We start from the raw sequence: 71,160 nt of genomic DNA on the forward strand, positions 1-71,160 counted from the left end.
CCTGTCGTCGTTCAAATACATTAATGAGAACATGAAATAAACAACTTTTTGTCCTTCCAATCCCCAAACTATATATTTTTTGCTTTTCCATAACGCAGGCGCAACTGCAACACCTACGCTAAAACAGCTTGTGGTTCAATTCCAAAGTTTTCTCGTACCTTTCACCAATCAAATCACTGAAGAATCAAATCACATGCCTTCTTACAGTCAATCAAACCCTTTAACATCAAATCACATGCCGACCTGCAACCAATCAAATCCTTTAGCATAAATGACACGCCTTGTATTATTTGTTCTGCCCTAATATCCCACCGCTAATGAAAAACGATCCGGCATTGTGAAATACCGTTTCACACATAAAGGATCCTGCTTGTTTGGTTGGGCATGTGGTCTATTGTAAGATTTCATGTCAAATCTCTAGTTAATGTCCAGATTCTACGACCTTTAAACAATCAATCATAATCAGGAAAAATTGTAAACCCTAATCTAAACAATGCTTCCAGAGTGTTCTTCTTAGTTTCGGTAATTTAACATTTTCGGTTGGTCGTAATACATTTTTCTACAAAATATGCAATCAAATTCCAGACCGATGGGAGAAATGGTCTTTCCATACGATTGAATTTCATAATTTTCATTTCACATTTTTATTGAATTTATTTCTCAAACCCCTCAAGACCTAGCCCCTCCAACATAAAAGCTGTTAGCTAACTTTGAGCACTACTTTCTTTTCTGGTGGCCTTTGTAGCCCCCCGCCCCCCTCTCCCGCCCCCTCCCTCCCCCACCCCAGTGGGGGGGGGGGGGGGGGGGGCAGTGGCGGCGGCGGTATCAGCGGTAGCGGGCCGAGCTGTGTTTTCTCCACAACTGCAGCCAAATCCTGAGGGCTGTGTCAGACACACTCTGCATCAGCGGCCGCATGGCGGTTCCGCTCCTCTACCTCAGCGGGCCAGAGGAGCGAGACGGGGTGGGGGGGTCCGTCTGCGCCCCTGTGATAGCATTACCCGCACCACAGATGGGCTCCGGGATAGAGGTGGGTGGGCAGTTTGCCTTAGCGTTAAGTTAACATGGCGGGTCAATAGCGCAGTTTACCGGAGGGCACGGGTGCCGCTGCCACTCGCACACACGTGTGTGTAAGTGTGTGTGCCTGTGTGTCTGTGTGTCTGTGCGTCGGTGTGTTGTGTTGCAGGGAACAGTGTAATAGAGGTGTGGAGTGTTTAGGGTTGGAGCGTATCTATTTACTGGGATGAAGTGAATGTGATTCCCCCTGTTCACTCCTAGGTCCTCCACGCAGTCCGGGAGGGAGAGCATCAGAGGAGAGGGGGTGGAGCCTATCTCAAGGTTGTCGGAAAACAGGACCCTGTTTCATGTCCCCATGCCAACTGTAACAACCTCCACGGAAATAATACAAGCACCAATCCAATTTGGCAGCTATTCTCTCTCTCTCTCTCTCTCTCTCTCTCTCTCTCTCTCTCTCTCTCTCTCTCTCTCTCTCTCTCTCTCTCTCTCTCTCTCTCTCTCTCTCTCTCTCTCTCTCTCTCTCTCTCTCTCTCTCTCTCTCTCTCTCTCTCTCTCTCTCTCTCTCTCTCTCTCTCTCTCTCTCTCTCTCTCTCTCTCTCTCCTCCAGCTGAAAGCAGCACATGTATTGATGACCTCATGAATCTCAAAGGAGCCCGGCAAACCATAGCGGTAAATCTCACCCTGGCGCATTAAGCAGGCTTTTTTTTTCTTCTTCTTCTTTGTCCCTCTCCTACTTTCTCTCTCTCTCTCTCTCTCTCTCTCTCTCTCTCTCTCTCTCTCTCTCTCTCTCTCTCTCTCTCTCTCTCTCTCTCTCTCTCTCTCTCTCTCTCTCTCTCTCTCTCTCTCCATCACCCCTCCCAATCCAACTCTTTCTCATAAGTGCTTGGGGGGGGTCCTCGAGAATGGGGGGCTCGATTTTTCATATGCCGCTAATTAATTGCCGCTAATTAGCGGTTGTTTACGCTTGGCTAATGAAGCGGATCAAAGCGCCCCACTCGTGATGGAGACTCTCGTCTTAGGCCTTGAGAGAGATAACGAGAGGTGGGGGAGGTTGGAAGTCGACTTATTTACCTAGCGTTTCGGTTGGTCCATTTGTCTGGCTTCATGCCAGGAGCGTGTTGGGCGTTTGAACTGCCGGCGGTTGTCGTTATCAGTGCAACGTTAAGATTCACTAGATCTGGCTGCTTCTTCAAAGAGTTATGCGGGCAAGCGTACAAACAAAGCCTAGGATCTTTATTAACGGCTGTTGATAGCGATAAAGTGCTTCCTGAATGGATCCCCTTTCATCCAACTTATCCATAGTTATACATTCTCTCTCTCTCTCTCTCTCTCTCTCTCTCTCTCTCTCTCTCTCTCTCTCTCTCTCTCTCTCTCTCTCTCTCTCTCTCTCTCTCTCTCTCTCTCTCTCTCTCTCTCTCTCTCTCTCTCTCCCTCCCTCCCTCCCTCCCTCCCTCCCTCCCTCCCTCCCTCCCTCCCTCCCTCCCTCTCTCTCTCTCTCTCTCTCTCTCTCTCTCTCTCTCTCTCTCTCTCTCTCTCTCTCTCTCTCTCTCTCTCTCTCTCTCTCTCTCTCTCTCTCTCTCTCTCTCTCTCTCTCTCTCTCTCTCTCTCTCTCTCTCCCCCCCCAAACATCAAACACTGACTTCAAACTTCTCATCATCGTGTCGGAAAATGACCATGGAGGCCCGTACAGTCCATAATCAAAATCAATACTTCATTCCTGTTTTGGGATTCCTCAGGTCTGCGTAGAGGTGCGGGGAGTGTGTTGGGCCGGGCCCATGCCTAGGTTGACACCGGTGGGCCACTTAAGCCAGACATTTGAAGGATTCCTTTTAAAGACATGGTGCACACAGGGGAGCTCCTTGCGAGTGTTGTCGTGTCGCAGCCGCAACGTCTGCCTTTGATTTCCCAGAAGGCTATGCAGTGGTTTCGGCTGTCCAATCCTAACCAGCTGATCCCATCTCAGCCCACCTATTAATAACAATGATGTGAAGGGGCTTGTCGAATGTTGGACAAACAATAGTATGTCTTTGTGTGTGTGCATGTATATAAATGCGGGTGCGTGTGCATTTAATTTATAATGCCAAGAACTGATATGGGGACTAGTGGTAAAGGCCTGCTGGGTACAAAATGCTATTACCTTCACAAGCGGTGTGTGTGTGTGTGTGTGTGTGTGTGTGTGTGTGTGTGTGTGTGTGTGTGTGTGTGTGTGTGTGTGTGTGTGTGTGTGTGTGTGTGTGTGTGTGTGTGTGTGTGTGTGTGTGTGTGTGTGTACATGCAATTCATCAATCATGACACCTTTGTCAGTCTGCTGTGGTCGCCTACACTGTGCTTGCCCCCTCTTGGTCTTTATCTTTCTGTATCCCCATCAATCTCTCTCTCTCTCCCACACAATCTCCCTCGATGTCACATACACACACACACACACACACACACACACACACACACACACACACACACACACACACACACACACCCATCTTCCCACTCCATCACGTCTCTGCTTTGGTCACACCTTGCTAATCTCTCCTTCCTGCCTCTTTTATAGTCTTAAATCCTTCCTTCAGCAGGGTAGGGTCTCTCTCCCTTTCTCCCTCTTTGCCTCTCTCTTAGTTTCATACCCATCACATTTTTGGGCTGAAATCCTGCAATCATTCTCTTGTTCATGGGGCCCGCGCTCCTTCGCGTTCCGCAATGTCCTCCTCCTTCATCCTCCTTCTCTTCCTTCCTGCTCCACTGGTCTGTGACGTACACCCCAGGCACCCGGCAGTCCCCTCCACACTCCCTTCCCTGCCCAGCGAGCGCTCCCTCTCTCTCTCTCTCTCTCTCTCTCTCTCTCTCTCTCTCTCTCTCTCTCTCTCTCTCTCTCTCTCTCTCTCTCTCTCTCTCTCTCTCTCTCTCTCTCTCTCTCTCTCTCTCTCTCTCTCTCTCTCTCTCTCTCTCTCTCTCTCTCCCTCCTCTTTCTCTAACCCCATCAGTCAGTCAGTGGCCTCGCTAAACCTGGTCACTCTTCATCAACCAACCAAACAATTCCCACTCACACCAGCCCCAGGGAGGAGTGGTGAGAGGAGGGGTTGTTGGGGGGGGGGTGTTGGGGTTCTCACCTCCGTGCCCCTCCAGGGCAGCCTGACCCGGGCTTAATTCCTTCTCTGATCCCCCTTTAATGCCCAGGAGAATCCATTCATTACCAGGCGGCCACTGTCTCCCTCTCGCTCTTCGTTAGCCCTTGCAGACGGACCGTGAATGTACCACCTGTACTGGCAAACTGCACTCTTACTCTTCCCAGCATCCCTTGTTCACTTCACCTTATTTTCCTTCTATTTTCCCCTCTCTCTGGTCCGATCGAGGCCTACAACGGCTGCTTTGCACCGGGCACACCTGAGTGAGTGTAATCACCTCGGTTACCCAGTTACCGGGAGGGGGGCTAGAGGGGTGGCTGGCTGTTGAGCCATGCGTCACCGCGGTGACCGAAGTTCTTAAAACACACTTCCTGGGGGTCGTCCAGGGGTGTGTTAATATTTACTCCTGGTCATGGACACCGTGTACTGAATGGGCAGGAATGTCCCCCTCTGCGACTGATCTCTTTCCCCCCCCCCCCCCCCCCATCTATATTTCATCCATTACGACCTTCTCACACAATGCTCTCCCCTCCAGCTGCCCCTCTCTGCAATCAACGTGGAGGTTCTTGAGGCAAAAGGGCACCCTACAAAGAGAACACATAGCAGGGGCTTGTACTGCCGCATCGCCAGGGCAACGGAGGCAAAAGGCAAAGGCAGGCGAATCGATGTCTACCGATTTCACACTCTCAACTGCAGAGATTAATATATAAAGGCAGAAGGGTCGGGAACTAGAGGATGAAGAAGAAAAGCTGGATACTTAGGACCCGCCGAGTCGGCGGGTGGAGGCAGAGGTAGGGGGGTGCTAGTGGTGGGGAGCCAATAAGAACGCAGGGTGAGATGACTGAGCGGGAAGATTGATTGACAGGCTGGCAGTGCCAACAGAACCGACAGAAGAGGACGCGCTCTATGCCCTCGTCAGCATTTAGAAACTTTGGCGGGAAAGTTGGTGGAACGCCAGTTTGGGGGGTGGGCTGGACGGGATGACATACAAGGACGACATAGATCACCATTATGATAATCACAAGCCGCGCTCTTCAGGGAATAGTAATGGGAAGGAGATGAGCTGGCAGCTATAAAGAGTCTTTTTACATTAGCCGTGGCCTGATTGGATTGACAGGAGGTTTAACTAATGGACAATTAAACAAATGGTCAGATGAGATATCAAACTAAAACTGCCATTGCTGTCTCGATGTGCCCTAACTCAATCACAGTGGGCAGAGTGGTTATAGAACCAGGGAACTCTGAAGCTCTCGACAAGGACACTAAAGAGTGAGATCAACGTTGGAAACACTGTTCAGAGTGTAAACAAGCTGTGAACTCTGACCCTATGGTGCCAAAGTTCAATAGAATAATAGTCTTGTGTCTCCCCCAATAAATCTCAAGCAAGATACCCATCCCCTACCAGCTCAATGATATGTAAGGGTCGGCCAAATTAATCAATAATAATAGTATAAAAATAGGAGTCATGTTACCTCAAGCCTATTTTGACTACATAATAACCGAGCTAGTCACTTGTAAAATGAGCAACTTCCATTATGTTTGCGCTCCGCCAAATGAGCCAGACCAATGGAGATAATCCCCTGGTGCATCCCAACAGCATCTCAAAAACACCACAACAACAACATAACAACGAATTATGGATCGCATTTGGAGACTGGAGGCAGATTCGAGGATAATTACTGTAGAATACATCACCTGCACTACACAGAGTGTCCGGCAACTCCCCCCTACTGTTGAGTAATGAACACATTAAAGCCCTACAGGGAGACGGAGCGCGGCCAGCGCTGCACTTCCTCACTCTTTCGACCCCCCCCCCCCCCCCCCCCCCCCCCCCTCCGCTCCCCCCGTCTCCCTGGCCAGGAGATGCCTCGTTTGTTTACGGGGGTTCTCACCTTTGCGTTTTCTGCACAAAAGAGCAGGATGATCAAAAAGAGCAAAAGAGCAGGGCGCCCCGACCAGAATCTTTAAGACGGAGGAGCAACGAGGCAGCAGGAAGAGCTGGTCTCCCCGACCAGAATCTCTAAGCCGGAGCAGCAACGAGGCACTCGCAGTTGCCTCCTCTGAATATATGACAAGAGGAATAACAAGAACAATAATTGTAAAATACACAAACCGCCAGCTCCACCATGTACTCATCTCTGATGAGCACGCCGCCACCGTCTGCCAAGTTCTTCTTTGTTTATCGTTTCAAATCAGGGAAAAAGACAAATCCTCGAAATCCAGTGGAAGACACTTTGCAAATGTGTCACGCCTTGAATTACAGTTGGCTCCAGAAGACAGTGGGGAACAGAGACGGGAAACAGGGTCTCGATCTTTTAATTAAATTGTCGACAAGTTTATTTTATTTAGAGAGGGAGTGGGATTACGCTCGAAGGTTTGGATCAAAGGATAAATCTTAGCTTACTTAGCTTACTTTTCCAGCGTATTAGAGAACAAAGAGGCAAGTCGAAATAGCAAGGCCAGCATAATGTGGGAGAAGAGCAAAAAGGCAATCTTACAGCGCTGTGATGCTAACTGTGGCCGACAAGCATAAAAAAACACACAACTCTCCAGAGTAAGCAATCCTATTCTGGCATTCAAAAAGAAGAAACTTTTCTGAATCAACGTCACAACACTTCCTAACGCTCTTATAACTACCACGAAGGGAAACTGGACCACTGGATTAGACCGGTTTAGTCTCACCTGTCACGGCTGTCGGCTAATCCGGGTGACTGTTTGACAACTCCCCCGCATAAGTGCTCAATGGTCGCCATCCGAAGAATTTGTACTTCCTGTCCAAGCATGTGGGGTTATGATACAGGCGGTCGTAACACAGCTATGCACACATCATCTTTGACTTAACCAAACATAATTACAAGAAAACAAAAGTGTTTTCATGTGGGAAAAGTCAACCAATATGTGCTTGGTGTGTTAATGGTGAATCAAACCATAATGCAAACTAAAATACCAGGAAGTACCCCAGTGTGTGTGTGTGTGTGTGTGTGTGTGTGTGTGTGTGTGTGTGTGTGTGTGTGTGTGTGTGTGTGTGTGTGTGTGTGTGTGTGTGTGTGTCCTCATTTGGAATCTTCACATGCACAGCGCCTCCCCTGTTGTTTGTGTTTGCATGGTAGGTCTCCCTCCTGTGACACACAGCGACATTGATTTATAAACAGCGCGTGCCTGTGTGTGTGTGTGTGTGTGTGTGTCAAGAGAGAGAGGGTGAGCCTAAAGAAAGATGAGAACAAAGGGAAGGAGCGAGAGAGAGAGAGAGAGAGAGAGAGAGAGAGAGAGAGAGAGAGAGAGAGAGAGAGAGAGAGAGAGAGAGAGAGAGAGAGCCTGCACATACACTCCATCCGTATTTGGTATTCATATTTCCTCCCACCGGTCAGGCCAGCAGTTACCGCTGTTTCCCAGCCACAGCCGAGGACCTCATGGCGCACCTTCAAATAAACTCACGGCCGAGATTCCAGTCAAACACACATTAAGTTCACTAGTACTATAGGCCGAAGGGATGAGGGTGGGAGAGGTGAATGATGGGGGGGGAGCTAGCCGTTAGCGGTGGCTAGCCATGGAGGACGCAGCCTCAGGAACTACAGGAGGGATGCCAGTTGAGCCACGAGCTGCACAGACCAGCCCCCCCCCCACCTCCCAAAAAGACCCCCGGTGAACGTTGGTTCACCCTCAATATTCCTCCCTTCTATCCTCTCTTTCTTCCTCCCTCCATCTCTACTCTGCTGCCTCCATCCCTCCCTCAGCCCTCCCCCCTTTCTCCTCCTCCCGCCCGACGTACCGGTGCCTTCCCCTCTATCTCTTTCGATAAAGTGCCGGCAAGTCCATAGTAGTCTTTCAATCTTTACTGCTCTCTTTCAATCTAGCTGTCCAGTCATCCATCCATCCACCCAATCAAGCAGTCTGTCTCTCTCTACCCTGGCATGCTAACAAAGGCCTCCCTCTTTACGACCTCTCTGTCCGTCCTTCTCTGCTTCTCCTACCCTTATTTTCTTCTCCTATTTTCTTGCTTTTTTCCGGTTGCAATAAAAAAATAATCAATTTAATCGAAGGACAGGATCCAGGCATGTTGTTTTGGTTTGAAATAAATTGTACCTTGGCGGCTCGATATGTGTGCGTGCGTGCGTGTGTACGTGTGCGCATGTGTGTGTGTGTGTGTGTGTGTGTGTGTGTGTGTGTGTGTGTGTTCTGCAGGACATTTGGATACTGTCCATCTCTATGCTGCTTCCTCCCTTCCTTTCTTTCTCCCTCCCTCCCTCCCACCTGCCTGGTGCTACCCCCCCCCCCCCCCCCTCCACACACCCCCACCCCCGCCCCCAGCACCAGCACCAGTCCCCTCCCCCCATCTCTCCCAGCCCCTGTCAGTGGATAGATTAATGGCAGTGATCAGCCAGCAGCCCCCAACAGAGGCTGCCTGCAGCTCAGGCAAAACTCTATAGCGCCATAAGCAGCCGGGCACACGCGCATCTCACACACACAAGCACGCACACACACCCACACGAACACACACACACTGGACTGTATACTTGGAAACATAAACGCCCACACACTCATGCATATGAATGTTCTTCCACTTGACCCAAGAACACATTCACACAACAAAAAAAACACACACACAAACATAAACACGTGCACGCGCACGCGCACGCACAAAATAACACAAGCGCACATATACAAAAACACAAGCTCGCGCATGCACACGCACAAAAACACAGGCGCACAACCAAAAACGCACACACGCGCGCACAAAAACACTAAAACCCAAACACACACAGATCAATAGGCTATAGTGAAGTGGGCCGCATCAGTGGAGGGCTAGGGGCCACTGGGGGAGTACAGCGTACACCGCATCGCCATTTCTGTACGGTCAACGTCACCATTCCAGGTCTACCAGGGACGCTACCCGGCCACCATTTAACCCCTTCACCGCCCCAGGCAATTAAACAACGGCCCAGAGGCACGCACTGAGCTGAGCTGCCACGGCCGTATCGCAGGAAAACCACGCATTTGTCAGAAGCACTGAAGGTTTGAAAGATGCAAATGTGCCTTTTTTATTATTATTATTTGGCGCCGCCATCCTCCGGGACGGATCAACAGAGGAGGAGCAGCAGGGGGGCAACAGCAGTAGTCGTAGAGTTAGGGGGGAAAGGAAGAAAGAGCAAGTTATCCGCAAGCGTGGCATGTTTTAATCCAAATCCCTCTTTCTGCAGCAGATGCACTTATTATGAGGGTGGTGGGCGTGAAATATAATGTCCCTATGGGAGCAGTGGAACACTGTGGGACTGTCCCAGTTGACACGCCACACACACACACACACACACACACACACACACACACACACACACACACACACACACACACACACACACACACACACACACACACACACACACGCACGCACACACACACAAACGCGCACACCGACACAGACGCTGGCGTGCAGACCTACAAACAGCGCGCGCAAACATGGATACGCGCGCTCGCGCTCACACAGACACACATGCGGGAGCACGCGCCTATAGCCTGTGTTACATTGTTTATATGGTATTGTTTTTGTAATGCATTGTTTCAACATACTTATGTGCTATTACAGTTGATGCGAAGATGTTACCAAACTGTGGGACCATATGAAGACGACTGACCGTGGTTAACAACCAACAATACATCCTTGGAGTCCACTGCGGGCATACGTTATGAGCTGTGGTGACGGTAGGACCCCACCGCAGCCCGCTAGAGGACTCTGGGCTACGGCAGCGTTTGTCCCGCAACACACACACACAACAACCCAGACATTATTCCGCCAACAACAGAACGAATCACCAAGAAGCTCTCGGATTAAGAAACAGCGTGGATATCAAGTCAGTGACATTTAAAAGTGAGAGAGTAGACTGCTTTCGGTTTCTTTTCGTCGTATAATGAAGGGTATTACCCCGGTGCACTTATTCCATACATTCCACATTGACTCACGGGGGTTTCCGATGGTGTTATAGGTAAAGCCGATTGTTTGTTGTAGTCTACATTATGAGGTTGGCAATTATTTCAAACATTGACAGTGACAATTTTACAACCAGTACCGAATCACAGCACGTGCACTGCGTGCTCGCTGCTTGCGACGGCTTCCCGGTAAAACCCAGAGTAGTGACAGGGAGACATGTCAAATCAAGGAACAGCCCGCGGTGCGCATTTATTTTTATTTTTTTACGTCGGACCAGTTGCCTTTAGGACTTCCAACTTGTATGGCGCGCGGACACAACCAACACACATAGGTGACACTCCTTTCATCCACACCACACACATCATACATCGGTCCATCTGGTCTTACCGGTGCGCACGAGATACGCGATGGTCAGGATCGCGAGAGGGACGCAGTAGTTCCAAACGGTCGCGAAAGCCATCGTTGATATTCCCCCTCTTGTTATCTTCCTGTTTTGTATTCCTCTTCCTTGGAGAAATGAAATCAAAGTGACATGAACCCGGAGGTCCACTCGCCAGCAGCGCCTACAGCGTGTGCTTGTTTACCAGTCGTCTGTTGGGGAAGAGCTGCAGCGCTTCTTCGCATAGTAATGCACCTTCACACACACACACGCACACATACACACTTCCACCACCACCGCTAACACTTTTTTTCCTGTCTTCAAAGTGTCTGGATTTGGTAACGACTCGTCCGGTTATTCTTGGTTACTTTACAATGTAAATATATTCAAAACCAAGGGCGGGACACCGTTCCTACTGGCCAATGGTAGGAAGCCGGAGCAGGTGGAGGGGTGTACAGATTGCGGATAGGGGCGGAGTTTAGGGTTCGTTTACAGGAGATGAGCAAAGAAGAGGGGGTAGCATCTTGCATTTAACTGAAATCAATTCGCACTAAATGTGATTGATCACCAACGTCTTTTTCAGGGCAAATTACTAATTTGGTTGCTATTAATTAGATTAGCTGAAAATTGGGATTTTGTTAAATCCAACATTTGTTTATAAAAAGAAAGTGACTGGTTAATTGTATTTTCAAAGACAGTTCAATCCCCTCCTGGTGATTATTTATCCTACTCAATGTATGACAACAGTCTCTTTCCTTCACATTGAAGAGCAGTTGTGTTGTACTTTAGTGCAGCAGCACCAGGACTTTTGTCAATATTCGGTTAACATGAACGGCGTGGAACTACCAGGTGATGCTCATCCGACGTGTGCTGCGTATTTCTACATGAGGTTGTCTTAAAGTTGATATCTGGCTGAGGACACAAATCTGTCAGAGAGCTAGTTCAATACAAAAAAACTGCTTCATTTCAATGCTTATTTATTTCCTTCGTTCCATGGACTTCAGTGAAACCGGGCACTTTTCTTTGTGAATCTGTATCTGCAGCGACCCCTATGGATAACACGGAATATAACAAGGCACGGGAAGTTAGGCCTATATACCCGCTTCAATCAGTGACGCTGAAGTATCCTAATTGCAAGCCATTTTTCTGTTCTGCCTTAAAACGAATGTAGGTATAGGCCAACTTGTTTAACATGTCTTATATCAACATCACAACGGTATGAACACCTCATTGCAGAGGGATAACCTGAACCATGTCTGTCGTGTGTACCTCCAGATCCCCCCTCCGTTCCCCGGTCCCCTAGCGAGCCGCCGTACAAGTTTTTCCCTGTTGACGCCAAGGCAGCGGTAGCCGTGCGTCTCGCGACCAGATGGGGTGTCGTCGGAGCGTAATGAGGGGACCAACACCTGCTTTTCCCGCGGTTCCTCACTCGCTCATGTTTAGCCCTTTGACACAACATATGCGATATGAGTATACACACACCCAAGTGACCGTGACGTGAACAACGTGGAGAGAATTCTTGTCCACCCCTGGTCTCTCCCAGTCCCTGGCAACTCAGCGTTTTGGGGAAACCACTCCAGCTTTGTTAGCTTTATATAGCCTACTTTATATTAGCAATCTGAATCAGATCGCAGAATAGTAGCTCAAATCCTTGTTGTACACTGGCCACTGAAGAAATGTAGGCCTAGGCTACTACTTAAGGATGGGGAAGCCTAGGCCATTGGAGAAACCCGCCATCGTGGACTAGATTTGGAAAGTGGGCCTATCTAAATGAAAAAAGTCCTCGCGAGATGCGTGCACAGTTCTTGGATTTTTATAGGTCTATATTACTGTTTTATATTATATTATATTATATTATATTATATTATATTATATTATATTATATTATAACACAATCTGAGTGACAACGTATTGCCCCAGCAGCAAGCAGGGGCTGACGTCACCTCAGCCCGCTGGGAGGCGGGGCTGCTCCGCCCTGACCCGACTCCGGAGATTGTCCATCGGGGACTCGACCCAGCGCAGCTTGGTGCGGTTAAACTAGTAATGGGAATGCAAATGAGCGGGGCATGAGCTCACTCGGCAATAGAAAAGGCCAGAAGATTACGCAGACTCTGGTCATGCGTTATTAGTGCACGGGCCGATTGCGCGCAGGTAGATAGGTAGGAAGACAGACAGACAGACAGACAGACAGACAGACAGACAGACAGACAGACAGGCAGACAGACAGGTAGGAAGACAGACAGGCAGGTACACAGACAGACAGGTAGGAAGGTAGACAAACAGTTAGGCAATTCTTAATTTTATTTGGGCGGAATGAAATGATTGGACGGTTATTTCACCCATTTGGCATGGTTGGCTTAATATCCCCTTACCCGCCATTGGATCCATGGAAACCGAATGCTCACCAATATTTAATGACCAAGTTTTGAGGATGAATTTTAAGTACGATCAATTACAATTTAAGCCTACGACCAAAATATAAATCTCGTTTCAGGACCGAATTTCTAAATATTTTATGACACTAATCAAACTGCTAATGAATTGGTCTGTTGTATTTTAATACAAAAGTAAAGTTTTGGGGAAAATAGAAGTCTTGATATGAGAACACGGTCTATCGAAAGCAAGTAGGATGATTGATGGTGGAAACATGGGCAGGTCCCCTGCTGATGGCACCACGCCCCACGTAATACCGGACAACCCTTGAAAGCAACGTAACGATTAGCTAGATGCTTGTTTCCCTGTAATCATCTTCAGACCAGCTTGCTGACAGGAGGCTATGGTATCCAAAAAGCAAAGCAGAATCATTTTCATGCTATCCAACAATTTCAACAAGTACATATTGGGGCCAATTGCATAGAATGCAAGTGAGCAGGAGGTAAAAAATGCAGTTTCATACTTAAAACGAGGGTCACTGAATATCTGGTACTTTTTGTATGTTTTCAATGGTAGGTAAGTGGATACCAATGTCATGAAATGTTAACATTTTACCAACGTTAACAAAGGTCAAATGTTAATCATTTTCCCTTTCCCTTTTTCTCCAGTCTAAGTCGATTCTTGGCGATGATGCTACACTATACTGGAGCTGTTTATTCAGTACAGCATGCATCAGGTCAAAGGGTCACTTTCGAAAATATACACGTCCTCCGTCCTTCATTCCACTGTGGATGAATAACTCTAGTGGCATATCTTCTTTTAGCTCCTTGTCATGGCCAACAACATGCTGAACCCCCTTTCTTTTTTGCTCAATGTCCATGGAGGAGCGCACAGCCTTTCACCCATGACTGACTCAAAGGCCACAGTCAAATGGTGCTCAGTGGCATTTCGCATGCAGAGGCCATTTTAAAATCACCAAATTGCATTTCTTTCGTCGATGCGTGACCTTTATTTAAAAACTCTTTTTAGGCTCCCGTTGCGCACTGTTGTGTATTTCCTTTGGTGTTGATGGGGGGCCGTAAAATAATCCCCCAAAAAGGTTTGTGGAGTAGCCGGCGAGACGCAAGCAGTCTGTTAAAAAAAGTAAAAAAATAAGCCTTGACAAAGGACGGCGGGCGACGCAGGGAGCCGGGGAGAGGACTTGAATAATCAGTTTAATAACATTATCCTGGCTGTGCTCCGCGGCCCATGCACACGTTAATGGAGGATGTCACCGTAAACCGCCGCCTCGCTCGTTATTAACGGCGGCCCATGGTCAACCACACACTGATAATAACGGCGTATAAAACCTGACATAACTTCAACACAAGAGCCTAATGAAATTCACACCGTTACGGGCACGTTTATGGTAATGAGTGATGGCGCTCCGGCATGGAGTGGAGGGTTATAAGGCAACAGAGGGGAAAATTAAAAAAAAATGAAGTTGTAATTCTAGGTGAGGATTTGAAGTCGAGGAAGCAGGGACCAGTGGAGAGTGCAGTCCCAAGCAGAGCCGCCTTGTTCAACCTTGTCTGCACTTAAAAGGAATTGATGGTCAAGGTTAACTGACTTTTTCCATTCCTCCTCGTGTCTGTGTTTTGTATTTCGTATATACTGCGACTTTCTGTTGGGTAGTCTGAACAAGGGTCCCGGTACGGCTGATAGCAAATATCTCTCTAGGTTGGAGGGAGAGTATGTTTATTAGGAGAGGAGAGTGGTAAACAAAATAGAGAATGTGGAATGAAACTAAAGTGCAACCAAGTGTGCATGGGCATTTACATGTTTCGCAGCCGCAGCCTCTTCACCATTTATTAGCTAGCTTAATGAGTGGCATAGAGATGAGTACAGAGACCAGTATCTTCTCAAACTCTTTAATGTTCACATCCATTCGTAAATGAAAGGTTGATTTTGTTCTATGTCATTTCACACAAGTACAGATAGAAAAATATATATAGTGTAAATTTACGCAAATCTGGATAGAAATATCAATGTAGCCGTTATTTAAGGTGTGTCGGCATTAACTTCAAGAAATCAGAAAAATCAGCATTGCTTACATCATACACCAAGCCTTAATTTCCGTTGAAGAGTGTATCATCATTAAAAAAGCTCAAAGCTGTAAAAAAAGTGCTATAGAGTGCTTTCCCCTTTCAAGGTTACAGGAAAATAGCTTATGGACTTCTCTCAGCCCATTCAGTGCCCAAGCTCCATCCCCTTTTACCCAAAAGCGCGGCTCTCCATTTAGTGGGTTGCAGAATCAATGAAGAGAAAATTGCCCACTTTTTGCTCCAAACACATTTCGCAGCCTCCCCCTAAGGCTGGGCCAGAGAGAGGAAGTGAGGGAAGGCATGTGTGTGGGGGGGGGGGGGGGGGGGGGTATGGGGGTCCCTATCACAATCATTCCTTCTATTCTCCTGTCTTCAACACCCATCTCGTTACTGGGGTTCGATTTTTGGCTCCCTCCACGGTGTCTCTGGTCTACATTCTCCCCCACCGCGCTCCCAGCCCAACCATCCATAACCATCCATAACCATTTAAACCTTCTTCTTAATCCCTACTACCCCCATCTAGAGAGCCCAAAGCCGTATACTGTGCCGTCTTCCATCTTCCCCCTCCTCCGCCTCCCCCTCCTCCTCTTCCTCCACCTCCTCCCTAGCCTCTACCTCCTTCTCCTTCTCCTCCTCCGCCTCCCCCTCCACCTCCTCCACCTCCTTCACCTGCTCCTCCTGCCTGGTGGTGCTCAAACCAGTGGTTGAGTGTCACCGCTGAGGGAGGCAGGCAGGGACTCTGCACTTCCCTTGTAGATGGGTTTCTTCTGGGAATGGTCATCGCTGAAGAGAGAGAGAGAAAGAGATAAAATCAGAAGATGAGTGTTTTTGCACAATTAACCTCCCAGCAGCCCACAGCGGGTGCTGGGAAAAGTATATGTGGACTGTGGAGAAATTATAGACTGCAAACTAGTCATCTTCTGTCCGTGATATGAAAGTCGGCATCTCGAAAACGTTTTTTGTTGCTGGCGTGCAGGAATTTCTTAAGCAGTGTGTGAAGTCTGAGACATCTCTGTGTGTTTTTACAACATGCAGCTTGCTTTAACAGACCTCGCTCTACTCTGGCACACATTTTTAGACAACAGAAACATCCACGCGTAGACAAAAACATCAGGAAAACCAAAACACGACCCTGGTGTGTGCAAAAAAGCAGACAAAAAGGTGAACTGGGCAAACTCTCATGGCCAAAGGGCCCTGTGTTAGTTTTCAATTTTTGAGAGTTGACGGCACGCCTTTTCCCCATGCACTGACGAGGTTAATGAGCAAGGGGTCACACTGCTCATTAACATTCCCTGGCATTGGTCTTTGGCTGACATGTGCATAATATTCCGATCCGCACAGAAATGACCCCGGTGCCATTAGTCAAGGCAGCGGTCTAAGTGTGGAAACTGTACAAAACCAGAGTGGATTATAAAGAGGTAGGGGGGCGGGGGCGGGGTCGGGGAGGTAAACAACATGGTGGAGGGGGCGAGCACCACGAAGAGAGACGGCACTGTGTGGCTGGTGATTATTCTGCCCTATTATGCTTTAAAACTTCAAAAGAGCATGGGTCCACAGATGTGCACAATAGGCCATTGCAAATAAAGCCAGATTCACACATGCACACAGTAAAGCACGTATGCGTATACATAAACACAATGCCTAATGTTATGTATGCAAACATTAAGGATTATTTTTCAAAGCAAAAAAATATACAGGCACAAAAGCGGAACACACACATACACACACATAGAAATATATATATAAGAGGCATATGAACATACACACAAACACATTCCCACACTTTAAAGAAAGGGCCTTGGTACCATAACTGCAGTCAAAGAGAAAAATTAAAGCAATAGCCATATAATATGCGCATATAGACCAAGCTACAGAATGAGAGCTGGACTAAAGGAGGGCAAAACAAGGACGTAAGTGCAGATAAAGCGCAAATAAAAAAACAAACAATCAAAGATGCATAACACGCACACACAACACCCACATGCATAACACACACGCACAACACACCCAGTCACACGGGCACGTAACACACGCTCGCCGAGCATCGGGACGCACAAAAAAACCTTGAATTGTATGTAAAAAGCACTAAATTATTCAAAGATTCATTGTAAAATTCAAGATTCAAGTAAAGTTATAAATCCTCATTCACATCATCATAAATCATACATCATCTGTCATATCCCGTAACAAATGGCCAGTGTAACTGTTGACGGTGACGCTATCGCGACGTATCACTTTAAGCTAGTAGACGTGAATGGTCGTGAACACAACATTATGAAGATGCGGTTGCAGGGTGTTCTCACATGGGTCCCTTGGCCTGCTTGGCGCGCTGGGCCGTGCGGAACAGGAACACGCTCACGGTCAGCATCAGCACCAGGAGAGAGGCCACCGCCGCCGTCATCAGCAGGACGCACCCGTTGGTGGTCCTGTACCAGGAGGAGCCCTCTGTGGACACAAAGGACCAGGTTCATACTGTGAAAAGCACGCATTTATCAGGAGAAAGGTGGTATTGTTGAGGTTCCACTCAGAGGGAGTGAAATGATCTGGCTGTGCGTCTGATCCGACTGGATATGTTGTGAAGGTTGCCCTTGGCTCTTGTTTCTGCTGACCAAACAACAGTAAAATTCAGTACGAAGCCTGCGTAAGGGATTTGGATCCGGCTGTTAAAAGGCATAGTTCAGAGGCAGGAACGGCTCTCCGAGGGAGGGGGAATCACACGCACACAATCGGCAACACAACAGGACAACAAAACGATAAAAAACTGAAAAACAACACACAAGGAAAATATGTTTATGAGCTGAGACTCCGGAGTGAAGAACTTTTACCCAGAGCACAGAATAAACAAAACACAAATTCTGTTATGCTGCTTCCCGCTACTTTCTGTATTGCAACAACATTTCAAAAAGGTTTTAATAAATCATTCATGAATCACAAAACTTGCCTACGCATTTAAAGCAACAAGATCCACATCAAATACAGGTTATGCTGTCGTATACCACACCAGCAGGTCTGTTTTGGTCCACAAACAGCCAGGCCTCCGTCCCGGTTCAACCGCCCGGTAGAGCTCGCCTGACTACTTATCAGGGGGGCCACCGCACAGAAGGAGCACGGAGCACAGTTCAACATTTGCTCATGCAATAACTCCCAAGCAAGTAAGTGGCTGTTCATTCAAGACCCTCGATGTTCCTGATTTCCTAATCGGTGCGTGTGCCCCCAGGCGTGCATCCTAGTGGTCCAGTGGAGCGCGCCGATGACTTAATCACTGCACGTACCAGACGAAGAAATGTTCACCATAATAAATAACGCATCCGGTTGTCTTAATAGCCTTTTTAGAGGCTGTGTAATTAGAGGCAGCGCCATCGGCAGGCGGGTGCATCACGCTAGGTGACAGCGCGGCGTCTTTGTAAATCCGCAGGTCACCGACGGCTGATGAGGATGGATGGAGTGACAAGGAGCGGATTAGCAGTTATGTTGTAATGGAATTCATTCCCCATTCGAGTACAAGCTTGACATCTGGCAAGCTGCCCAAATGGATAACTGTATAGAATTTCTATAGAGTTTGGTTACCATTTACTATTTAGTCTTTTGCCAGTCTTTTATCCAATGCAATACAGGTCATTAAGAACATTAATTGCACTTGTTTTGTATCTTGCGCGGAGACCAACCACTCAAGGTACACACAGAGTGTACTGCTAATGTTCTGGAAGGTTTGTTTTGCTGCTCTGCGTTTTCCATTTGCCTCCAGAGTGATTGATTATTTTCAACGATTCTGATTCAACATAAAAAATGTAATTCATCCTGTAGGATAATAGATATCTTCTGCTGTTAAAAGTAATAGGCTGAATGAGTAAGTAAATCAACAGCTTCCTATCGCTTTCTACGTTTAGAAAAATATAAAAACAAACAATTCTTTGTCGGTTGACGCCTTGTGTCTGCAGTAAGACGCCCATTTCCTCGGCTGAGGACAGAGTTTTGTGATATTTAGTCGGTGTAGTGCGAACATGGCCTTGGTCAAGCTGTCATATCTGCCGTTACTTTAGCCGCTCTTATAGCCTACTTGGCATTTTCAAAGGGATTCTTTGCCCGTCTGGGATTATGTGTAAAGTGCAGTAAAATGTGGGCATTTGGTCTATTCAGACCGTGAATAAAAGCTTTATAATGTCCGGTCCATGTCCTCTTTTGAACTGAAACGTACACATTTTCGACATAGATATTGAACCACTTCTCTCTGGATTGCTTTTGTATGTTTATTTGTTGTTGTTATGTAAAATATATATACGTATCCGCTCTCATCTGGCATGGGTTTTGATCCAAACAGACAAACGTCTGTCATGTAATCAGCTGCCACTGAGGATTTGAAACCACATGCCTGCACTCTACCTGTGGGAATCCATGAGAAGGTAGACCAACCCCTGTCTCTTTAACGACATGTACTTGACTGCAAGTCGCTCGCAATGAAAGTGTTTGCAAAGAAAACACAATCCCTTTTGAAATGTGCGTGCGTCCCTTATAGTGCAGCGGACACTTGTACTACATGCACGACTTTCCCTGCCTCCTATGGCCCGTTCCCATGCAGTGGTACGTACCGGGCAGGACGTCGATGCTGATGACCTGGCTGCTTCTGAGAGCCCTCTCGGCGGGGTCCGTGGCTGTGCACCGGTACAGCCCTCCATCACCCGCCTGCACGCTCCTCAAGGTCAGCTGAGGGGAATCCAGCATCCAGTCCTCACCCTGGGCAGCCACACAGAGACACACACACCGAGACGGACACCACAGTTAGAGACTGCCACAAAAAAAGAGCAGGAGAAGCTCTGGAGATTTTTCAGCTAATCTGCGCACGGCCTGGAAGTGTTACAATTTGTGCCAAATGAAGCCTATTGTACTCACCTGGGGGAACAGCAGCTAAGGAAGCATCGTAAAAGCATGGCACGAAGGAGGGGATGAGAGTAACAGAATGAGCGGCAGAGAAATAGGGAAAAGTGTGTCACACGTGAAAGCGCACAGGTACACACACACACACGCACACACACACACACACACACACAAAAGTGGTTGCATGGGCGAAGAACCCTAGAGTCCGAGCAGAAATGTATTTACCTGGGCATAATCCCATAGACCGAACGTTACATCAGCATGAGTCAATAACCCAGATAACACCGTCATTAGCAGGGAGTCGTGCGGCAGCGGCGCACTGTTAACACAACACGTAATGAGACGGCTGGGGAGCGCGAGGTATTGTTGACTCAGAAATAGCAGCACAATTATGGGATGGAGCTCGACATGGGAGACAACAAATAATAGGACGGACGCAAGGATCGGGGGAGAGGGGAAAAAAAAGATTAACTACAAAAAAAGGAGGAAGCAAGGAGGAGGACCTACTTGTTCATTTGTTTTTGTTTTTTGTTTTCTGTGTTTGGAGGAGAGGGTGAAAAAAAGACATTACACCGTGAAAATGATTTGGCGCCTGGGAGCTGCAGCTCCTGCCAAGAAAGTCCATTTCAATTTGAATGGTTCAGAATTAAGAGGATTTCCCATAAAGGCCAGGTCTGGCCAGAGCGGCATTTTGTATGCAAATCCACTGGCTCCCGATGCAAAGTGCCTCTCTGGCTGCAGGGTGTTGTCATTATCGGGAGGGACTGGAGGGGGGGGGGGGGAATCGGTGTGTGTCTCTAGTGTGGGTCCTGATAGGAAGTACTGTCCATCTTTAAAGTGCAAGGGGGAAATAACGGAGATTCGGAAATCTATTATAGACTGTAAAATAGTAGGAGGGCACACACAGGCAGGTGCAGGCTATCACACACACACACACACACACACACACACACACACACACACACACACACTCACACAGATTGTGTGAGTGTGTGTGTTGGACTGGCAGATTTATTGAGTGGCTAGTAAGTGAAGAAACTTCATGTTCAAGAAAGACCATTACTTTGCCCCTTATGAAGGCACTACATCACAAAGACATTGCCTAAGAGGGCAATGGACAGTTGGGCAGTCATAAAGTTTGATACATTCCTTCAATGAACTGACGTATCAGTAGTTAACTTGAGTCATCAGGGTGAATAACAAAAGGTGCATGGCACACTGTCAATTTTGTCTTTATTCTTTCCACATGCTATGGCTATAGGCTATGGTTTTGTGCCAAATAATTCACACTAGTGGCCATTACAATTGATAGCGCTGCTGAGGCCATGGATACGATGTAATGTTCTCTTTTTACCACAGGGTGGCGGTATAACTAATCACTCATCAAATTATTATTCCAAATGCCCGTTGTGACTTTTTAAGCCGCAGTCTTAATTTCCCCAGAGCAAGTGTTTGCTTACGTTTAGGGAACAGCCGCAGTTGAATGATTCAATGACGATTAACCAAAACGTCAGATAAATCATTGAGAACATATCCACACAATTGTTTTCAGGTTGACTGGCTCTCGTCTAAACCTCATTCCACTATTAATACTGTGTAAGTGGTCTCCTTCAGCTAACTACCGAGCTCAAGCCAACCATCTGCTTGAATACAGAGGACACACCAACACAGAAAGGTTGGACAAGAAAGTTTGGTGTGAGATTGAAGACCCAGCACACAAGACAGGGAAATGCAGAGGTTTTTCTCCATTAAAAGAAAAAGGAAAAAAATAACAACCGCGAAAAAAAAAAAAGGTCTCCCTTTGTGAGTGAGTGGGCGAGAGAGGAAGTGAGTGTGTTTGTCACCACAGAATTGCCATTGCAATGACACACCACTTAATTGCATTCCTTGAAAAAAAAAATCACAATTTTCCTAGAATCGCTGTACATATCGTGTTGGCACTCAAAAACCATTGTTATATCGTATCGTGAGGTCCCTGGGATTCCCGGTCTTTAGTGAAGGATTTCATCTTACCTCTTTGCTCCAGTAGAAGTGCGGTCTCCTCCCGTGATGACCCCTCATGGAGCAGTCCATCACCACATCCTCCCCCGGGAGCACCTCCAGGATGCTTAGCCTCCTCAGGGAGCCCAGGAGCTGGCTGCCCCTCCCCTGGGGGTAGATGGTCGGGCTCTTCATGACTGATGGACCAAGAGTCGGAAAGCATTATTATTATTTATAAAAATGACTTTCTTAGTTAAGCTCTGAACTGTGTGTGTGTGTGTGTGTGTGTTGTGGTGTGGTGTGGTGTGGTGTGGTGTGGTGTGTGTGTGTGTGTGTGTGTGTGTGTGTGTGTGTGTGTGTGTGTGTGTGTGTGTGTGTGTGTGTGTGTGGATAGGGATAGGGTTTTATATATATTATAAACACACATACAGATATTTGTAGTTCGTATGCATCTATTTTTCTGCATCATTTCTTGAGATCACGACCTTCACCAACATCTCATTTCTGAATACCAAAAACAACTCAAGATATTACTTGAGTGTATTTCAATAAATTAATAACCCCTTTCTTGAAGGGGTGTGCGTTTGGGGGGTTGTGTGTGAATAAAAGGGGGCTTTTTGACCTGCATCGAGAGAGAGATGCTATGTTCGGACTGCTCCTGCAGTGTCTCCCTCTAACTCTGGCTCTCCTAATTGCCATAGTCCCATCCAATCATTGGCGGTCATTGATCCCCCATCCCCCAGTCTATCAAATAGCTCTGTGGTTCGATTGAACAGCCACTGAGAGGACGTGGGGGGTGGGTTGGTTGTATAAGTGGAGCAGTAACATTGTTTACAGGATGTGCTCTCCGTATATCCTCAAACAAACCTTACAGGCCGGCTTTTGACATTTATAATTCGCTGCTGTTGCATGGTGCTTTCCGTAGCTGCAGAGCATTCCTGACTGTTACCTACCAAGGCTGGTGATTACCTGAAAACGTGTTGGTCCGGTTCTCTGCTGGGAGGGAAGTTGTGTCCACATCGAGAGATTCTCTTTCTCCACCTGGCACTGTAAAAGGTAGCAGGGTTTGGAAGGACAGGGGATACTTTTACTGAGTTTTGCTCTCCACAAACCCAAACAATCCACAGACAAATCCAAAAACAACAAAGAATGAGGAAATTGAATGACATAACCACATCCTGGTTGCCTCAAATTCCCCTGGTGATCTCTCAGAGTCCTACTCATATTCAAAATTTAAAATATGTGGGGGTGTTTTGCATATGTTTTGCATTGTTTGCTGTGTTCCTGGCAGGACTTACGAAACATATTCAGGGTAAGGGCCTGGGAAGAGTTGTCTGGCGTGGAAGCATTGTTGGAGACGCAGGCGTAGACACCACTCCAGAATGGCATCATGCTAGGTATAGTCGTCCTGTGGAGTGGCTGGTAGTTTGTGTCAGACCTGTCCGGTATTACGTAACGCCAGCGACCTTGATTCTAGTGGCGGGAGCGGAAAGAAAAAATGAATATGCAGATAAGAGTCATGTGTTTTCAACTAGTTATCAGTACGCATATCAAGGGCCACCTGAGGAACAATGCATTTCACCATTGGCTTCATTGAATATCACCTTGGTATAGGTTACAAAACAACTTTCAAAGATTAGTCCATCTGAATTGCCGCCTGTACTATAAAATATGATAGCATATGTTGTTGTGGCGACAAATAGATTTGTACCAACATTGTATCAACATTTTCTGGATGTTATTGGATGGACGGTACTGGATAATGTTGTATAGCACTTTTTATTTCTCACACAAACGCTTTAACAGCCGAAAGTGAACCCAAGTAAACCAGTGGAGAGCTGTGAGCGAGCTGTCGTCATACCGTGAGCTTCCTCAGGTGAACCTGGCTCAGATCAACCCCAGGATCTGTGCTCATGCACTCCAGGATGACCTCAGCATTCTCCAGAACCGGCTTGCTCGGTCCCCGAACGTAAAGGCCTCCTAATGGAACAAGGAAGAAGCACATATATTAACTTACTAATTACAGAAGAACGTGTCACGTGCCATGTGAAACGGAGTAGCCTATTGGCGCGCACTCTTAGACATATAAGCCTGCAAAAACATGTGTGTGTTAACCTATGCTGGTAATGTCGGCGGAGACTACTGAAACACATTTCCAGAGACAACTATGTCCTGTTAATGCTGGAATTGTGCCAGAACTTAAGGGCAAAAAAACATAGCAGAAAAAGGTTACACTATACAACAAAAGGCTTTATTGTTCAGTAAAGCCTAAACAAAAACTAACGAAAACAACACTGCGTCACACTGGCTACAGTGAAGTCAGTGTTTCACATTCATATGAGATTGAGACTAAACAGCAATAGCATTTTATCAGCCTCATAGTTAAATGTAGAGCAGATACCAGGAATTTATATTGTATAGACTAATTACATTTTATCTGGAAACCTTAGCGTTGTCATCTTATTGTGCATATATATTCTACCCTTACGTTGAAGTTCAACAATATTTGCTTATGCTGTATACAGTATTCTTTTTATCTTTTTAAGCCTATCTAGGTTTGCTGTAATGTATCACTGAAAAAAGGATTGTGGCTGTCCAAACCGTCAGTAGAGCAGTTTGATTAAACATCCTTATATTTAAGTTCGCTGAAAAGGTTACACGCGTGTATTATAATTGTTTACGGACTAAAGTCATATTTACCGTCATTGCCATGGATCAGAATGACCAAAAATATCACCAGAACTTCCTTCATTTCTGTAACTTCTGTAATTTCTGTAACTCAACAAGTGGTGCGTCGTTTAGTCTTTCTTCTGAAGCAGGCGCTTGGTTTTTATTCCCCAGGTTATGGGGTGTGTCTGTCGCGCCTTTCGCTTTCCGTTTACATTGTTTTGACCGCGCACACGACACTTGTATCACAACATGTGACCATATCACCGCATAGGCCAAGTGCGTCACTAACTTTTGGATATATGTTTTGCCTGGGCTGGTTGAATCTCTCTATCATTTCCAACATTTGGGGGATTTCGATACAGTCGTCTGCTTTCGTTTTAGGTTTCCTAACTGAACACTAAACAAGACGCGACTACAATTACACAACACTATAGCTGTGCAATACACAAATAATTTAAAAAGAAAAAGTACAATAACAACAAGCACCGTCACATGTGGAATTCGATTACAATAGAAGTGGCTACTGAAATGCAGCACTTCATTTTCTGTCTTTAAAAATCAGGCGCGAGTGCACCTGTCGTGAGAAGCGTCCCCTCGTAAATATTTTCTTGGATGCTGTAAATCAGTTAATCATTTTGACAAAGTACGATAAGGCAATATTTTCAAAGGGAACTAGTCCCTGAAGTCAGAAGAAAACATGCAATTAAAACAAGAACAGAGGACACAACGTTATTGATATTATTGGATGGATGGAATTGATTGAGTCTTATATGGTCGCTAGGGGACGCGTGTCCCAACAGCGGTGCGCGCTACGGTACAGACCCGGCGTGGCGCCAGGGGGCTCCCGTAGAGCCGCGCGCTCCCCCCCACAACAACAGGAACCGGAAGCGCTAAAACACCACCACAATCCTTTCGTGCTTATGTCTGAAGTCAGTTAGGATACGTTATTTTAATCGAATTATTGTTGTCACTGCAACGACGTTTAAAACATGCATAGGTAGAGGTTGTCCATCTGGTGAGTAGCACAATACGCGGTGTGTGATCGAGCAGAGAGCGGGCTGTAGCCGGTGTGGCTGAGCCCAGGTAGCTGGGGCTCAGAATACTGCTATTGTTTTTAGCACAGTATAGCGCCACACTAAGGCTCCAGAAACTATTGTACACGACTAATCCATGACATTTTGAATGTGACCAGTTGTGTGTTAATGTGTTATAAATTGTTTCCATTTGCTCTTGTAATGGTTACTGTAGAATTGTATATATCGGTGGTGTACAGGATTTCTGACGATATATGCATATCGTTAGACATATCAACAGCTATATTTTAAGTGTAACTGATCACCGTTTTCTAATAGCTTTTTGTCTCTTTCTTATTCCAGATACAGCCTTTGAAGCGTGGATTTCGTCAATTTGGCTGATTAACGCACAGGCGTTGACACATACCGTACAACACAGGCATTCGGTCAGTGCAGTGAAGTAATAACACACGTCTAATTGTGGCCGTCCAGATGGCTAACAGCACCGCCACCACGGTGAAGCCCCTCATGATTCCTGGTCCTGCGGGACGAGCCAGCCCGGAGGTATCGCAGGTATGTCTTCATGAGTATGTTCGATGTTGATATTAAGAAAACACGTAATGGGTTCAATGCAGATATTCACAATTCCGTATTACGGTTTTTGAATGTATTAATTTAATATGTAATTATAGATGACTGAATTAGGAGCAAGTCTATTCATTAGGCTTCTGTCTTTTTTGTCATTCCTTGGACGCATTGAAGACTCACTGGTACCTTTTTATAGCCAGGGTAGGCAATTCTCTACAGGTCAAAAACAGCAATCCATAGATCAAATGCTCCGTAAAAAAAAATGGTGATAGTGGTGGTTAGTGAGGTCCCCCCTTCACTGTAAAGCGTCTTTGAGTGTCTAGAAAAGCCCTATATAAATTAAATCCATTGTTATTATTATTATTATTATCATTATTATTATTATTATTATTATTATCCAGTACCGTGGCTGTTGCAGGCCTATAATAAATCTGTCCAATTATTGAATTCACCCTGGTTGAAATTATTGGATGGTTCACGAGTCTGTCTACCTACCCGGCTACCCGGGTGCACTCTGCCCAGGCACTCTCTGCGCATGACTTAAGATTTACAAGTTAGGCAGACCTATAGTTTAAGCTAGCGAGCTAGCTGTTTTGGGAGAGTGGCATTGGAGGAAGGCCTAAAGGGAATGGTAGATCTTTTCGGTTGGATACTTTCGAAATCGAGCTTAGCTTTTAGCATATCACAACATGGTGAGAGAGCTTCTGATAGAGCTATGAGAGTAATGTGAATACACAGTCTAATGGTCCTGTGAATGCTGCCTCCTGTGCTCCCATTAGGTCCTCACTAAGAAGAAGCTGCAGGACCTGGTGAGGGAGATCGACCCAAATGAGCAGCTGGACGAGGACGTGGAGGAGGTGGGCGTCCACTGTTAATTAAACTCATGGGTTACAAGCATCAGAAGGAAGAATGCCAAGAAAACAAGAGATAATCATTTTAAATTAATATACACAATATGTATTTATGTTTTTTGTATATTTTTGGCTTATTCATCATCATAATAGCATTTGATCGAGTGCGGGTGGCAGGACCTATTTCAATACCATATTTCAATCCAATATTTTGATTGATTAAAGGGAGGGAGGGGATGCTTTATTTTGCATTCCCTTCACATAGTATTGGAGAAAGTGTCATTTTTCAGTTGGCTTCTTTGCAAATCGGATAGAAGCATTCGTAATTCAATTCAGTTTTCTCAAATAATAAGATAAGAATATTGCTTTACTATGATGTAATACCCCTTCTAGAAGTTGGCAAACATTTGCATATTATTGCAATATTATCATTGCCCAATTCCCAAAACATCATCGATCTATCACGTCACCATATTGATATTAGATAAATGTATCACCCAGGTCCCACCAGCCACTCACTCACACACTCACTGTACGGCCCCCCCTCTCAGATGCTGCTGCAGATTGCCGATGACTTCATTGAGAGCGTGGTGACGGCAGCCTGCCAGCTGGCCCGCCACCGCAAGTCCAACACCCTGGAGGTGAAGGATGTGCAGCTACACCTGGGTGAGTGCCTGCTGGCTCGCTTAACTCTTGGTGTGAGGAGAAAAGCTTTAAATATGGTCGATATGATGTGTGCTCACATAAGGCCAAAGCTAGGCATTTAGCAGATGGATATACCCATTAAGTGACTTCCTTGAGTAGTGAAATCAGATGTATGCGATTTAAGGTGCAGGTAACTGTTTGGCAATGTCTTGCAAATGTTATGTTCTGAGAATTGCACTGCGTGCACAAAGATACTTCTCTCTTCGGCAATATAATGAAATGGTTTCATCAAGTACAATCAAGCCTCAAGACTTAATTTTTTATTGAGCATTCATTTTGGTTGGTTCAATCAAGCTCAACTTGTAGAGAATGGCATTCACATTGCCAGGGTTACGGGTTTGTTTCCCACTGCAGCCACCCATGCTAGCAATGCACAGTGTTTATTTGAAGACACTGGATACAAGCGTTGAGTGTGATCCGCGTGACACATGATACGTGGGACATTTGGCGGATGCTTTGGGTAGCGTCCGCCAAATGCGTCCTTATTTGTCCTTTTGGGGAGAGAAGCTGCGTTGTTGATTGTTGGTTGACTAATGATCGTTGTTTCCCTGCCAGAGCGCCAGTGGAACATGTGGATCCCTGGCTACGGTTCAGAGGAGATCCGGCCATTCAAGAAGGCCTGCACCACAGAGGCACACAAACAGGTCAGTGCATGTGAATGGGTATCTCTGTGTGACGGCCGCGTTAAGGGTAGAGTGTGGTACAAAATGTGTTTTGATGTTAAATTGGGCAATTTCTTTTCACCATACTGGTTCGGGTTTCAGTCAGTGACCAGATTTGATTTGCTCTATTCCTTTTTCACCATGTTCACAAAATGGTGAATCAAAACCAGCAGTGATGGGTCAAATAATTTCAATAGAACCATATAAAATAATAATTACATTAATAATTAATTTAATGGATAATTGGGGGGTTGGGGGACTGTCACAGGTTACTGACTGATGACAATATATAATTGTATATTATTTTATATGAATATAATAATAATTTTGGTATTTTTAAAGATATCCTGCTTAATGGAACGGGATCTAAAAAGATGTTTGGGGAAAGAAACGGCCAACTTGTGTTCAAATAACAATTTATACTGTGATTTTCTCTCATTTCAGAGGATGGCACTGATCCGCAAGACAACCAAAAAGTAAAAATGACGGCTCCACTGTACTCCGTACCCATCCACCGGGATCTTTCTAATGTTTTCCTTGTTTTCAACATGGCTTGTCCACCACGGATGATTCGATGATAGGGGGAGGTACAATAAAATAAGGTATGGGTTGTGAACGACGAGGTTTGAACAGCCAGTGTTGCATACTATAAGATGATTGGTCACCCAGTGTAACATACTAGGAGATGATTGGACACAGTGGGTTACATACAAAATATGTATGTGATAATATTGGATAGCTAGGGTAACGGGTATTACGATGGGAGGGTATGGGGTAAATATGTTTCTTCTTCACCCATTGGTTTTTCTCTTAATGTTTAGTTGTTTTGCCAGTACTTTCACAATCCCATTCTTCTTTGTTTGGCAAATTATTTTTTACATTGAGTACACATGTATGGGATGGTGTGTTTTTTTTTTTTATTAAGACTACTTTTGCTTTCATGTTGTGTTTTGATATTGTTAGTAAGTGTAAGAAGAATCGGTTTCCTTTAGTGGAAAAAAAAAAATCTTGCTGTTGAAAGTATTTTACAAGTACCGGATTATTCGTTACATAATTGTTGTTTTGGCTAATCTCCGCTCTTGTCCCAACCCAAATAATGTTTTTAGTTTTCTTTTTAATTGTCAAAATAATACGTCATTAAAAATAGTTTTTTTTGTGTATGTGTTTGGCACTGTGTTTGAATCTAGTAGTATACTTAGTTATCTAGTTGCCAGTTATTCATTTATATATCGATATAATTATCCAGTTATGTCTGGGCCATATGAATCCTGATTGATAGACGATGCATTTATCATAGTTCCTGTAGGGGCATGATCGATTAAATTAGTAAATTGGTTTTCTTTGTACGGTAGCTTTACTTAAATCGTTTTTATTTCATAAATAAAAACGAGATGTAGGCTACACATCAGTGTGTGGCAATGCTGTCATGTTGTCAACAAATAACACTTTTAGGAAAAGGACGGTAATTCTTCAGTCTATTTAGCGACAAGCTCAGGCTTGTTGGCAGTCACTGCGATTGACTCATGCGGTTCCAACCAATCAGCAAAGAAGGATAATTACACAAGTCTTTGACCCCATCCGGCTTCATCCGCAGCACTTCTTCTTGCGCTTGGTTCCGTCGGCAGTCTGCGGCTGCCCGGCGGCTCCCTCCCTCTGCGCGTTCAACCCCTGGGGCGTCGTGCACTTCACGCCGTCCCATCCCTCGCGGAGCTCCACCTCTCCGCTGAGCAGGCCGTCGTAGATCCGCCGGCTCAGCACATCGAACGCCTCTTGGACGTTGTTGCCCGTCTTGGCCGACGCCTCCACATAGGGCATCCCCATGCGGCTCGCTAACTTCTCCGCCTCCTCCCGGCTGATCACCCTCTCGCTGTGGTCGTCCGCATCGCAGTCGCTCTTGTGGCCCAGAAGGGTGAACATGACCCGATGCGGCACGACGCGCTCGCACACCTCGTCGTGCCAGTCCTTCACGTGGTCGAAGGAAGCGCGGTTGGTCACGTCGAACACCAGCAGGCCGCCGACAGAGTTGCGGTAGTAGGAACGCGTCACAGACCTAGGGGAGGGGGGGAAGTAGATAAATGTTCAACGTTTGCAGTATCTTAGGAAATATGAAATTGATTTGCATCGTCCTCTTTCATACCCAGTCTGAAATTCAGAGTCAAGACTATATTGCATTAACTATAGGCTATCTTTACACTAGGTAATTGTAATTGAAGAATTGTACTTAACTAGGTGGGTTTCTAAGGTATGGCAGCGACAATAAAGATGAGAGATCTGGATAGCCATATGAGAACTTCAAACATAAACCTTCTATCAAAATGCTTCTATTCATCAAACAGCAGCCCATTCTTTCAGACTGCCCTGGCAGCAGGCTTGGCTGGTGGGGAAACCTGTTCTGTGAGAATCACGCCACAACACCTATAATTGACTTGATCTTTAATGAGGTCAGATGTCAAACAGTGAGTTTCTGATCATTAATTCCTTTTGCGGAGTGCTCTTGAAGAGAAACTTCCTCAACGTTGAGCGACATAAGTTGGCAGAATTAACAAGTGGTGCCTTGGCAGGGAGGTTTGAAAAATGAATTATCCTTGTTGGACTTAAAGAATAATAGCAAACTTGATTAAACACATTGCTGCAAGTTGCACAGCATGTGGGTATGTGTTGAAATATATGTAGCAGGTAACTAGTAACTAGTATTTAACACAACGGGGACGCTTTGTGTCGACTGACAGCACATTTCTTTGTGATACATGGCCTTAATCAGCAGCAAACAATAAACACACTACACTGTCCTGTATGCCGTAGTGCAAACAGGAAGAAGGCCTCTTCTAGGTTGACTCCATATATCCCAGGCTTTCCAACATCATCACTCAACCATGTTGACGTTATTTTAAACATAATCAATCGTCCACCCCCCTCCCTCTGTCTGTCGCTCATGACAACACGGCTCTCCCATGCTGAGAGAGTTGGGGTCTTGCCTGAAGCGCTCCTGGCCCGCCGTGTCCCAGAACTGCAGTTTGATGCGGACGCCGGGCTCCACTTCCAGGAAGTGGACGTAGAAGTCCACCCCCACCGTCTGGTTGATGTTCTCCAGGAAGGCGTCCTCCGTGTAGCGCTTGAGCAGCGAGGACTTCCCCACCGTGGAGTCCCCCAGCATGATGATCCTGAACTGGTACTGCCACAGGGACAGGTCCATGTCTGACGGCCTGTGCGGCGGCAGGAGGGGTTCAACACATGGACGATAATATCAAGTATCTATGGAGAGGCTGGCTCGTCAACCAAATATCTAAATGGTCGACAAAACCAAAAGAATGTTCTTCAATGTGGAGAGCAAACCAAGGGAGAACAGGCAGGCGGGAACGGTGGAGGAGATCAACATCAACAACAGCGATGCTTGCCTTCAGGATTGGGAAATCCAGACCCAGTTTCTCTCCCTTATGGGGGAGGAGGGAATGGGTGAGGAAGTTGCTGGCGGTGGGTGGGTGGGTGGGAGGAGCAGGAGCCTAGGAACAGGTTCCCACAGGCTGGTTCCCTATCCGCACACAGATGAGGAAGAGGCAGAGATGAGGGCTGGCGGCGTGGTCATAAATCTCCAGCGGGACAGATTAGACTCTCCCCTCTCCGTTTCCCTCAAAGATCAACAGCACGCCCCGGCCCGGGTGTCCGGAGGACCAATCCCCTCTCTATCTCTGTCCGCCTGGGACGATTCCAGTGTATATCCCAGCTCTGAGTAGCAACCAAGCCTTGGAAAGAGTTTTAAAATGTCCCACCAAAAGGTGTTGAGTGTCAGTCCTCTCCCTGGACTGTGGATATGGTAACTGCTGCTCCAGTCATGCATGCACGGTACTGGGAGGAGTGCACTGCAATAAAGGGGTGCGGGTGTGTAAAGTTTTCTCCCTTGCCTGTTGATACTTGAAAAAGGGAGGGTTGAGAGGTGGGAGGGGTAACAGGCTGTCTGATGGAGGGGAAGTTGTCTTCACATTTATTTCACCATATTAATGCAGGCCTTGAGTTCCTGTTCAAACCCTGCGGTTGGGCATTGAAAAGGCATTAGCCAATCACACAAACGTCCATACACTGGCCTCTCCCATGGAGTGTGTATGCACGTACAGTATTTGCCGTTGTAAGAATCTACAGTGAGTCAGAGGAATGGGCAGTGTCTTGCGTGGTAAACATCGAGAAAAGAAGGAAGGCAGGAAGGAAGGGGCCCAGGGTCTCCATTCTATTCTGGTTTTGAGGGGTTTGCTCATGATTGGTCAGTTGCATTGTATTTCTGAATAGAATGCCATCATGACTTAAATGTCATGACGTCAAGGCCCCGTTGAACTCTGCTGTTGCTGGGGAATGGACTCCACTGTAGATGTGGCGCAGGCCTATTTGAACAAGATTGGTGGTTAATAAGGGCAGTTAGACGCTTCAAAGTAGACAGTGATGAGTCATGTAGAAAGCAGAACTGTCTCACTGTGATAATTCTGCAAGACACTTCAGAAAGATGTAGATAAGACATGTTGAAAGAAAGCAGATATGATACATTTTGGGTTTATAAAGTCTAATGCTTCATGTTACCCGTGACAGGTCCAACAGCCATTATACACACTGTCACTAGGGTTTTAAGCGTTCAAACATACACGGTATATTTCAACCTACCACAACAAACAATTTGAGAGCTTGAGAAGCGAGGTCATGTGATTGGGGGAGCTGGCATGATGGTATTAGCTGACCAGTATCTTGTTTGATCAACGGAGGTCACTGAAGCGTCACTGTTTAGACGCTCTGCTCTCCCTATCGGGCGTGTTCTCAGCAGCATTCTCTCATGTGATGCTCTGCCTTTTCACCCATCACAAGCCAGTATTGACTTAACCGTTTGCTAACCTGCCCCAAGTCACATGGTGAGTAGTGTACTGTTGAAGGACTTTGGTACGTTGATATTGACAGGGTCCCTCATTAAGATTGTTTAGTTTGTTTGTTACTTGCCAAAAACTGGCAATGCTGCAATCGTGTGACTTCTTTCAATACATTCTGCAACAGTTTGAAAGTAAAGAACACAATGTTTTATTTTAATTGAACATAACAATAAAAAGTAAACACTATTTGTCATGTAAAATCAATCAGGAGATTAACGGTTTGTCTATTTTGTGGCAAAATTAACAAACAGGTTAGGGTTATTTTTTTAATCAGGCATGGAAAAGTTGTATTTTTCGTTAGATCGACAAACACACTCACACACCATGCAATGCAGTGAAAGATATTATAAATAGCTAAAATAAAGTCCTTGGAGGTGCATATGCATAATATTTCACCACAGACTATGTAGAACAGTATTACATTTGTGTAACAGTTGCATTTTACACAAAAATGGGGTAATATGAAGTCAGCACAGGCGTGTCTGTCCAAATAATACAGATAATAAAATATTACTGCTAAAACATTGTTTTCCTGTAACTGCTTGAAATAAATTACCATTACATCATTTCCATATAATTTAACCTTGGCATATTCCATGAAAAAATACATTGTGCAAGGACCATGAATTCCACCTTTTCTGCAATGCATTTAGCCCTGCTCGCCAACATAACTCCATTACGCTCAAAGGAAGCATTTCACCCATAACATTTACATGTTAATTCAACAGCATTTGCATTTTACTGCAACACAAAAAAACCTCAGAAGAAACATCAGAGTTGATTGCACCAGCTCCCCAAGGCAGGATAAAATATTCACCATATTGCCATCTGTGGAAATGTCCAAACGTCTATAAAAACCGCTTGGTTGCTTCGTGAGGGAGCTCTTCTTTTGGAATTCCCACTCGCCCCTCTATTCTCTGTGAGGTGCATGAATAAGAGCCAGATGAGAGGCAGCTCTTTTGACCAATGAGCTATAGGGCATGAGGTACAGAGGCAGACAGAATGATGGGGACCCATGCGAGAGAGAGGACGAGGCACCCCCGTCTGTGATTAGGTGGACGGGAGGGCTTGTGATGTGCCTACGACAAAGAGGGGTACTTCAGATCAGCTATCTCAGAGTCCGGAGAGCTGCCGCCACTGCGGTCGCTGTAAGTGTCCCTGCAACACACACACACACACACACACACACACACACACACACACACACACACACACACACACACACACACACACACACACACACACACACACACACACACACACACACACACACACACACGTTGAGTGACTAAAACAAACTATTTTGAGGAAGTAAAAGGAAATAGCAAGTGGGGGTCTATTCTGAGGCTGAACGGACATGTGCAGGGCGAAGGACAGTGCGTTACCGTGGCGACAGGCGACAGCCCTTCAGCAGGTAGCTCTGCAGCTTCCCCGCCGCCGCGAGCAGCAGACCGAAGTAGGGAGGAGACGGCTTGATGGGCCTGGAGGTGAACTCTGGATGGTACTGCACACCCACAAAGTAGCCATGATCTATAGTCTCACACACACACACACACACACACACACACACACACACACACACACACACACACACACACACACACACACACACACACACACACACACACACACACACACACACACACACAAAAGTCTTTTACATATAGACATTTATTGAGATGGAAAATTTGCCAGAACATGTTGGAGGGCGGCCCAGTCTAATGTTCCTGGTGAAAGTCAAGGGGAGAGTTAATGTGATGAAGGACCAGCCCGGGGGCTTCCAGCTCCAATTCCCCTCCCTACTGCCATGTATTGCACCGTATTTTCCTAATAGCCCTCCTTTACTGTAACAATTAATGAAAGCAAATAAGTTATACTTTTAAGCTCTGGGGAAATAAGTGGATTGGAAGTTTTATAATACAGACTTTTCCCTGCCCACTCACAAAGGCTTACACTTTGAAACTATTACTTTGTGATGGTTATTCTCCAAAGTCCTAGAAGAAGTATACCTGCTCCCTAACTTTTTCACTGGAGCCATCATTTTTTTTGTTCCAAAATGATTACTTTTATGCAAGGAATAAAATTAATCGACCCACGGTTCAATTAACCGAGGACTTTTCTCTCTAAAATTTAAAAGACAATGAAAAAGGAGAAAAAATATAATACATTTGGAGCAAACGTGATGGCTGCAGTGTAAAACTTGCATGACGTTTTTAAATAAAACTGAATTTGGTTTTGTTGAACCATGTATTAATATGATGTCCGGGTGGTGCACATTCAAAGATCAAACTCACCCTCCAACTCAATGACCTCCATCCTTTCTCCGTCAACGTCCTCGCCCACAAATTGAAGGCCCTTCTCTTCGAAGTGGTGCTTCAGATCTGGGTTAACCTGAAACACCAACGTTGACATTTGAGGTTGTTTTACATCGACCGCCATCGTTTGTTGGGATTTTTATTTTCTTCCCATGACAAAAAATCCTAATCATGGAGCCCAATGGGACTGAATGCATGGAAAGAGATTTTTTTTTTTTAACGTAACGAATTGATTAATTAATTAATTAATTTGGACTAATAGTTACCGATCTAGCCAGCAAATATATCAGTTCAACAAATCACAATCTGGTATCCGTCAGTCACCAGGGTCGCTGTACATGGTTTAGGACATATTGGAGGTAATATCATATTTAGGTTTAAGTTATTGAATATGGAATCATCCTCAAAAAACAAATGTCTCCAAAATAATGCACACCCATTTATCATAACCCCCCTCATCCATGCCGTGAGTGTGTGTACATACTGAATTCCAGCTAAAAATGTTATTCGTCTTTCAGCACTCAATTTAATAGTACTATGTGTAACTTCAGGCTAGAGACCCAATAATAATATTTTGTTTTTTGATTTTTATACCTTGTGTTATTATTAGCATACATTACTGTTATGTCCTTTTGTGACATTAATTTGCGAACCAATATTTTCTATATACATTACCTCAAATCTGTGTCTGTGTCTCTCATCCACAAATTCCACATCACCATACAGCTTTCCTAGAAGAAATTATAAGAAGAATGAGAAATGCTACAAATCAGCAGTCTCAAAGTGCAGGAGACTCTGGCTGCACCAAAACAATATCCAACATAACTAGAGATGTCCGATATTATCGGCCCACCGATATTATCGGCCCACCGATATTATCGGACCGATATTAGCATAAAAATGTAATATCGGTCAATATCGGTATCGGATTTTTTTTGCCTTAAAACCGATTTTTTTTTTTTTTTTTTTTTATTTATAGCTCAAATAAATGTTTTCAAAATTGTGCAGTACAGTGCACATTGTAATTGACTCATATCTGTGCATTTATTCAATTAAGGTTATTGAGTTTTAGTTAAAGAAAAATACTGCTATGTTGCACATAGTTGTTCAGGTACAATGTTTTATCATTTGTGAAGTCAAGTTTGCCCTATTTGTTGTGGGCATTGTCAAGATTATCTCAGGGAGAGTGTAATCCAAACTGTTGTCTGAGACCATTAAAAAAATAAAAATAAACATGGCACTTTTCCCTTAAATTAAGTTGAAGTATTTTTCTTATTTTGCACAGACAATGTTAACATTTGGAAAGCCTTGTTACATTCAAGAATGCATCCAGTGGGGCATCACAATAACATTAAGCATGTTGTGTTAATTCCACAACAGGAGATATGTAATGTTACCTAAATTAGGTTTGAGGAAAAATAAATAACCCAAATATCGACATCGGTATCGGCTGATATCGGAATCGAAAATTTAGAGTTGGACAATATCGCATATCGGATATCGGCAAAAAAGGCAATATCGGACATCCCTAAACATAACCACTTATCAGATGAGGGTGTTTTGACGGGTTGGTCAGTCAGCAGGGACAAGTGACTCACCCTGAACCTGAGAAATGCATCATGAAAGAGCCAGTAGAGGTCAGGCTTCCTGCATTAAGGATGTGTACAGGTAGAGGTTGGACACACTGGGGATCAAACACAGTCCCTTTCAGCTGTGAGTTGAACGCCCTAGCCACTACACAACCCTGTGCCCCCACAAGCCATACCCGGGCAGAAAAGAGTTTGTGTGTATGTCTGTTGCCAACCTCATCTGTATTAGGCATCATCTAGACATGCTTCCCCCCTACCTGCTCCTGGATGACATGCATGGAGAATAACACTGAGAGTCACTTTGGAAAAATGGGTTTGCTAAATAGCACCTACGGTTAGGACCACTCACTTATGACGCTGTTATTGGACTTGAAGATGGTCCTCCTCTTGCCCAGCCTCATGGTTCCGCCCATCTGCTCTGGGTTGTGCTCCGGCATCTCGATCACCTGGGGACACAAGCGTACACTGGATGTGGAAACAGGCCTCGCACAACAGAAAACACTGAGGAGACGGACGAGGTCACTATGGCTGGTGTGTGTGACGGAGAGCCCGAATACTTCACGTACCACCGGATGCTTGGACTCTGGCTCAAACTCGGTGGAGTTGGCGTCTGAAAACGGACAGGGCGCACAGAAGACTTGCCTTGACACATTCAACAAGGTTTACGCAATGAACTTTCAAGAGTGTCAAAACAAATGAGATGTCTCACCGGCCCAGCCAAGAACATTGCGGGCGAACTCGCACACCGCCAGCTGCATGCCTAAACAGACGCCTGTGGAGAACAAGACACGCCACCATGAGCAACAAGCGTGGAGGGGAGCAAGAGTTGTACGTTAACTTGCGCGGTGTGTTTCGACATCTAAATTTGTTATGCATCATCTCCCCAAGAAATACTGTGGTCTACGTGATAGGGTTTCAGGTTTCAAGTCGTTTCTTGTTCCCCCTACTTTATAAAAGGTATTTCTGATGGCTGTGATTGTGAACGTGAGTGTGGATTATTTGTGGTTAAACCCCGAGCAAGTCTGGATTTTTTTCTGTAATTGATCCGTTTAACCACAAGAGGGAGCCAGTGTGTGAGGTTGCATTTAACGATTGCATTTTAGTGCTAGGAAGAGGCGACTTGGGGAGTTGGGTTCGATCATACCGAGGAAGGGCTTCTTCTTCTCGCGAGCCCATCTGATAGCGTGGATCTTTCCCTCAGTTCCCCGCACGCCAAAGCCCCCCGGTACCAACACGCCACTGTAGACACAACACACCAGGAATCCAGTCAGGTGGAGAGGGGCTAGGAAGGCTGAACAAGACCATCGTCTTTGGTTTCATCTCAACCAGCAACTACTAAAGGGTAGTCACCCTCTTCTCTTTTTCAGTTTTAAAAATTTTAAACAACAACACATTAAACTGTCTTATAAGGACCTTCAACTTGGTAGAAGGTCATATTGTTTGGATCCGTGAAGTTCCATCTGGGCTGAGGTTGATGTTAATGTCAGCGTGCAAGTGTGGGTTAAGCTTCTCAGATGCTTAGAGTGTAACGACAAGGTGTGTGACGCATTTCTTATAAAACCTTGCTTATTTTACTGCTCATACCAACGATGGGTTGTAAAATAGAATCAAAGATCGCACTGGTCGCAACCATGGCGATAATAAGCCCACCCTCTCCTTCCTAGAACTCTCAGAGTGTAAAATATCTCCCAATGTTTGAATCGAGCTGAAACAGGGGGTTCACTTAAACTTTAAAAGGATGAATAGTGGTAATAATACACTGGTAAAGCAACACAATTATCTTAATTTTTGACTGCAAAGTTTTGCACACATTTTCTTGATTACATAATTTATGAAGTAGTGCCTCTATATCTTCAATATCGGGGGGGGGGTAAGGATAGTGTAGTGGCTAGGGGGTTGGACTAAAGAGCAGTACTAGGTTTGATCACCAGTGGCCACATCTTCTAGCCAACTAAAATAACTTTTGCATCCACGCTTGAGGGGGAAACCCTGTTTTCTAGTGGTTTCCAGCGTGGTGCCAGGGAGATGGGTTAAAGTGAGTTCGCAAATGAACCTCTTCAGAAAGAGAGCAGGGGGTCTAGGGGGCCACGTCGAGAGCCAGACTTACTCAGCGCCGCAGAGCTTGTGCCAGGCGTCGTGATACTTGACTGGCTCCTCCTGCAGAGTGGCGGCCTCCAGGTCCGCTGAGTCAATGTACTGCGACACACATTAAGGCACACTGAGTGGTGGGGGGGGCGGCCGGCCGGCAGACTATCAACACAGGCTTCACTCCATATACAAATACAGTTAACACATCAGCATAGAGCAGCTTATGCTAGGGTTTCCAAGGGTAAGAGTAGCCTAACAAGTCAAGCAAAACCTGCATTTAATGCGATCCCTCTTGGTAAGGTTTTGCTTGCATTCATTCTTTAACCTTACCAAAGGGGTTACTTCACCCTGAATAGAGAAATATACATTCCTCCCACATAGTGCTATCCATTCATCCAGGATTCCTGTACAATTCAAAAGGTCTTGCAGCTGAATGACTAATCCACAGACTGTGTGTGTATGTCGAGAGTGTGCGTGGTACCTTGACCTCCAGCTTGTGGTTGATGGCGAGGGCAGAGTGCTCCAGGGCCTTGATGACCGAGGCGTAGGAGTCAGACAGCTTGGTGTACTTCCCCACCAGCGCTATGGACACGTGCTCCAGCAGCCGGTCAGATCTACACACACACACACACACAAAGACACATTGACTCACACACACACACGCACACACTTTATTTTCTCCAAGAAACTAAACTGAAACAGGGGACCCATACAACCAGTCTAAATGCAAACGTTGTCCTATGGCTCCTTCCTCCCCACCTGTCTGACATCTCCTTCCACTTGGTGAGCATCTTCCTGGCCCGGGTCTCCACGGGCAGATCCAGGCGGGTGCAGAAGTAACCGACCACGCCCTGGGACTCAAGGAGCAGGGGAACCCTGTAGATGGAAGACACGTCGTGGACACAGATCACCTGGGGGATGACACAGAACACTAGTTAGTTACAGTATCCGTCACTGGATGACTGATTGTCACCGATGAACGATTGTCATCGATGAATTACAAATCCCGTGGTGTTCTGCGTGTCATGTTTCCTAGAAGGGGACGGTTCTGGAATTCTTTCAGGGATATACGAGCACCATTGGATTTATAGTTCTGTTACTTTGAAGTTTCAGGCCACGAGTCGTTCTTATTGCCATGGAGAAGTGTTAGGAGGGCAATACCTGTGTTGGCTCCACGTGACAGAACATGGAGATCTTCTCCTTCACAGCGGTTTCTAGTGGCGTAGAACAGCGGCACATGATCTAACAAACAGAGAACGCGGGTAAGGCACACAATCTGTAAACCACTAAAAGTTAAATCAAATCCCACTGTACATGATACCGAATATGATGTGCACATTTTTTATTGAGTCATTTAGCAGCTTAAGCTGTTATACATCGCCACTTACTACATACACATACATACAGAATTGGATGCAGAACCTTTGGTCTTCCAAGGCAAAAACCCAACAACTATACTTTACCACCTCTGTCATGTGTTTTTCAAATTTTTTGGTTGCTTCCATCATCTCCAACAACCAATCACAAACATAGCTTGGTCATGAGCCGGTCAGTTGGTTTGCATAGTGACCAAACTCACCAGGTCAGGGGACAGGCCCAGCCCTCTGAGCTCTCGGACACTGTTCTGGGTGGGCTTGGTCTTCTGCTCTCCTGTGGTACTGGGCTGGGGACAGAACGGAAACACACCAGCATAGTTATTAACCTGGGTTAATGGAATGTTTATTGAACATGTGTACAATGAAATAACTGAAATACTCCAGTTCAAGGTTAGTGTCGTTGATGGTAAGGGTTCGGGCACAGAACTCAAAGGTAGGCTAGAGTATACATTAGAGAGAAAGAGAGAGTGCTAGTTCAAAATGTGTGCGTTCCAACACAGGCAGGGCAATGGAGAGCCAAGAGCGGTAGCCAGTGTGTTTATTTACAGTTCTCCAAACTGGATGCAGACAACCCTCACTGCAGTAGTTGTAATGCAAAATGCAAAGCTGCCCAGCTAGCCACCTCTAGCCTGAGAACACACTAGCCGCGTTTACATGGACATATCTGTTCATTCGGAATTAATTATCTGTTCAGCATAGATTCTATGCCGAATAGAAGAGGTGGTGTAGTCCGTTTTAATCGCCATGTATACACTTATTCCGAATAGATTGGGGTTAAACTTAGAGCAGCCGCAGTAGTTCGCCATTGGTCCACTGAGCTCCGTCGGTACTTTTAAGCACACCGAACTTCACCACTGTCAAGGAGAGTGGATTTATTGCCTGATTCACGTCTTTGTTATCACTCCGTAAAAGTAGTCCGGTAAGCGTGTCCGGTTGCTTAGCGACGGGACGTGGGTGTTTATTAATGACGTGTCCGCGCACGTCCGAAATAACTGTAAATGAGTCGGCTACTACTAGTACTTTTACAGGCTGAACGTTAAAATACTTCTTAACTTAGAGTGATGGCATCAGCAGTAGTGCGCAATTGGACCTTCGAGGATTCCTGGTCACTAAATTCCCGTAAGACCACTCTCTCCCACCAGTCTTGGCTGCGGACTCGCATCCAAATTCCACTTGTTTGCGGCGGAGCTTAGGGTAAATATAAAGATCTGACGAGAAATTGACGTTGCTGCGCTGTCCGGCTCCCTCTTAATTGAAGGAGCAGGCAGAGAAAAGCTCTCTCCTGCTGTGCTTTCATTAAAATCAAATTTAAAATCCCCGATAGTGATAAGACATCCATTATGTCGCCGCCGGTCCAGAGATGTGTCAGGTGTGCGCGAGAGACATAACGGACACTTTTGTTACTGCCATGTATACAGTACATTCGGAACACATTTTAGGAACAGATCTATGCCGCATAGAAATCTATGCGGATCAGATGTGCCATGTAAACGCGGCTACTGGGATACACACAAAAGCATGAAGGAGCGTACCGTGTTTGATAACCTTAAGTTTGATAGCCCCGCAGCTAACTTTAGCAAGCCTGGAGCCAGCACAGAAGAAGTAAAACCATCCGTGGACATGGAAACTGAGGCAGCAACAACTTCCTTCAGGTAATTAATGAGCTAGTTGGATAAGTGGTTGTTGGCCTTTTTTCACTGTCTTGGTTATCGTAAGAGTAGCATTTTTTGGCAGGTATGAAACTAATGGCATGTGGCATGGTCGACAAAATCAATGATAGGAAGGAGTCCCCAGTTGATATTGCATAGTTCCTTACAGTCAACGTTTTTAGATAAATATAGTTAAGTAGCGGGCAGAGGTTAGGCTCAAGTAGGGGTGTGAAGGGATACAAAAAACGGTTACACAACCCCTTTTTTTTCGTGTACACGGTTAACCGTTCTTTTTATTAATGAAAAAAAGTATTGATTTTTTTTAAAGTGAACCGCAGACGCGCTATAGGGGGATTATTTGTTTAGCAACACGGCGGATGCGCGAGCAGAATGATCGCAAAAAGAACATTTGTTTGACCGGTTGCCATGGTTATCCCTGTGCGGTTAATTTGCAGTTGCGGTGTTAATTAGGATGGTGTCAGCCTACTGTTACATTAAACTGTAATCAGAAAAAAGCGGTTATATGCTATGGACCCTAAACTAGTATCCTTCGTATAAAGGCTGGGACGAATTTCGAATTATAAATATGTGAACTATGTTGAAAGTATAGACAATCGCGATTCCCATTGAAACAATGGCGCAGTGTTTTTTGTTTTTTTTACGGTTTTCGTTTACATATTTTTCCTAAACGGTTATGATCTACTAACCGGTTACACGTGTACACGTGTACCCGTGCACACCCCTAGGCTCAAGCATGCCTACAGTTTCAAGCATGCAACCACTCCCTCATACCATCCTGGGAAAATTATAAGTTCTAAGAACAGCTCCATTGTTTCATGGCGGTGCGTGCTTTGTGTGAACAGGGTAAACAGAGGTCCGTACCTGTGGCACCAGGCTGACGTGGATGTTGCAGAAGTTCTCTCTCTTCACCTTGAACTGGAACTGTCTGAAGGCCTCGATGAAGGGCATGCTCTCTATGTCGCCCACAGTGCCTCCCAGCTGTTGACACACAAAACACCAGCGCATTGTAACAGGATTACACATCCCCACGGTGCTAGTCACGTCACATAGCCCCAGGAGAAGAAAACATATATATTTTAAATGCAGTAAGGATTTGCTAGTTCTTATGATCATAGAAATAATAATAACAGTGACAATAACAACAGTGACAATAACAATGACGATTTAAGAATGTGCTATGCATCGCTCTCTGTGTAAATCAACTCATCTGTGGCCGGCAGCATTCTGCTCCTGCTAGACTCGTTTACTGTAATGTAACGAGTTATCAGGTGAACAGAAAGTCCAAAAGGCATGGCAACCAACAGCCAGGAATTTCTGTTAGCAAGCAGCAAGTTCAAAACATGCATCTACCTATCACACTGACTGTTCTATCTACCTCCATCACGCAGACTTGTCCATCTACCTCCCTCACACAGATTGTCTCTCTACCTCTATCACACAGATTGTCTCTCTACCTCTATCACACAGATTGTCTCTCTCCATCTCACAGATTGTCTCTCTACCTCTATCACACAGATTGTCTCTCTCCATCTCACAGATTGTCTCTCTACCTCTATCACACAGATTGTCTCTCTCCATCTCACAGATTGTCTCTCTACCTCTATCACACAGATTGTCTCTCTCCATCTCACAGATTGTCTCTCTACCTCTATCACACAGACTTGCGGCTCCACACCGTCTTCATCAACTGACACCTTGGCCTGCCTCATCACCCACTCCTGGATAGCGTCTGTGATGTGGGGAACAACTGGGGGCAGGCAGAGACATGGGGAAACATGGAAATAGGTCAAACATAATAAAATCCCACACACCTTAAGAAATACATAATCTACTCGAAAACAATGTTATAGAAGGATTTACCATGATGCTGAGCTGTATCTTATGAGCTTTTGATTTTGTAGTTACTTGTAATAAGGTGTTAATAAGGTTTTCTTAAGGTGCTTCCACACTTTCCCAACACACCCAACTGTATCTTGACCAAAAGTCAAGTTTAAGCAGTCCGACATCGGGCCAACCACCACCGGGGGAAAGTACCTGGGTCACCCCAGTAGCCTCACCTTGCACCGTCTTGCCAAGGTAGTCTCCCTTCCTCTCTTTGTTGATGACCGACTGATAGATCTTCCCGGTGGTCAGGTTGTTGTCTCTGGTCAGACGAATGTCCAGGAACCGCTCGTAGTTGCCCAGGTCCAGGTCCACCTCGCCCCCGTCGTCCAGCACAAACACCTCGCCTGCCACACACACATTCAACACGCAGACTCTTTCACTACGATTCAGCATAGGGGTCAAACTCAAGATTCCTAGTGAGTTTATGGATACACATCATCAGGGACGAGGTAGGAATACTGTTTGACCACAACATTATGCCTTTAAATATGCATTATATCTCTGTCATAACCTCAGTATGACAACTTGTGTTCAAAAAGACAGCTCAAATGTCTATTGTAATGAGAATAGAGCACACTAATAAAAAACGAGGCTTTAACCTATGGAGTACGGGAGAAAGGGCACACTATTATCTCACCATGTTCATACGGTGAGAATGTTCCAGCATCGATGTTGATGTAAGGGTCGATTTTGATGGCGGTGACACGTAGCCCACATGATTTGAGAATCGTTCCTATGCTGCTGGCAATGATTCCTTTACCAATACCAGATATAACACCCCCAGTGACCAGGATGTATTTCATAGTGGCAGAGGAAACACTGGAATTGGAAGAAAGAATGGAGGCATAGGTTATTAATGGGAGATTTTTTGTGTCTTTGAAACTGCCAGTTTCTCAAGCGACACATGGCAAAACAAAGTTTACAAAAGCCTAGGTTACAGACAGTATATTTCCATGGCTTTAAGAGTTTACAGTACTACAACTCTCTTGAAAAGGAGAGCTGTACTTTCCCCTCATGCGTTCAAATGTACCAGCCAAATAAGTTATTGCACCAACCGAACAGGGCTGACAAGAATAATCAGTATAATCCTATTTAATTTACTGTTCGAATTACAAGGTGATTTTATTCTTAGCTTACCACACCCACACCCCCCCACACACACACACACACACGGAAATAAAACAAACGTGCAACTGAAAGGGAATGTATTCTAAACACCTTCGTGTTTAAGTAAACTGGCCATGTCTTTGGCTTTTTATCAGGTTCACTTGTATTTCGCCCAATGAGGACACAATCAATACATGTCAGTCCTGCATATTCATATTTCCCACCAAACTGTCACAATGATGAAGTAGGCGGTTAAAAAACCCGCGTAAACCATGTCCTTCCTGCGGGTCATGGTAGGTCAATGGCGCGAACAACAAAACACAATCGGTGGTATTTGGCATATACCACCTATTGTGGTACACTATTTTGAACATGCATGTTAAATATTTGATGGGTTCGTTAATGTTGGACAGTTTCAAATGTCATGGTCCATATGTACAATTGACTGGCACACAGAGAGAGTACAACCGGGTCGAGAGGTACCGAAGTAGTTTATGACGTCTTAATCGGATGAACTCCGAATAATAAAAAAAACACATGGCTATTTCCAATAGTTCAGATAATCGTTAAAACATCGCAGGATATGCAATGTCTTTAATGCTTGTTATTGGAATGTCCAAACACTCATGTGGCCATTACAGGTCACTTACTTGCCAAGATATAGGGTTAAACAAAGGCCGGTTTGTTTTGTACAAACTCACCCTTAATCGAGGTACACAGGAATCTAGTATTTTCTATAAAAAAAAAAGTCTTCTTCTTCCCGTTTCTTCACACTTGGTACTAAAATACTCGCTGTTGTTGGGCGGTTTACACGTGTGGAACACACCACAAGCTGACTGCTGCGCTAGCTGACCCAGTGGATAGATATGTGTAGATCGCTAAAAGGGTGGCTCGACTAATCGCCGGATCCTTCAGAATGCATTGTTCTATCCACATGTGTTGCTTAACGAGTATTGCGAAGAGCTTCCGGCGCTGGGAGCTTGTCTATGCGACTCAATTTACGTAGTACGTAGTAGTGATGTTATGCTTTGCGTCGAGGCATCGGGGCATGTGTCGAGTACCTCGGCTCCTCCCCCCAGCGAAGCTCCGTATCGACCATGGACATATTATAGGTATCGACAGAGAATGTCTAATATGAGACGGGCTCTGGTATCGAGTAGGATTCACATAGGCGAAATGACGTAGCGTGTGACGTTCGAGGCTTCATCTTGGGCTGTTCCGCGATATGGGTTCACAATTGGCACATTTTAACAAAAAGAAGACACTCCCCAGTTCCAAGATCACTTTAATGGCTATGTAATTAATCACACTCATTCTCAGTCATCATGCAGTTCTATTATTACAATTATTAGTAGGCTACTGTAGTTGATAAACATTCTATTTTGCCCGGAATGACTTAAAATCTTTGTCAAATGATTTGTTTTCTACCATGAACGGCACACTCACACGTATCACTGAAATTACTTTAATTCTCAAATGTTTTGATGTTGTACGAAGCAAACATCACATCATCACAGGAAACTCTTTCATCATAATTTCATTCACCACTAGGTGTCCCTAGCGTACTCATTTGAAGCTTCGAGGTCGAACCAATTTGATGGTTCATCTGGCTGCGAGGCTTTGACGTTTTATGAAGCATCTCGGCACCACTAGTACGTAGGCATGACCTAGATGTTCACATAAGTGGCGACGTCACGCCCCTTCCGGTAGAGCCCATTGGACCTATGAGATCGAAAAATATGAATAGGTTTCAATGGAGAGAAAGTAATTATTTTCTGTCTTTTTATGCCCCGGATTACACGTGCTGTTTGGGGATTTAAATGATAATTTTTCATGCAAAGAAAACTAAACATTTTCGTGAAGAAGTTTGATAATGTTAGGTTTGGGAGGATAAAAGATGACAAGGGGAGGATAAAAGCATCAAAAGAGGTGAAAACCATTATCAATTGGGGCATGTAGAGAGTTTCAGTTATGCCGATGGGGAGATTGTCGGTCTTGTCCACGCCAGTCGCAGGGAGCGTGACGGCACATACGAGGCATGTAGTCTTTCTCATTGTGTTTTCTCTACAGCCTTTAACTGAACAATTGCACAATAAACGGTCAAACTCTTGGCATGAAAAATTATCATTTAAATCCATAAACAACATATGTGTAATCCGGGGCATATAAAGACTGGGATCAGAAGATAACTACTTTCTCTCCATTGAAACCCATACATATTTTTCGATCTCATAAGTGTTTTGTGTTCTGAAATAAGGAGGCTTGTAGTAGCAACCGGGCTAGCTTTAATGCAGCTCAAAACAATACAGTCAACGCATGTCCCTCCTCTCCACTTGAATGCCTACATTGATTCCTTAATCAATGTCATGGACTGTCGGTTTCCTTGACTTTTGGTGTGTTTCCTGTTCTATTTCATTCCTACTGACCGGTGCTTTAGCACTGGATGTTCCATCTCGCGCATACGCAGGTCGAGTAATTATACCAAAAAAGTCACCTGTGACACCTGGGTGACCTGAGAAAGTCTATATATTCCGGAGTCACCCGAGGATCTGTTCCTTCTATCTTCTCGTGGTAGCGTACTAGCAGGACACACAAACATTTTTTGTTGTAAAAGATACCATATTAGCTTGTCGCAAGTAGCCTTGTAACCCAAGGGTTGGTGCCTCGATTTGACTGTGTCCACCAAGGGCTGCGACTTGCAATTTGTATGATTTCGGCAGGGGTGAGTAAAGTGTGTAGGCTACGCATAGCCGACTAGCCGTCGGCTAGCGCAGCAGCTGATTTCACCTTTCTACCCTTTGCTTTAATTTGCTAAGAGCATTAATTGGCGGCTAGTTTTCAGTCGCTGTGTTATTCTTTCGGTCTCGCACCATTCTCGTGTGCGTTCGCCTAAGCCCGGTTGCTCATTTGTATTCGCCAGTGCGCGGCTTGGGGTCCAAGCTGCCGTCACTGTATTTATTTAGCCACTTGCGTTCTTTGACTTGATCGCCAGTGAGTGGCTTGGGTTTCCAAAAGCCGTCACTGTATTTTCCTGGCGCCGTCACTGGATTGTCGGGCGCATTGTTGCTCGGGTGCTCTCGCCTGTAGCATGATTGCCTAGCCTGCGCTGATTGCTCTCCGGTGGGCTGTTTGGATTACCAAGGCTCGCCGTCACTGTGTTGTTGCCGGGGTGTCGCGTCGTTGCTCGGGTGCCCTCGCCTGTAGCTTGATTGCCTAGCCTGTGTAAATTCTCTCCAGTGGGCTGCTTGGGTTTCCAAGGCTCGCCTTCACTGTTATTGTTGGTGTCGCGTCGCTCGGGTGCTCTCACCTGTAGCTTGCTGTCACTGTTATTGTCGGGGTGTCGCGTCGTTGCTCGGGTGCTCTCGCCTAAAGCTCGATTGCCTAGCCTGTGTTAATTTGCTCTCCAGTGGGCTGCTTGGGTTTCCAAGGCTCGCCGTCACTGTTATTGTCGGGGTGTCGCGTCGTTACTCGGGTGCTCTCGCCTGAAGCTCGATTGCCTAGCCTACTGATTAATTTGCTTGCAATTAATTTGCTGACATGCTAGGCACCCATAATTGTGTCGCCTGCATGGCCTCCCTGCAGGCGGAGGATGGCCATGACCAGTGCCCTGCATGTCTCGGGGTTGAACACCTGAGGGAAGCAGTGTCAGATAACCCGTGCATGAACTGTAGTTTCATGCCTCATGCACTGAGGCTAGCTAGGTTGGCTGAGGTCGAGGGCAGACCAGGGTTGCCCCCTTTGGGTCTTGGTCCTAGTGGCACCAGGTGCCGTGCCTCGGCAGCTGGGGGACCCCCCGGGAAGTCCCGTAAGGTCGAAAACTTGGCGAACCAAGTGGATACGCTTTCGGATGAGGTTGCTCAGATTAAAGCCCTCCTACAGAACCTCCAACCAGCTCAGGGTGTACCAGCCGCGGCCCCTGCGGCTGCGCAACCCTCTTATACAGAGGATGACATGCTGTCTACAGCTGCGTCCTGTATCCTCTTTACAGAGGAGGAAGAGCAAGCGTCCCTTGCCTCTCAGGCGTTTTCTCAAGGGTCTCTGGGCGGCTCGGCTAGAGGGTCAGTGTCCGGCCGCGACACTGTTAGACCAGCCGTGCGAATCGCCCTGGTAAGACTGGGGTTGGATGAAGCTCCTGTTTCATCTGTACCTGTGAACGCCTTTTTTCCACAGGCCGCTCAACCTTCCGTTTTCTCTTTGCCCCCCTCGGAGCCGTACATTGCAGAGCTTCATAGATGCTGGCCAGATTCAAGGGCTCTCCCCCAGCACACTAGTGATAGCAGAGTTCTGGCAACTATGGCCAATGCTGATTCTTTTGGCCTGGACCGGTTAGCTCTGATTGAGCCTGCTATAGCGTCCCTGGTTGTCTCCCCGGACGAGGCTCCGAGAACCGATGCACGCTGCCCTCGGCCCCAGTGCCGGATTACAGATGACCTCCTAACCAGGAGTTACAACATTGCTGCCCGTGTGGGACATCTTGGGAATTCGCTTTCTCACATCGTTCTGGCGCTGTCTCAGACTATACGGGGGTCAGGTGCTGATCCTTCAGCACAGACCCTCAGTGATGCCTCACTGCAAACTTTTGCGTACATGACTAGGGAGCTAGGCAGGTTAATGTCAACTGTTACGTTGGCGCGCCGCCAGGTTTGGCTGGCGCAGTCACCCCTGTGTGAGGTGTGTCGACGGACCCTCCGTTCTCTTCCAGTGGTCCCAGGCCAGACGTTTGGGCCAGCTGCTCTTCATGCCCTGGAGCGAAGTGTACAGGTTGGCCAGGCTAGCCAGCAGTTTGCTAGCTTACGGCGTGCACCTCTGCTTCATTCTAGGCCGGGGGCCTCTGCGGTACCCCGTGCCAATAGCTCTCAACCACGTTGAGAGCGAGGGGCCAGCACTTCTCAGCACGGGCTGACCAGCGCCGTAGCTCTGCGCCACGGGTGGCATTTCAGGCGCCAAGAGGTTCGGCGCCCAGCCGCCGCCCCCACAAGGGCCCCTAGGAGCAGGGGGGGTAGGTACTGAAGTCCATGGGCCGGTCGTCGGACGCTTTTCTCAGCAGCACCTGAGCTACTGGCAAGAGCAGACCACAGACCCTTGGATAGTGTCCACGCTATCCAACGGGTACACACTCCAATTCCGACGCCGGCCCCCAACTTTCAGCGGGATCAAGGTTACCGTGGTCACCAATCCCGACAGATCCCTGGTCCTGAGACAGGAAGTAGCCACCCTCCTTGGGAAGGGTGCTATCGAAGTAGTAGAACCACAAGAACAGCTCGATGGGTTCTACTCAACCTGCTTTCTGGTACCGAAGAAGGATGGCGGGTTTCGCCCCATTCTGGACTTGAGAGGGCTGAATCAGTTCCTCAGGGTTCTTCTCTTCCACATGCTGCGGACGTCCTCCAGGCTATCGCTCAGGGGGACTGGTTCATATCAATAGACCTGAAAGACGCTTACTTTCACGTCCCTATTACCCAAAGTCACAGGCGGTTCCTCCACTTTGCTTTTCTGGGAAAGGTGTACCAGTTCAGGGTTCGTCCGTTCGGGCTGTCTCTGGCCCCGCTTATATTTACACGGTGTGTAGCAGCAGCCCTGTCACCATTACAGGCCACAGGCATGGCGATACTGCAATACCTGGACGACTGGTTGGTCATTTCCCCAACTCGGGAGCAGGCGGTCGGGGACACAGCCATGCTCCTCAGCCATGTGGACCGGCTTGGCCTCATGGTCAACTTTACCAAGAGCAACCTTACACCATGTCGGGTTGTGAGCTATCTGGGGCTGGTGCTCGACTCGGTGGCCATGCAAGCCTGCCTCTCTCCAAAGCGTGTAGCTACCAATCTGCAGCTGCTACAGCGCTTCAGGCGGGGGAAGTTGCTGGAATACAGCCTCTTCCTTCGACTGATAGGTATGCTGACCTCAGCATCCATGGTGGTCCCACTAGGCCTTCTGGAGTTGCGTCCCCTTCAGATCTGGGTGAATGGTCTCCACTTGGATCCCAAGTGGCAGAGACACAAGATGGTCAGGGTGTCTGGGCGGTGCCTTCGGGCCCTCAGACCCTGGAGAGAGAGGGCATACCTGATTGCGGGGTCGCCCTTATGGAGGATAGCTTCCCGGCGGGAGGGTGTGGAGAAGGACGCCTCCCTTTCCGGCTGGGGTGCAGTATGGCAGTGCAGGAATGTCAGAGGCCAGTGGGATGCCCAGCAGAGACTGGAGCATATAAATGTGCTGGAACTCCTTGCAGTGTTCTTAGCTCTCAGGCACTTCCTTCCAGTTCTGAGGGACCGACATGTTCTTGTCCGGACAGACAACACCTCCACAGTCTACCACGTCAACCATCAGGGGGGCACCAGATCGAGGCAGAGCCTGCGGGTTACGTAAAGGCTCCTTCCGTGGGCGTTCCCCCATTTTCTAAGCCTGAGGGCTGTCCGGAACACAGCGGCAGACCTTCTCTCTCGCCAAGGGCCACCCCCCGGAGAGTGGAGACTCCATCCGGAGGTGGTGGGGATGATTTGGGACAGGTATGGCAGGGCAGTGGCGGATCTCTTTGCTTCCGAAGAGACCACCCACTGTCCCCTTTGGTTCTCCTTGACGGAGAGGACCAGTCCCCTAGGGCAGGACGCTCTGGCTCATGCTTGGCCAGACAGCCTGCTTTATGCATTTCCTCCAATTCCCCTTTTACTGGCTACGCTGGACAGGGTCCAGCGTGGCAGTCACAGCCTACTTCTGGTGGCTCCACATTGGCCAGGAAGGCCATGGTTCCCACCATTACTGAAACTCCACAACGGAGAGCCTTGGTGCCTCCCAGAGAGACAGGACCTTCTGTCTCAGGTAGGCGGACGCATATGGCACACGAATCCGGGGCGCCTGCGGCTGTGCGTGTGGCCCCTGAGAGCCAGGACCCACTGCTGACGTCAGTGGTTCGTACCATTTTTAGTTCAAGGGCGCCCTCCACTAGGTTGCTCTATGCCAACAGGTGGAAGTTGTTTTCACAGTGGTGCGTGGCGAAGTCCCGGAGACTTGCTCAGTGGTAGTGATACTACACTTTCTGCAGTCTGTGTTGGACAACAGAAGAGCTGCGTCTACCCTGCGTGTTTATATGGCCGCAATCTCGGCCACACACGCATGGGAGGATAACCAGACGGTAGGGTCCCACTACCTAATCAGGCAGTTTCTGACGGGAGCCCAGAGGCTTCAACCGCCGCGATCCCTGAGGGCACCATCATGGGACCTGCAAGTAGCTCTGAGGTACTATGAATTCCGGAGGACCGCCAGAGTTCTCTGTCACTCAGACTTCTCAGATTCCGCGAGAAGATGCAGTTGGAACAGATCCTCAGGTGACTCCGGAATATATAGACTTTCTCGGGTCACCCAGGTGCCACAGGTGACTTTTTTGGTATAATTACTCGACCTGCGCATGCGCGAGATGGAACATCCAGTGCTGAAGCACCGGTCATCCGGAATTCATAGAACCGTAGTTACACACGTAACTATCGTTTTACTTTGGTATCTCTGTCTTGTTTCTCCCCATGTCCGGTCAAGTTTCCCTCCTGTGTGATTACTGCTCCCTCCCCTAATGTGTTTCAGCTGTTCCCCGTTTAAGCCCTTGTCATTCCTTTGTTCCTTGTCGGATCATTTTAGTTCGTGGTGAGTTGTGTCGTGTGTGTTACCTATGTTACCCGTGTCACCCGTGTTCTCGGTGTTCCTTGCCTTTTGCGTTAATAAATTATCCTTTTATTGAACTGTCTGCTATTGGGTCCTACCTGCCTGCCTGCCACCCGCTAACCATGACAATCACAACAGTACTTGTCCGGTCTCTAGCGCCATCTGCTGGCTAGATGGTATCGTAACATCTCTCTTTACATAACAAATGAAGATGTCTAACAACTTTATAAATGTATCTCTGGCTATTATTATAACAAGCCTTGTGAACATGAACATGTAAGCAGAAACTCACATGCGGAATAGACAAGTTATGTGTTTCCTACACAGGTGTAACATATCAACTTATCACATAAGGATACTGGTATAATCTATTTACTAAACAACTTTTCAATACTCAACCATCATCAGTGTCCAAACTATTCCCTGTCGTTGTCAGGGCACACAGTCTTTGTATCTCAAGGGTTTCCGTTTATTGGATCTGGTCCTAGTGTGCAGACCTTCTGCGTCCTGTGAACCTTCTGCTACCACTGCCCCCTCTGTGACCTGTTGTTCTGTTTCAGAGGAAGGCTCTGGATACCAGTCACTGTCCAGTGTGGTATGTTCTCCTGTTGGAGATATCTCAAGTTTTTCTGGCACTGGACAAATGTCCTTTCGGTTCCTACGATATGTCTTTCCATTCAACAGAACTACATAGGAACGTTCACTGAGTTGGTCTATGCACATCCCCAGGGACCACCGTGTGTCTTGGTCCTTGGGGGGGAAGAAGGACTCTCACCGTTTGACCTTGGAGGAGAGCAGTCATGTTCCGTGCCCGGGCATCATAGTGCTGTTTCACTGTCTGTCCCCTTGCCTGCTTACTTTCAGTGACATTCTGTACCACTTTGGGCTTTAGTTGTGTGTCTATGATGGGCAGAAGTGTGCTGGTCCGTCGGGACATGAGCCTTTGCACTGGAGAGCTACCAAGTCCTTCCGTTGGAGTGTTCCTCCATGCCAGAATAGCTTTCCATGGATCACTTCCCTCCAGGGATGCCTTTTTGAGCAGCGTTTTGGCGAGTTGACAGCCAACCAAATTTTTCCATTGCTCTGGCTTTGATAGGGGGATGACGTGTGATGTCTAAAGTCCCAGTCCTTGACAAAGAGCTGAAAGTCCATTCCTGAAAATAGCGGGCCATTGTCAATGTGGGGAGTTCCATGTCTACTGAATTGTCTCTTGCAGCAGTTAATAATGGTGGATGCAGTGTAGTCTGTCAGTTCTTCTAGCTCCCAATAGTCAGAATAATAATCCACCATGATGAGGTATGTGCTTTTGTTTAGAGAGAACAAATCCATTCCCACTTTAGACCATGGGATGCGAGGGACTTGATGGGGAATCAGTGTTTCTTTCTGTTGTCGTCACTGGACTGAGTTGCAGGTGGAACAGCTGCTGATGAACTCTGTTCCCTGTTCTGTAAAAATTAGGCCCTTGTCTATCGTGAGCTCTTCTTTGTATGTGCAGAAAGGCTGTAGTGACTGCCCTATGTGTTGTTTATTCTCTGGCCAGCCTCTGCTGATGCTTGCCTGAAGTGTCTGAAGCACTGTGTGCGTCTTGATAGTCTCTAGCGTCTGAGTGGTGAAGGTTATATCACAGGCATGACTCACCTGTTTGAGTTCTGGCTGGGTGAGGCCCATGGCATAGACTGTGGTTGGGGTTAGGGTTGCACAGTAGTGTACCCTGGGGTTTAAGTCAGGGCCTTCAGTAACAAACTCCACCAACGGCCAACCCCCAAACACTCAGACATGCACACAAATTTCATATTAGGTGCCAATACAGCCAACACAGCCACAATATGCGCTACTGCATAACATCCACAACAAGACAGTTGATCTTTAGCAACAACAACAGCGCACACGCACACCACTTTGCATTACCGCAGAGCTAGAGTAATGCAGCATCACCATCAGATCTTTCCTTATGTCACTCCGTAACCAGATTGCACATCACACACATGACACAAAAACAAGTGTTCAGTTATTGTTATTTTCACCGGATGCTTTCGCAACTTCAACGGATTCAATAAAGTAGCCTATAGCGACAATATCACAAGTGCAACGCCAGTTCATTAACAAAAATGAAACATAAAATAATACAAGTAGGCCTTTATGCCACATATTTTACAACAGCTATTCCAGCCAGAATATTAAGCCCACAGGAGTAGTTGTGAACGGGTTAATTTAATATGCTTATTAAGCAGCATCCGTACAAAGCATTACCATTAAGCCTACTGCCCAAATTCCAGCAATATATTTGTGTTTCAAACCATTAAAAAAAATGCGTTATGAACTAAAGTTGCACAACAACATTATCGCTCCTACACAGTGCAAAGTAATACTCACCCATCACCCATGGCCTGTTAAGACTGCTAAATCCGGCGCTGTTCCATGTCCTCTCACTGATGTTGAAGTAAGTAAGTACAATTTATTTATAAAAGCACATTTAAAACAGTTTGCACTGACCAAAGTGCTGTACATAGTGCATTCAGCAGGCAAAATAACAATAGAATAAAATACAACTAAAATACATGAAACCGGACATCCACACACAACAAAGGCAATAGTGCAGAGGTCAGATAGTTAATGGGGAGGGAAGGCAAGGTTGTACAGATGGGTTTGGAGCCTTGATTTAAAGGCATAAATGGAGCGGGCATCACGTATGTCGGGTGGCAGTTGGTTCCACAAGCGCGGAGCAGCTACAGCGAAGGCCCGGTCACCTTTTTGTTTCAGTCTGGAGCGGGGGATGTGTGGAAGACCCTTATTAGACGATCTAAGGGACCTGTTGGCTGAATGGGGGTGTAAAAGGTATGATATGTATGATGGGGCCTGGCCATTGACGGCTTTGAACACCATAAGAACAGTCTTGAAAATGATCCTTTGTTGTACTGGCAGCCAGTGAAGGGAAGCAAGTAGAGCCCGACCGATTCATCGGCCTGCCGATTTAATCGGCCGATTATAGCCTTTTTGAAAATAATCGACATCTGCCAAAAAGACGCAGATTACAACCGATTTTTTTTTTTTTATTTTTTTTTTTAGAAATGTTATTGCGCTTAGTATCCTGCAGAATGCGCTCCTACTCGCCTAGCTACTAACTAACAACTTTAGCTGGAGTAAAAAATAGGAGATTGAATTTTACCGTACAACATGAAAGCACGCTCGCTCAGGCAGCTGCACGCTCACCTCACCAATGTACACAAGACGCGTTGTTTGAGCATGTTGTGCCTGTTTTTCTTTAGGTCCCAGGCCATGATAATTTGTTATACTGTAGACTCTAACGGTGAGACCATACTGCTCAGCACGCACGTGTTAGTCACTGCTCACGAGCGCAGCACATTGGGAGTTAGTTATTTATTTTACATTTTAAATTACACTAATTTTTGACTGTAAATGTATTCTAGAACACTCAAAGGTTCTGCATTCAATTCACATATTCGTCAAAAGTGTTTAAAGTATATTTAAGGTATCAACTAAAACTACGTTTTATATGCTCTTTTTTTTTTTTTTTTTTATCGGCCGATTAAATCGTAATCGTAATTTTTCTCTGAAAATAATCGGCATCGGCACTCAAAAATATCGGTCGGGCCCTAGAAGCAAAAACGGGAGTGATATGCTCCCACTTTTTTGACCCAGTCAACAGTCTTGCTGCTGCATTTTGGACTATTTGGAGACGTGATATGAGGGACTGAGGGAGACCAAGGAGAGGGAGTTACAGTAATCCAGCCGTGATGTTATGAAAGCATGGATGACTATTTCCAGATTGTGGTATGATCGGGAGTGCTTTATTTTCGAGATGATTCTGAGCTGGTAGAAGCTGTTCTTCACGATGGAGGAGATTTGCTTATTAAAGCATAGATCAGAATCAAAAATAACGCCGAGGTTTCTAGCAGATGGTTTTAGGAATGAGGTTAGACTACCTAGGTCAGTGAAGAGGGTTTTTTTGAATTTGGAGGGGTTAATGATGATCACTTCTGTTTTGCTATTGTTTAGTTGGAGGAAATTATCCCCCATCCAGTCATTTATCTCTTTGGGACACTCTAGGAGCGTCTGAAGGCAGTCCCTGGATCTCAGAGGGAGATATAATTGTGAGTCGTCGGCGAAGAAGTGGAACGACAGGTTATATTTTCTTACTATATTTCCCAGTGGGAGCATATATAAACTGAACAGGATTGGACCCAGGATGGACCCCTGGGGGACCCCACAAGACAGAGGGGCAGAGGAGGAGGAGTGCTGACCTATGGACACTGAAAACGATCTATGGGAGAGATAGGAGGAGAACCACTGCAGAGCTGAGCCCCTAATACCAACCCACTGATGGAAACGGGCTAGAAGAGTGGGGTGGTCTACAGTGTCAAAGGCAGCACATAGGTCTAATAAGACTAAGATGGCATTCTCACCCGTGTCCAGCGTGAGGAGTAGGTCATTAGACACTTTCAGCAAAGCCGTTTCAGTGCTGTGGCGTGCCTTAAAGCCGGACTGAAAGGGCTCCAAGACATTGGCAGAGTTGAGAAATGGCAGTACTTGAAAGAGGACTACCTTTACCAGAATTTATGAAGTGAATGGTAATTTAGATATGGGTCGGTAGTGATTTGGGCAGTTAACATCCAGGTTATGTTTCTTAAGCAACGGCTGGACAACCGCGTGCTTGAAACAAGAGGGAACAGTGCCAGAGACAAGGCATGTGTTTATAATAATCAGAATACTTGGACCGATGGTTTCAATGGCGTCTTTGATGACCTGAGAGGGGATAGCATCATTGGGAGATGTAGAGGGTTTCATGTGCTTGATAATATCTCTCAGGTCAACAATGGTCACTGGTGAAAAATGATCAAATATAGCTGTAACATCTGGGGGACACGGTAAAGTGATGGAAGCAGAGGGGGTAAAAGACAGTTTTATGTTTTCTATTTTATTAAAAAAAAACTTAAAAAAGTTTCACAAATCCCTGTGGATGATTCGACTTTGGGGGAGACTTCAGGGTTAATAATTGAGTTGATGGTGCTAAAATGGATTTTCGGTCAGTGGGCGTGTTTGTCAATCATATCTGAGAAATGTTTGGCTCTGGCTTTCTTAGCCGCTGTCTGGAAGGCTGCTAATGAATTTCTATAAATATCAAGAGAGATGGTAAGTCTATCCTTGTTCCATTTCCGCTCAGCTCGTCGACAAGCCTGCCTGAGAGAGCGGGTTGTGTCATCGAGCCAGGGTTGTGGTTTAGGTTTGGGATGTCTGAGTTTAAGAGGGGCAATGGTATCTAAAATGTTAGAACAGGATGAGTTAAATAGAGACACTAGGTCATCAATGCTGCCAGGAATCTCATTTGCAGTCAAAATGGAACTAGCCACATCATTACTCAGGAAACATTCATAGAGGTGACTGGCAGTGAGAGAGTTAATGTAGCGAGAAAAGCGACCTGGGGACTTAGCTACTGACAGAGGGTTTGGTAGGTTTACATTAAACACAATGGGTTTATGGTCGGAGAAGGACGCATCCTCAATGAACACATTGTCAACAGAAAACCCATACGATAGAATTAAATCAAGGGTGTGACCAAGTATATGGGTAGGCTGATTAATGTGTTGCACCAGACCAAACAAATCAATTATATGACAAAACTCTTTAACCAGGGGTTCATCCGGACAACAGACATGGATATTGAAATCGCCCAAAATCAACAAGTGATCATAAGATGTAATAAAATCAGATAAAAAGTCTGTGAACTCTTTGATGAAGTCTTTATTTGGTTTAGGAGGCCTGTAAACTAAGGCACACACTAAGGGGGTTGTAATGGATTCCACTTTTACGGACTGGATTTCGAAAGTGGAATAAGTCCCAACGGGTAGCGTCAGTAACTTAAAATTGTTCTTAAAAATCATTGCAATGACGCCACCCCTTCCAGTGCTCCTAGGCGTGCTAATGAATGAGCAGTTTGTTGGACAAAGTTCACCAAAAACGGATGACTCACCAGCTCCAGCGCTTATCCATGTCTCGGTTAAAAATAGAATATCCAGGTGTCGTTGAATGAAGAAGTCCTTCATTATGAACGTTTTAGAGGAAACAGACCTCGCGTTGAGCAATGCCAGCTTTACCGTGAGGTGTTTCGGGGTTTTTGGACATCGGGCATATTGTAATGGGCGAATGTTGTGGGAATTCACTCCGCCGCCTCGGACCCGCACTCTTGGAGAAGCCGGGCTGACGGTCGTCGGAGTCCGGAAGGGAGACATGGGGAGATGGCAGGAGTATCTCAGGTCCCACGATCGTCGTGCCAGGTGGAGGTCTGTGCGCCCAGAACAGGAAGGCCGACAGTGCCATGGGCGTGCGGGGATAATACCAGACTCACTCCTAATCCTCACTCGAATGCCACCGCGTTTGCCTCTCCCCCTGCGTCGCTTCTTACGGCGAGAGATACAACAAGGTAGCCGGCGAACGTATTCCGCTCCAGGGTAGATAAACGCCGGGTGACATCTGTCAGAAGAGCCAAGACCTCCCCTGTTTTGGATCTCCATTGATCCTCGAATATGCATGAGCATTTGGCGATCATATGTCTGTAAGGCGTCGGAACAATGCCACAGGAACAGCAGAGAAAACACACACAAGTAAAAAAGCGATCTAACGGGTAGGAGCTGGACAGGTAAGAGCTGACGGCAGGCCGACAAACACACTGGCGCCATCTTGCTCAAACCTAGTAGAGTAGAGTAGCCGTTTTGAACAGCAAACACGGCGAGTAGAATAGGTTGTTCTGAACGGGTCTAGCCGTTTGCCAGTCATAGCGGCTGTAGTTGCACTCTGTAAAGTGCCGCACAAACCTTTACCGGCCTGGGTCAGCTCATCAGGCTTCGGTGTAGGTCTTACTCTTCTCTCCAAACGATCGCCTTGAAAAAGGCAAACGAAGGAGATCAGAAACAGGATCGCTAGGTGCTGGGAAGGCAGTGGCCATAGTAGTTCACTATCAACTCTACTGCCAACGATCCAAAATTCGCTGATGACATCAACGGGGGCCAGCGCCGGCATATTGCTGGGCCCTGGGGTCATTCTATTACTACACATCAACATTTGATTGGCTGATTACACACGTCAGTCAAATTTATTATCCAATGGGAGGTGGCAGCTTCAGCCGGTCCATGTAACCTAGCTGTGATGCGTTATTCAGCTGAGCTCAGCCTTACAAAAAAAAAAGGTTTTCCTTCTGGAATTAGGTTGTAAGTACTGAAAAAAATATGGAATTAAGATTGGTTCAGACACAAATTAATGTCATTTTGAAAAAAATAATGTATATATATTCTTTAGATTTTGACAGGGCCAGCAGAGAAGGCCCTGCTGGCCCTGACGGCCCACCACTGGGTTTGCATTTATGCATGTTCTGTATTCCCTAGAGGTGTCCTGGTCCGGAAGTCTGCGATGTGTAGCGCCTTGCCTGGCTTGTAGATCACTCGGAGCGGGTATCTCCGTAGCCTGAGCATCATCCGCTGTAGCCTCTTTGGTGCTGAAAGCAAGGACTTCTTAAAGATAGTTTCAAGTGGTTTATGGTCTGTATGAACCGTGACATATTCTCTGCCATGCAAGTATTAGTATATAGTAGTCAAATTTATCACATGCAAAAACAATGGCCCGGCATTCTTTTTCAATCTGCTCGTACCTTTGTTCTGTGTCAGTCAGTGTTCTAGATGTGAATGCCACTGGTTGCCCATTCTGTAAAAGGGCCACTCCCAAGCCTGTCTCACTAGCATCACCTTTCAGCGTGACTTCTTCCTGGAGGTCATAGTATTTGAGGACTGGGTGGTGCGTGATTAGGCGCTTAATGGTCTCCAGCGCTGTGTCGTGTGCTGGCAGCCATGTCCAGTCTATATCTTTGTCGGTCATACGTCGGAGAGGCTCACACACATCTGATAGGCTAGGGAGGAACTTTGATAGATAGTTCACAAACCCTAACAGTCTCTGGAGAGACTTGATGTCTGTCGGTGTCTGCAAGTTCTGCACAGCTGTAATCTTGTCAGGATCTGGACGCAGGCCCTTTGATGTGAGTCAATGACCCATGTATGTAACACTGGGAAGTTTCAGCTTCAGCTTTTTTTTGTTAGGCTTCAAGTTGACTTCTCTGTCTCTTTGCAATAGGACTTCAAGATTCTTATCATGGTCTGCCAGGGCGTCCTCGTCGGTGTCTCCACACCCATACACCAAGATGTCATCTGCAATTACGCTCACACCTTTCAGGCCCTGAAGTGCCTTGTGTTGTCTCCTCTGATATTTCTCCACTGAGCGTTTTATACCAAATGGCATTCTCAGCCATCTGTATCGTCCTTCTGGTGTCCAGAATGTGGTCAGATAACTGCTTGCTTGATCCAGTTGCACTTGCCAATAGCCATCTTTGGCATCTAATACTGAGAATATCTTGGCCTTTGCTAAGTCGGGCAGTATTTCTTCTACTGTGGGCATCCCGGCTCCAGGCATATACGTAGCTTGTCTTTCTTCTCCGTCATCACCATGTTGCTGATCCAGGGTGTCGGCTCTGTGACCTTGGCTATGATCACTTTCTGTTCCATTTCCCTTATGGCGGTGGTTACTCTCTCTTTTATCAGGATCGGCGTCCGCCGCGGCAACTGCTGCACAGGCCTCACCTGGTGGTCTATCTCCAGGTGTAACTCTCCCTTGAGGCATCCCAGTCCGTCGGAAACATCCTCAAATGTGGAGACGATTTCTTCTGCTGTTTTGGGTATGACTGTGTCTGGGAGATTTTGGGTGTTGACACTATCTATGACCAGGCCTGTCACGATAACAAATTTTTCTGGGCGATTAATTGCCCCAGGAATTATTGCGATAAGCGATAATATTGCCGTTTTTCAACTAATATAATGATAAAGTACACCCTTTCGAAGATCAATAAACCTTTATTTTTAAAGAACACTGGAACTGGACGTCTGGAAGACATTTAAAATATCCAGAATAAATTAACAAAACAACCACAAATAATCTATCATTAACAAAAAATGCTTTTGAATAAAAACCAAACACCACCAAAAACAATAAATAAAATTGAAACACTAAATAAAAAGGATGTAAACACGATTGCGCCAGGGCTCCGCCTCCCACACAGACAATGCAACAAGTGACTGACACTTGACGAGGGGGTTTACTCGTTGTGCCCTGTAATTATGAGCCGGAGCCCGATTTCAACCCGACATTTGTTACTTAGGCCTACCCTGCTAAATATATATAATATATAAATATATATAATGCATAGAACGCCGGCCACTATAGGGAAAATAAGCTCCGACAGTGCGCACAGGCGACCGACGCGCAGCGGAGGTGTCTTGCTTCGCCCTGAAGGGGCTTATTTTAGATAATGACCGGCGACGTTCTATACATCATCCCGCTTATTACAAGGCTACTTGCCAAGACGAAAAAATAACTTCACATGGTGTGTCTTTTTACAATTTATTCGTTAGCAGCATTCGTAGTGTTGATCAGCAGAGAAATAGTCCGCCAAAGACGTTGACGTTGCTTAGCAACCGAAGACGCTGGGGTTGACAAGTTACCGGACTACTACCATAGCAGCAAGTGAACGGAGCGTTCCACGACATTGAGAAGACCCGTGTAATGAAGGCCTATAATATTTCTGTTTATGGCATAGATTTTAATTTATCGCGCAATTGATTGATTTATTGCATATCGCGACAGGCCTATGTATGACATGCTTGCCGTCTATGTGAATTAGGTCCAGTCTCTGGCAGGTGTCGGCTGAAAGTAACGGTATATGTGATGTCTCCATTATCTGAAATTTGAGGATGTGCGTAGTGCCATTATGATCTGTTTTGAGTTCATATTCTCCTCTAGGTCTTATCAGTGTGCCATCATACAATTTAAGCATTGCTTTGCTGGGTAACAGAGCTTGGTTACCGTCCTGTAGAATGCGTTGTAGGTCAGTGAAGCCCATTACATTGACCATAGATCCTGTGTCCAGCTGACATTTTATAGTCTGTCCAGGATCATACTCCAGTGACCCTTCCTTTTCTGCGGCTTCATTTTCTAGACAGTTCACTTGGGAGACGTACCACATCGCATCTGACCCCTCTGACTGGCTGTCATCCTCTACTAGATTCATCTGAGGTTTGTTTTGTGCAGTCCTACACACCCGGGCAAAATTATTTATTTTCCCACATTTCTTGGGACTCCGTATGGGACTCCGTATGCAGGGCACTTGACTCTTACGTGCTTTGATCCACAGTACTGACAGACTGATTCTTTATCTTGCCTCTGCTTATTGTAACTGGCTACATTGTGCTGTTTGGGCCCCTTCTGGGCACGTGGTTCTGACCGACGTTCCCGGGAGGCACATCTGTGGCTTGACTCTGAAGTCTGCGCACGGGACATGTAATGTACCGACTCTTGATCCCCTCCTATTTTCTTAATCTGGATTTGTGTTTGTTCACTGGAGCGACACATGTCAATAGCTTTCGTCAGGGTGAGATTGGGTTCTCTAAACATGCGCGCCTGTGCGCTTGAATCCTTCGTGCCCATGACAAGCCTATCCCTAATGAGATCTTCCTTAAAGGTTGGGTATGGGATTTGCGAAACGCCAGCAGATTTTGAAAATACACAGCTCAAATGGTCCTACCCCCTCTCCTTCAACGCTGACTCCACCCATTCCAAGTACATGGACGCGCAATCATGCACGAGCGAACACAGATGCGCGAGAGCGAGCCATTAGCTAGTTAGCTAGCTCCAGTAGCTACCGCAGGATAACAACAAACAGAAGCTTGCTCTGGGTCACAAGCTTTGAGTACGTGCACGAAGGGGTCGCGTGGGGAGCGGGGGAGGGGGAGTGCAGTACGACCATTTGATTGACGTACTTACAGTCCAATGCCACTCGGTGGGTCTGGAAATCATTGGCTGGAGTTTTTCCAGCCCTGCCCGTTCCACAGATGATTGACTTGTTTACTTTTCATGTCAGTACTTCTAACTCAGTGGCTGTAAGTGGGTTATGATAAGGATTTCAAGTAATTTTGCAAAAATGGCCAAAAAGAATTCCATACCCAACCTTTAAGTGCGCCAAACTCACATGTGTCTCCTAGCTATCTCACTTTGGCTACATACTGCTCTGTTGTTTCATAATGGCTTTGTTTTCAGTCATTAAACACAAATCTTTCATGTCTCATATTTCTGTTTGGCTCAAAAATGTTCTGCAGCACATCTATTAATTTTCGTCTAATCCTCCCTGTCTGCATCTTGCATGTGTAGGTGCCTTTGAAGCTGGTGACATTCCTTACCCATGATCGTCAGTTGCTACTCTTATTTTCTCATCTTTCTCGTCCAGTCTTATCGCAATCTCGTAATTTTCCCACTGTGCACGGAAAATAATCCAGTTGTTGTAGACATCACCTTTCATATCCATTGGCTCCGGTGCTGGAATGTTGTACGCCATGCTGATGGCTTACCGTTCAGCTGTTCGTGCAGCTAGCGTTTTGCGGCTATATGATGACTCCCCTCATAAAACGAAACTTCCTTCGAGTTCTGACTTCGGACACCATGTTTTGTGTTCTGAAATAAGGAGGCTTGCAGTAGCAACCGGGGTAGCTTTAATGCAGCTCACAACTATACAGTCAACGCATGTCCCTCCTCTCCACTTGAATGCCTCTCTCAGACCCTCCAGGATTTCGCGATGTTGCGATTGGAAACTTAAAGGCAACCTCACCCAATCACCGCGAATTCAGGGCAGTGTCGCAATTTTAACCAACCACTGCAACTTTCCCGCAAATTTTACCAATCTGTGGCGTCGTCTTAAACTGACGTCGACAAACTACCTTCCGCCTTACTACTGTGTTTTCTGCGTTCAAGCGATTCAAGCGTTCATGCAGCATGTCCGCATCCAACGTTTCACACTATACCGTCCAAAATAAATGCGAAAGATCGAGAAAAGCAGTATGGTATTCTGCATGAAAGCAGGGGGAAATTAATTTGCACTGCATGCAACATTGTGGTGGAACATAAGCATAAATATTCAATTGATAAGCATTTTGTCCGGTCTCTAGCGCCATCTGCTGGCCGGATGGTATCGTAACAATAGGTCCCATGGGCTCTACCGGAAAGGGCGTGACTTCGCCACTCTATACAGTATTTTTGCATTTCCGGTGGTTTGAATGGTTTCAGATTTTCTTTGCATATATTTTTGTTCTATGCACACCAGCATTCGTTGTCCAAACATACAGATACATATGACAGATATATATTTGTGTACTTTGTGTCTCAGTCATGGTATGACATGCTGTTACTTGTTTGAGAGCAAATCTCTCAAACAAACACACACACACACACACACACACACACACACACAGACAGACAGACAGACAGACAGACAGACAGACAGACAGACAGACAGACAGACAGACAGACAGACAGACAGACAGACAGACAGACAGACAGACAGACAGACAGACAGACAGACAGACAGACAGACAGACAGACAGACATAGGCCTACATACATACATACACAGGGCCGTAGCACCAAATCCGGGGCCCCTATAATATAGGTACTGATGGGCCCCCCTGCGCCAGGTTGTTGAGGGGGGGGGAGTGTGAAGCGATTGTTGACGGGGGGGGGGGGGGGGGGAGTGTGAAGCGATTGTTGACGGGGGGGGGGGGGGGGGGGGGAGAAGCGATTGTTGACGGGGGGAGGGGGGTAAAATTTTGGTCATGGGCCCCCCCTCTGCCCTGGGCCCCCCCACAACTGTCCCCTTTGTCCCCGCAGTCCGACGGCCCTGTACATACATACATACATACATACATACATACATACATACATACATACATACATACATACATACATACATGCATACATACACTCAATAGATTATGTTAGAGTTAGTCATTTAGTTAGTTTCTTTCCTTGTCTCCTGACCTGAAGACTGCCATGACAGGTCTGACAGACACAATGTAGCCTACATTAGGCCTTTAGACAAAATATATGAAGGTAGAGCTACTCAGAAAGTTGTTAAACAGCAGGGCAACACCATCTGATGCCCATAGCTTCTTCATGAATGGTCTACATTTTTTGTGTAGACCTGTTCGTAGACAGTCAAGGGGTAGACATTTTGGAACTTTCCATCTGTGAAAAGGCTAATTGTGGCATGTTTCTGATCGGTCAGCAGATGTCGCTATTTACTCAGTTACAAAATAACAAACGGCTCCAAGGAAAAAGAAGATGGTCGTACTTCTGAAATTAGTCGATAACGTTTTAATCACGATTATAAAAACAATATCGAAAAAAACAATAGATCTTTGGAATAAACTGAAAATTAGATAAAGTGATGCCAACAGAGAGACATTTTATTACTAATTCAAAATCGCACAATCCCTAAAACAACCCCAATCATAGCAACACACACACACAAAACAATGTGAAATCATTATTATACAGTTAGTATGATCTACTAAGTTATCCCAGAGGTTATATTGGCCAGGAATGCAGCATGACAGAGACTAGTCAAAGGTCTCTGTGCCTTGTGTTGTGTGTCTACTCTGGGGTTTAATGTGAGCCTTTATAGTCACTGTCATTTCCTTTAAGTGATTAAGATATTGTAATGAATGTGCCTTATTATTACTATATGTATTTTATTCATGTGTATGTGGGGAAATGCCAGGGACATTTCCTATGAAATATTATCATGTGAGCATTCCCTATAGAACATTCTGGGTCCCTCTCCCATTATAGCCTCCAATTATTTTTCTTTATCCCCTTTGCTTTTAATATTCACTTCTCCTCTTCTTTGCTCCCTTATATCCCTCTGTCTGTTTCATGATTTTCCACTAGCGGACCGTATTATCCAGTGAGCCCTTAAAAAACCCATTCAATTCAGTGTTTTTAGATGAAGCCTTGTTGTCCATCGTGTTGCATCATCTTCAAAGCTGCATTCAACACGACAGTATTCATCTCTTGGTAACCCTTGCTAGCTCTGCCGTGAGAAGAGTGTGTGTGTGTGTGTGTGTGTGTGTGTGTGTGTGTGTGTGTGTGTGTGTGTGTGTGTGTGTGTGTGTGTGTGTGTGTGTGTGTGTGTGTGTGTGTGTGTGTGCGTGCGCGTGTGTGTGTCCTTGTGTGGTTCATTATGATTGATGTGACAGTAAAGGGAGAACGGACAAACTTATTTATTCACAACCTAATGCACACATGGAGCGACAGATACATCACACACTCATACACATAAAATTTAAATATAAAATCTCTTCTTCATCTTATTTCACAGAACCGCACTCGTACACACATCTGAACATGTTCCATATTTATGCACACACACACACAAACACTAACACACACACACACACACACACACACACACACACACACACACACACACACACACACACACACACACACACACACACACAGATAAGCGTCTTGCAGCAGACGTGGGTGCAAAGCGTAAGCAAGGGTAAGGATGATACACATCACAACCACTTACATGGGTGCACACAGTCATCCGTTGACCTACACGTGCACACTCATGCGCACACAATGGGGCATATGCTTTCCAATAATGCGACATCTGATGAGAGGGCAGGCATGCATGAAACTATTGTTACGTTTTCACACATCCACGTGTTCAGGCGCATGTGAACAAATGCTTATTCACAGTGTGAACAAACTGGGCTTAATAAGACAAATTGCTGCACACACAACTGGACACACGCACACAGACACACACGCTGGGGGTTTTGGCGCTGGGCTTCACTGTGTCACATGAACGTACGTCTGTCTGACTTCATCAGAGCAGAGACGAGAGGTGTGGGACGGTGAAGGGTGGCGATGTGGAACAATCAGGGTCTGAGTGAACAGGCCACTGGGACACACTCTCTCCGGCGCTTATTCTTTTTGTCCCCTTTTTGGACGTAACTTCCACGTTTTAAAGTTTTGTCTCTTGCCTGGTTTCTTTTTTAGTCAAATCTTCTATTTCTGTTCTGTGTTTGCCCCACCTGAAGCTCCTCTGGGCCTGAGTGATGAATTCCTTACCCTAGATATTATTATACAGAAGATCTCTCCATACAATGACATAGTCCTACGACTGTGGCTTGACAGCAAAGCAAGTCTATCTTTTAAGTCATGATCAATTCTTTTAGCTTCAAAAGTTTACTGTTTGAGGTGAGGGAATAAGGTTTAAGGAGTTGTTTTAAATGTAGGTTACTATGGGGTTTCACTAAATACTTTATCCATTACTAAACAATAAGAGATTAAACACAAACTGAAAAATGCTAATAAGAAGCGGCACGTGATATATTATTAACAAGCTAAATTCCATCACTGCTTCTTCCGATTACAAAGTTTGGCAGTTGGAGCTCCGTCTTCTCACGACATGCCACCGTTTTAATTCCCTTCTCGTCGGCCTCTAGGGGGAGCTGTGGTCTCTTACTCCGTTTCTCATGCACTGGTTACCTCACCTTTGATGAGGTCCCCTCTACTATGTTGCTGTAAAAAACGCGTACAGACACAAACACAGACACACACACACACACACACACACACACACACACACACACACACACACACACACACACACACACACACACACACACACACACACACACACACACACACACACACACACACACACAAACACACTGAGACCATGTGCCTGATTGCGTGAGGTGAAGGTCATGGCTCTGATGCAAGCTATAAATGACAAGTGTGACGGTGTGTTGGAGCTAAGGGGACAGTTTGAGAACACGGTAGACAAAAAAGAAGAGATATTCCTTTCTTTCTCTTAATAACCTTCTTTCTTTAATTCTCCCCAATGGGACCACCCTTCTGAGAAAGTATGAACTCAAATGCCATTTATCTTGGCATGTTCCCCTTCTTTCTTTCTTTCTTTCTTTCTTTCTTTCTTTCTTTCTTTCTTTCTTTCTTTCTTTCTTTCTTTCTTTCTTTCTTTCTTTCTTTCTTTCTTTAAAAAAGTAATCGAACAATTAAGCAAAAAATAAACAAATGTTTAAATGCACATTGTATCGCACATTGTGACACATAAAAGTCCCCCGCCCCCTCCCCTGTGTTTGTATACAGACAGAGGAACAGGTCTGGTTTCAATTATCCAAATTATTTTCTTGTGAGTGCAGGAGTGAGAGGGCTGAACCTGCCTTCCTCCAGCTGCTGTTGCTTCAGCCTCTTACTGCAACACCGTCCCCATAGATGAGCTCCTCCATGGGACGGAGGGCGGAGGGGCGGGGGTGGTGGGGATCACCGTAAGCCTCATGCAGATGTGTGTTACTGTTCATACTTCATATGTGGTATTTCTGGCTGTGTATGTGCATGCAACTTACGTGCACATCTGCGTGTTGAAGTTTGTGATTGTGTGTTTATTTGTAAGTCCTAAACCACCTCTATGATTATGAAATAATTTCTCCACTCTATGACGCTGTAAACCGAGATCCCTGGGCCCAGTCTGAAATCCGGATTGTACCCTGAAATCCCCTCCTAACGAGAGGGAAAGGCAGCGACTCGCATCCGAGGGAAATAATCAGATTAAGAGCATGTAGACCAAGAATAAGTTGGGGTTGAATGTGTGTGTGTGTGTGTGTGTGTGTGTGTGTGTGTGTGTGTGTGTGTGTGTGTGTGTGTGTGTGTGTGTGTGTGTGTGTGTGTGTGTGTGTGTGTGTGTGTGTGTGTGTGTGTGTGTGTTTGTGTGTGATCTTGAATTTATTCATTCTTGGGTACTTTCTGTCCCCTGGTATGGTCAGCCTATATTGAGTGACAGTAATTAAATAGGGGGCTACAAGCCAGGCTGGGGTGTTTTTGGAGAATATTGCTGTAAGATCCAACATCACACATTTTAAGAAAGCATCATCATCTTGCTGGCCATTTCGAAGCTTGTAATGGACATGCATTGTATATCATTGGGTGTGGCACGTGACCATCATGAATGGTCTCACCTCATTACTTAGTTAACTCTAACTGATGGGATGGACTGTATGGGTTGAGGACTCAACACGTACATTAGGTACAAACATATTAGGTACAAACATATAGGTTTTGCTTATTGACCTGGCTGTTCTTGTAGTCAATGCGACCTGTAGGTGCTGTTGCCCAGAGGGTCCCGGGGTGTTGCTTACCCTTCAGGGACACCTGTCCCTGACCGCTGGATTCATGGATGGGTGGGTTTATTGATGGATAGATGGGTGGGTTTATTGATGGACAGATGGGTGGGTTTATTGATGGACAGATCTGTGGCTCTATTTATGGACAGATGGGTGGGTGTTTGGATGAATGGATGAACACATGGGTTTTTGGATGGGTTGATGGATGAAAAATAGTTGATGGGTAGATGGATTTATTCAATATATAACCTATTCTGTATCTTCCTGATAAAAATAAAAATATTTATAACTCACTGAAGGACGAAATAGTGGAGCTTTAGTACCCATGAGCGAGGCACCAAACCAATGAACCCCTCTGACTCCTTTTCCAAAAGATGTAACCTTTCCTTTACTGATTCCCTTGACTCCTCTGTTTAAACCGACCCTCCCACCGCCCTCTCGTCCTGAACTCTCCACCCGCTCTGTTTCCATATCTCACTGTCAGTGTGCACCGTGAAACGCCTGCTGATAGCCCTGCCCTGATGACACTGAGAGCACCGGATCGCTACGTTTATTTCCCTTGGCTTCAGGTTGAGGAAGGCTGACACGCAGCACAGTGGGGTCTCTGTGTGGATTTGTTCAGGGTGGGTTTGACATGTTTGCTGGCCGCAGCCTGCTCCCCCGGATCTGGAGGAAAGGTGACGTGCTTGTATAATAAAACAAGCCGAGACAGGGTGTGTGGGGAGATGACACGTGTTTGACAGCGAGTGCTAGCTTCAGCTAACAGCGGGTCTTCTCCGATACCCCCACCGTGCCGGAGTCAGATTCTGGGCTGTTTTTGCCGAATCTGCACAACTCCTCTCACATCAACTCAGCTCTTATTAAAGGGATTGGAGCAGTAAAATATATATATATATATGTGTGTCTTTGTCTGCATATTTTGTGTGTGTGTGTGTCTGTGTGCCATTTTCTGTGTGTGCACATATGCATATATGTGAATTTGGCGAATGTGTGTGTGCATGTAGGCCTGTGTGTGCATGCATGTGTGCACACATGCGCGTGTGTGTGTGTGTGTGTGTGTTCTTGTAGTCATGGTGATATGTGCAGGGCCGTCATGCAGTTTGCCCGTGCTGAGAGCTGAGCTGGTGTTCTGAGGTCTTGACAGGACTGGAAAGGTTACAGACAAAACTGTGTCACACACTTCCCCCCTGACCTTAATTCTCTAATTCTCACAAGGTGAGTGTGTGTGTGTGCGCGCGTGCATGGGTATGCA

General features: G+C 46.0%; 4 protein-coding genes and 1 pseudogene across 5 annotated transcripts; 2 read left to right on the forward strand and 3 right to left on the reverse strand.

The window, feature by feature from the left end:
* Nucleotides 1-14,699: 14,699 nt before the first annotated feature.
* On the reverse strand, nt 14,700-24,628 carry si:ch211-79k12.1 (immunoglobulin domain-containing protein). The gene is made up of 8 exons (XM_030369468.1): nt 24,442-24,628; nt 23,603-23,721; nt 23,040-23,214; nt 22,711-22,788; nt 21,775-21,938; nt 19,476-19,620; nt 17,193-17,334; nt 14,700-15,672 (listed from the first exon to the last, which is right to left on the reverse strand). The coding sequence occupies exons 1-8, from the start codon at nt 24,491-24,493 to the stop codon at nt 15,582-15,584; spliced, it is 966 nt and encodes a 321-aa protein (XP_030225328.1). The 5' UTR covers nt 24,494-24,628; the 3' UTR covers nt 14,700-15,581.
* Nucleotides 24,629-25,257: 629 nt separating this feature from the next.
* On the forward strand, nt 25,258-29,390 carry taf12 (TAF12 RNA polymerase II, TATA box binding protein (TBP)-associated factor). 2 transcript variants are annotated; one of them, XM_030369470.1, is made up of 6 exons: nt 25,258-25,426; nt 25,788-25,997; nt 26,792-26,869; nt 27,415-27,529; nt 28,124-28,212; nt 28,675-29,390. In XM_030369470.1, exons 2-6 carry the CDS (start codon nt 25,917-25,919, stop codon nt 28,708-28,710), a joined length of 399 nt encoding a protein of 132 aa, XP_030225330.1. In that variant the 5' UTR covers nt 25,258-25,426; nt 25,788-25,916; the 3' UTR covers nt 28,711-29,390. The 2 variants fall into 2 exon arrangements, with proteins under 2 accessions (XP_030225330.1, XP_030225331.1); XM_030369471.1 differs by lacking the exon at nt 25,258-25,426 and adding an exon at nt 25,473-25,494.
* Nucleotides 27,814-32,135, reverse strand: rab42b (RAB42, member RAS oncogene family). Its single transcript, XM_030369469.1, has 2 exons — nt 31,206-32,135; nt 27,814-30,280 (listed from the first exon to the last, which is right to left on the reverse strand). Exons 1-2 carry the CDS (start codon nt 31,421-31,423, stop codon nt 29,815-29,817), a joined length of 684 nt encoding a protein of 227 aa, XP_030225329.1. The 5' UTR covers nt 31,424-32,135; the 3' UTR covers nt 27,814-29,814.
* A 1,120-nt stretch (nt 32,136-33,255) lies between these two features.
* On the reverse strand, nt 33,256-46,163 carry ctps1b (CTP synthase 1b). Its single transcript, XM_030369466.1, has 18 exons — nt 45,862-46,163; nt 44,691-44,872; nt 44,227-44,397; nt 43,816-43,916; nt 43,031-43,147; nt 40,703-40,786; nt 40,285-40,365; nt 39,883-40,034; nt 39,605-39,737; nt 39,143-39,231; nt 38,180-38,274; nt 37,745-37,807; nt 37,602-37,645; nt 37,385-37,481; nt 36,122-36,177; nt 35,426-35,522; nt 34,517-34,661; nt 33,256-34,289 (listed from the first exon to the last, which is right to left on the reverse strand). Exons 2-18 carry the CDS (start codon nt 44,854-44,856, stop codon nt 34,211-34,213), a joined length of 1,770 nt encoding a protein of 589 aa, XP_030225326.1. The 5' UTR covers nt 44,857-44,872; nt 45,862-46,163; the 3' UTR covers nt 33,256-34,210.
* A 2,948-nt stretch (nt 46,164-49,111) lies between these two features.
* LOC115553835 (uncharacterized) lies at nt 49,112-52,057 on the forward strand (annotated as a pseudogene).
* The last annotated feature ends 19,103 nt before the right edge of the window (nt 52,058-71,160 follow it).

The sequence above is a fragment of the Gadus morhua genome, chromosome 11, assembly GCF_902167405.1.
Source record: "Gadus morhua chromosome 11, gadMor3.0, whole genome shotgun sequence".
NCBI classification, from domain to species: domain Eukaryota; kingdom Metazoa; phylum Chordata; class Actinopteri; order Gadiformes; family Gadidae; genus Gadus; species Gadus morhua.

Excerpts from the sequence above, each read along its gene's own strand:
- si:ch211-79k12.1 (XM_030369468.1), bottom strand. The coding sequence starts at position 24,493 with ATGAAGGAAGTTCTGGTGATATTTTTGGTCATTCTGATCCATGGCAAT. Across the intron at positions 23,722-24,441 it reads TCTGATCCATGGCAATGACG|GAGGCCTTTACGTTCGGGGA; the intron begins GTAAATATGACT and ends TTGTTCCATTAG. Across the intron at positions 15,673-17,192 it reads AAGCAGGCCAAGGGACCCAT|CGATGACCATTCCCAGAAGA; the intron begins GTGAGAACACCC and ends CTCTCTCTTCAG.
- taf12 (XM_030369470.1), top strand. The coding sequence starts at position 25,917 with ATGGCTAACAGCACCGCCACCACGGTGAAGCCCCTCATGATTCCTGGT. Across the intron at positions 27,530-28,123 it reads GGATGTGCAGCTACACCTGG|AGCGCCAGTGGAACATGTGG; the intron begins GTGAGTGCCTGC and ends TTTCCCTGCCAG. Across the intron at positions 28,213-28,674 it reads CCACAGAGGCACACAAACAG|AGGATGGCACTGATCCGCAA; the intron begins GTCAGTGCATGT and ends CTCTCATTTCAG.
- rab42b (XM_030369469.1), bottom strand. The coding sequence starts at position 31,423 with ATGGACCTGTCCCTGTGGCAGTACCAGTTCAGGATCATCATGCTGGGG. Across the intron at positions 30,281-31,205 it reads GCGGGCCAGGAGCGCTTCAG|GTCTGTGACGCGTTCCTACT; the intron begins GCAAGACCCCAA and ends CCCCTCCCCTAG.
- ctps1b (XM_030369466.1), bottom strand. The coding sequence starts at position 44,856 with ATGAAATACATCCTGGTCACTGGGGGTGTTATATCTGGTATTGGTAAA. Across the intron at positions 44,398-44,690 it reads ATTCTCACCGTATGAACATG|GCGAGGTGTTTGTGCTGGAC; the intron begins GTGAGATAATAG and ends TGTGTGTGGCAG. Across the intron at positions 40,787-43,030 it reads ACGTCAGCCTGGTGCCACAG|CCCAGTACCACAGGAGAGCA; the intron begins GTACGGACCTCT and ends TTCTGTCCCCAG.